General features: G+C 39.8%; 3 protein-coding genes across 4 annotated transcripts; all 3 read left to right on the forward strand.

Annotated features, from left to right (window-relative positions):
• The first annotated feature begins 5,789 nt into the window (after positions 1 to 5,789).
• slc13a3 (solute carrier family 13 member 3) lies at positions 5,790 to 28,330 on the forward strand. The gene is made up of 13 exons (XM_061257713.1): positions 5,790 to 6,129; positions 8,663 to 8,928; positions 11,570 to 11,733; positions 12,704 to 12,767; positions 13,063 to 13,242; positions 17,124 to 17,249; positions 18,814 to 18,912; positions 19,382 to 19,486; positions 21,526 to 21,623; positions 22,742 to 22,854; positions 23,474 to 23,635; positions 25,259 to 25,396; positions 26,376 to 28,330. Exons 1-13 carry the CDS (start codon positions 6,019 to 6,021, stop codon positions 26,556 to 26,558), a joined length of 1,809 nt encoding a protein of 602 aa, XP_061113697.1. The 5' UTR covers positions 5,790 to 6,018; the 3' UTR covers positions 26,559 to 28,330.
• Positions 28,331 to 31,875: 3,545 nt separating this feature from the next.
• Positions 31,876 to 45,533, forward strand: ocstamp (osteoclast stimulatory transmembrane protein). 2 transcript variants are annotated; one of them, XM_061258385.1, is made up of 4 exons: positions 31,876 to 32,032; positions 34,166 to 35,174; positions 44,898 to 44,924; positions 45,431 to 45,533. In XM_061258385.1, exons 1-4 carry the CDS (start codon positions 31,998 to 32,000, stop codon positions 45,449 to 45,451), a joined length of 1,092 nt encoding a protein of 363 aa, XP_061114369.1. In that variant the 5' UTR covers positions 31,876 to 31,997; the 3' UTR covers positions 45,452 to 45,533. The 2 variants fall into 2 exon arrangements, with proteins under 2 accessions (XP_061114369.1, XP_061114368.1); XM_061258384.1 differs by lacking the exons at positions 44,898 to 44,924; positions 45,431 to 45,533 and adding an exon at positions 37,872 to 38,672.
• A 7,541-nt stretch (positions 45,534 to 53,074) lies between these two features.
• Positions 53,075 to 56,207, forward strand: LOC133139244 (thyrotropin-releasing hormone receptor-like). Its single transcript, XM_061258665.1, has 2 exons — positions 53,075 to 53,806; positions 55,791 to 56,207. Exons 1-2 carry the CDS (start codon positions 53,075 to 53,077, stop codon positions 56,205 to 56,207), a joined length of 1,149 nt encoding a protein of 382 aa, XP_061114649.1.
• The last annotated feature ends 15,882 nt before the right edge of the window (positions 56,208 to 72,089 follow it).

Here is a 72,089-nt window from a genome sequence, read left to right on the forward strand (position 1 = left end):
AACACATTGACTAAAATTACTGGGTTGTGGGCACAGAATAACAGAAAAGAAAAGTACTCATAATCCTATTTTCCACATGTTGTTCTGCATTTAATAATTGAATGTAACTGGATGGGCAGCAATGAGCCAGGTTCCACTGCAATGTCACGAATGGCGTAAAATGGATGGGTCTTGTTGGTCAGAGTGAAAATTCTTCACCGTAATGGTATCGAAATAATTCATGTTGAACGTAGGGGGAGGGGTGATGTTTAAACTTTTAGACAGTGTTGTACGGCAGGGGTTCACAACCTGGGGTTTGGGGCCCTTTTAGACAACCTGGGGCAAACAATAAAGGCTGAGGCCATCTATAAGAAGGGTCATAAAAAAAAAGAATATTTTTGAAAAAAATACTTAACCTTATTTCTGATGGGTCTCATCGGCATATGACAGACCATATTAAATGCCTTATAAAGTGTAGGATTAAATATTTAACCACAGATTATTAAAGGGGATGGCTTCATTTGTGTTGAAGGTCAGTGTATGTTAACTGGAATAGAAGAACAGAGGTCAGCCCATGTTAATTGGAATAGATGAACACAGGTCAGCCCATCTTAATTGGAATAGATGAACACAGGTCAGCCCATGTTAACTGGAATAGATGTTTGATGGTTTTCTTTGAATCAGGTGCCCGAGTGGGTGGAAAGTGGCTTCTGCTTAGCACTGATAATTTATCCATGACTCATTGCAATTACAATTTCTTTCGAAGAGGAAAATGGATATACTTTAAAGTTATGAAGCTTCATGAAAGCTATGGGTCAGGAGGACTTACATTTTATTACATTGACAAAGCTCTAGAGACATACACCTGTCCTCCTACCTGCCTGTCTGTCTATAGGGTGTTAGATAGTCACTGGCTTTCCAGTAGTACCATGTGGCAAGGGTGTTAAATAGTCACCGTCTCTCTTACAGTACAGTGTATTCTGTAAGGTTTATGTCGTCACTGGTGCCCCTGTAGTGCTCTGTGTGGCTTTTGGGTCTTAAATAGTCACTGTCTGTCTTATAGTGCAGTGTCGCCTGTGAGGTTTAAATAGAGTAGTCACTGTCTCCCCTGTAATATTGTAATACTGTGTGTGATCTGTAGGGTGATTCACTGGCATGGGAGGACTGTAAGTAGTAAAATTTTGGACGTATCTCATGTTGGAGATTCAGAAACAGCAGAGCAAAATGGAATGATTCTCAGTAGAATGACTCACACAGACGGGCATACGTCACTGGCCACTGGCAGCTTGCAACGATTTCTACACTGGAGCGGCGAGTGAACAAACATGTTGACCTCAGTGAAGTCTAACTTCACTGCTGTGAGAGAAATGATTTCTGACAGCGGTGGGGGGCGCTCACCTGCTCAGATCCACAAAAGTATTACACACTCAGCATGCATCATTGCCAGTGACGCACACCAGCCACCCCACTACGATTTAAACAGCATAATGGAAAGGAAAATATGTTCAAAGCAGACAAACATTATTGTGATAAACTTTTTTATTGTAATGCATTATGTTCGCTCTTTCTTTCAGCACATTCCTCATGCTCTTCTGTGGAGTTGTATACCCATCTTTGGAAAATAAAATTTATCTCAATTCTATCAAACCTGTTCTCTCTCAGACAGCTGATGTTTTACAGTCAAGTGTTATAGTCAAGTCAAATATATATATATGATCTGGCTCTTTACTCCCCAATGTTAGACTTGCAATAAAAATCATTATTAATTCAAATTTTTTTCTATTTTTTATACATTTAGATTCAGCCAATTTCAGGGCAACATAATGTTTGGGACAAATGGCTTCATATGTGTGTTCAGTTACTTTGTTCATGCAGGTATATAAGAGAGCTTCATTATCTAGTCTTGATTCACTTCATGTTCTTCAATTAAGACCATAAGTTGATCAGGGGCCTCATTTATAAACGTTGCGTAGGCACAAAAGAATGCGTACGCCACTTTCTAAGCAAACTTTGGCATTTATAAAAAACGAACTTGACGGGAAAATGTGCGGTTCTCCACGGAAACTCTGACCCATGCGTATGCACATTAACTGGAGAAATGAGAAATTGTGCCTTTAATGCTCGTGACGTAAGACCAGGAAAACGGGAAGTGAAACAGGATGTAAAAAGGTATAAAGATTTGCCGGGAGTTGTGGCTGGGTATTGCTGCTGTAAGGGCGTGCGTCGTCCCTGATATACTTATTAAAGTGTTGTATTGTTGAATCTCGCTATACGGGTTCTCTCCCTTCCTAAGTGGAACACAACATTTCACAACAAGTCGAAAATGATACACAACAGATACCACTGTGTAAAATAAATCGAAATTGATTGTTGTTGATTGTACTCTTAAAGGGTTCTGATTTTCTGCATGTTTACACTAGGACTCGGAACTATACTGTCCTCTCAGGTCCTCTTTGCACTTGTTCTCGTGTTTAATTTGCACTTTGTTGTACGTCGCTCTGGATAAGAGCGTCTGCTAAATGCCATGCAATGTAATGTAATGTAATGTAATGAAATATTACCTCTCACGTATCATATACGAAGAGTTAATTTGCAAAAATGGATAAAAGCCTCTCACAACAAATAAACAAACAGCTGTTTGATTGATGGTCCTTGGAGTGCCCAAAAAATATGATTTAGGATGATAAATATAAACGGAGATGTTGTAAAATAATCCCTCAAATATGTAGACGAATTGTTAAACAATACTTCATGTTATTATAGGTGCGTCTGACCCCTTAACTGCTTGGAAGGCGAGCACCAATGTTTTGAATTTTATGTGAGCCATTACAGGCAGCCAGTGGAGGGACATGAGAGTGTTTGGGAAGGTTGAAGATCAGACGAGCTGCTGCATTCTGGATAAGTTGGAGGGGTCTGATGGCAGATGCTGGGAGGCCAGCCAGGTGAGAGTTGCAGTAGTCCAGGCGGGACAGAACCATCGCTTGGACCAGAAGCTGGGTTGAGTAGGGGGTGAGAAAGGGGCGGATTCTCTGGGTGTTGTATAGGAAGAACCTGCATGACCAGGTCACCGCCACAATGTTCTCGGAGAGGGACAGTCTGTTGTCCATCACCACGCCGAGGTTCCTTGCACAGGGTGATGGCGTCAGTGAGGGAAATGGAGAGATCCAGATGGGGAGAGGTAAGAGCAGGAATGAAGATCATTTCAGTCTTACCTGGGTTGAGCTTTAGATGGTGGTTATCCATCCAGCTCTGGATGTTACTCAGCAAGCAGAGATGCAGGCTGAAACCTGTATGTCAGATGGTGGGAATGAGGAGAAGAGTTGGGTATCTTCTGCATAGCAGTGCATAGCACTGCATTTGCACAGCCAAGACTTCAGTTGTTAAGTAGATTGGCCTAAGAGAAATAAATTACCTATTGGTGTGGTGGAGGTTTGGATTCATTGAGGTCAATTGGATCAGCTGCTTTATTTCCCTTTATTTCCACTGTGGTAAGGATGTAAGCCTACTCAAATCTGGCACTCAAAGCCAGTAGTATTGCTGTTTCATTCTTCACCTCTCCAGACTGCTTTAACCTGGAACACCAGGTAAGCTAAATCTCTGGCCAATCAGTGGCATGAATACCTCTCGGTAGAAGAGAAAACCAGCAGAAATACCACCTTCATGGGTCAGATGTGAGTACCCCTCATGTAGGCACACTAGCACTTTCCTCGTGTCTGTTATACTTGTCTAGGAGAAGCAAAGTCGTCAAGTGTATTTATGTTGTCAAGATGCGCTGAGAGTTGGGAGTATCTTAGAATCCACCATATGAGGGCGTACTTAGAATGCAGGACCCAGAGCAGGCGTACTAACCCTGTGGTGAGATTCAGCAGTGAAATTTATGGGTTGAGAAGAAAAGACAAAGGCAGCAAGTTCAACCTTTGCTTTATTACTACTGATAACATCTTATTGCCCTTTCTGTTCAGCATGTTTTGAATTTCATTAATCACAGATGTAATGCTGAAACTCTCAAAGGGGTATTCCTGAAGTAGACAGAATATTTTTTAATCAAGCCTTAACATTTTTGAAAGTCAACCCTGAAAACCATGAAATTCTCATTTAGCAGGTGGTAAAGGGCTTTAGTTTTCAATTTTAATTTTAATTCATCACGCTTGCTGAAGCATCCACTTATACATTTTGTTGTTTAAAAGGGAAAATACTCTTTGTAATGTTGTGTATTAAATGCATACCTAGTTACAGGTAGGCCTTAGTTGTTCTAGAAAGCAGAATTTCACCCAGTAGAAATTGGCAACAAAATAAAAAAAAACTTGTGCATGCAAGTTGAAGCATTTTTCTCCCTGGGCTGTGGAATGGGTCCGGACTGCATTGTTTCTGAGGTCTCACAGAAGTACCCGAGTGATCCCCACCACTGCTTTTTCACCCCATCCCCATCTGCTCTCCAATCCCACCCAGTTTCAATACGTCCAGTGAAACTTGTTTCTCTGTCCTTTAGCTAAATGTTACAAAATTTAACACAGTGTCACAGGTTGAAGTGGGCAGCCAGTCATTCAAAACACTTACGCTTTATGCGTTACACTTTAACAGACTAGATGAGATTGTGATTTATTTATAATAATATATAATCATATAACAATAATAATAATAATGATAATCATCATCATCATCAGCAACATCAGTATAACCATAATAATTAATGTTTTTATATAGAACTTATCTAAAGAAAAGTTACAAAGTGCTTAACAGAGATAGATTTTCTTTACTGGGAGGGTTTGTGGCCTGGACAGTCTGCTGGTGCATGTGTATGTTCATGACTTCATCTTCTCTGTGTCTTTCTGTATTTTCGTTAATGTGGGTTAGTGTTATGTCCATTGTTACTGTAGCACAGGTGGATCTTTGGATCTGACAATGTGCAGAAGAGGGCACTCTACTGAAGCCAATTTCGTATTGCCCCAAAGGCACTGAGGGAAGTGCTGAGTTGCCATAAGGACATGCTTTTCTGGTCAAACATGAATGGAGAAAAAAGGAATGTGTAAAATTGACCAGCATTTATTTATATAGCTATGGTATACTGTATAATCATGAGCTCAATAATGTTTGGGACAACATAACATAATATTTTTTTGATTTGTCTCTCTGTAGTTTTAAATATAGAAGTGAAGGTGAATCACAACTTTAAAGCCTTCTGTGATTGTTTTTATAGCATGCAATTCTTGTTAATCAAACAAAATCACACAGTTTTCTCTTTCTTCACATCACGAGTGTAGCATAGAAAGCAAAATCATGAAATTGGATAGAGAATAATTATCCTTAAATTTGAATAATCTGTGGATACAACATGCTAAATAAGTTTGTGATGCAGGCCTACCCATTAAGATCAATGATCAATGCTGTCACAAAATATAACCGGCCATAGTTGTGCTCAATAATACTGATCATACAGCGAATTAGGTACTCGTCTAATTTTCAATCTAAGCAAGCAGCTAAACAGAAACAGAAAGTATCCTAATGTCTACAGAGGATCGCTTTAAATGTCAATGGCTGCGGTTCCCGAACGCGTTAAGAACGTTCTTAGCTTAAGAACGTTCTTAACGCGTTCGGGAAACGCGGCCAATATCTCTTTCTGGCTGAACATCTCCACTTCGCTGGAATGTTTTGACATCCGCAGTGAGGACACTCGGAACACATGTTGCTTGCAGAGTCCGATTGCAATTTGCGGGTATTATTTCTGCTTTTTTCAAAGTCCGAAAAATGACGAGGAGAATTTACAAAAATAAGCATATTTGCCATGACTCATTGTTGCGGGTCAGGCAAGTTGAGGCACTTAATCCAATTGTATTCAACGTTGAACAGAGGGGGGGAAAGTCGAGAATCTCAAAACAGGTTTACCCAGTTGTGAGTTAACCTGTAAACCGATGGTTAATCTTCTGTAAGGGTAGTTCAGCAACAAAGATAAAGTGGACTCCGCTTTTTAGAAGTCTACATACATAGCAGCGCGTTTTCAAACTTGAAAGTTGACCAAGAAGGGAATACGTTTAGCTTGAAATGGGAGCGCTATTGGCATTCATCAAGAAACTGTGGTGTGTCCGAAAACAGCTGATACTAGTTCTCGCACCGCTTCTGCTTCTCCCGTTAGTTTTTTTGCTTCCAGAGAAGGTAGGTAACAGTTTATTTATGCTAAAGTAAGCTATATTACGAAATAATGTAATCTCCCCTCAACCAAGCCAATAGGCTTGATCTGAGCCAATTGTTATTTATTTTTTATTGAGCCAATAGGCTCAGATAACAAATAAATGGTTTTGAAATGTTGTGAGTTTCACAGTTTATGCGTCCACTATTTTAACCAGAATATCTGATATGAAAGACGTGTCAATGTTTTTATTTCTTTCTTCAAAATCAAGGCCATCACGAAGTGTCTCTGCTCGAGTAGGACTGTATTTAGCGATTGTAGCCGTCTTTTATTATTATTATTATTATTATTATTATTATTATTATTATTATTATTATTATTATTATTATTATCAATAGCTACAGTGAGGGATAAATAAAGGCACTACATCTAGATGTTCTGCAGGCGATGCTTGTCTCATTTGCTGGGCTTTGTGTTCCTGTTTGGCCTTTGTAGTAACAAAACAAAAAAAAGTGTTTTTTCTTTTATTATTATTAAAAAATAAAACGGGCTCTATCCGCCCTTGGAAAGTTTAACACCCCAAACAAAAAACCTGACTATGTTCCGTACACGAAGCCATAATGGGCATTATTATTTAGCTTGATGAAGATAACTGGTCGCCTATATTTTCTTGTAAGAAAGTAATTTTTTATCCCATGGAGAATTTTGACTTTCAATTGCGTTCAATTGCGTTCAATTGTGAAAGATCAGCGGCAGGCCTACAATATCCCAAGTAAGTCAAGTATAAGGAGACACGCGTAGGCCTATGTCACGTAACTGGTCCTAAACGTTTCTTCATTGTAACATTTAGGCATGTTTTCATAATTATAATTTATAAGTGTGTCCTCTGGCTTTTTCATGAAATTGCAGTTGTGAGATCAAATGCCTGTTTTTGGAATAATCCAGCTCAGCATAACACAGCATACCCCGTGGTGAACCTGCATTCTTTTGTTATGCAATTATTATTTTTTATTTTTTCATTCTCGACCGTTAATCAGTTTTAGCACAAAGACCGCATTCTTTGCATAACTGCTGTTCATCGTGTTCTAACATATCTTAAACAAATTCAAGAGTCACAGATTGAAAAACCAATAATTTGGGGCGCAGTCAGCAAATGGGAGTCAGCAAGTGCGTTTGAATGGGTTATATTATATCTGGTGAAAAGATGTTATTTTCCAAATCTAGCGCTATTATGTGGTGTAGTAGCCAACTGAGGTGTTTCGGTTGTGCAAATTAGGGATGGTCGGTATTCAATACTTTTGTGGATGCAGTATCGGTGGTATGCATCGGCATTCCTAGGCAAAGGGGACAACGCAACCCTGGTTCACAATCACAATCTATCTTGATTGTACCTTCATACTTCCCCTTTTGGCTGCAGTACTTTTAATTTTAATTAATGTAATTCATTTATTTATTCCAGTAACACCTAATTACGTCTAATTTGTTTACCGTTATCTTCATAGCAAGAGAAAATAAATATTCTTCCTATGTGGAATATGAGTTATATTATATTATATTATATGAATATGATATTGCAAAGAAATAAAGTGTTATTTGAGTGACTCCTTTGGTTTTGGGAAGGTTATTGTTTCTCCTTGAATCCATATTATAAAAGAATTGCAATCAATCCCTAATAATTCTTACCATGGGGAGAATTTCTTGCATTTGGGACATTAAATTATTTCCCTGCTTAACATATGGATTAAATTGGTATAGTAGAATTTATATACATATATTTATCAATAAAATCACAGGTAAGTCATTACATTCTCACATAAAACACTGAGAAAAACTGTAATGCAAGTTATCCATATGTAATGGGAGATATCATCCAATTTCGGCAGGTTTTGTTTCTTATTCTGTTGAAGGTTATGAGCGGGATTGCTTAAACTGGAACAGGTAGTCAATTATATGTTAATTTACACTGAGAAATAGTACTCGCTTCTTATTGGACATAATGTAGCGCATAATGTACCATAATGCAAGTTACCAACATACGTGGGCTCAGTGTGGTCTGATAATCGATAACTACTGTGTATAAATATTTGAATGTGATCTTGCTACTGGCAAATGCCATAAAAACACAGGAGAATTTGTATTGTATTTGTATCAATGGTTGCTGATAATTCTGTTAATAGTACTGATATAGTACTGATAATAAATGTCTTGCTAAAATTATACAATGGTAGATGTTTGGGTTCTTTTGCTGTGGTATTCTGGTATACCACTAAAGCGAAAATCTACCTTCAGGGCCATTTCAGGGTAACAAAACACCAGCATCAAAATTAAGTCGAAGTCCCATCAAATTTTTTTTTTTTAAAGTCAAACTACTACTATTTGGGAAAACTACAAATGTTGTGATACAGTGCATCTGTCCCTGTCAAATAAATGCTATGCAGATAATACAGCAACATTTCTTAATTTCTGCAGTTCCTTACTCCTGGAAAAGTCTGGAAAACTGGACAGGGGAGACTGTGTATGAGCCACTGCTTGACCGTTCTTCTCTGGTTTCTCCTTCAGGAGGGGAGATGCCTGTATGTGGTGCTGCTGATGGCCATATTCTGGTGCACAGAAGCACTCCCATTGGCCGTCACCGCCCTCCTGCCCATCTGTCTCTTCCCCACCCTGGGAATCCTCCCCTCAAAAAAGGTCTGCCCTCAGTACTTCCTTGACACCAACTTCCTGTTCTTCAGCGGCCTGGTGATGGCGTCCGCCATCGAGGAGTGGAACCTGCACCGCAGGATTGCTCTGAAAGTCCTGATGGTTGTTGGGCTGAAACCGGCTTGGTGAGAAGTACACACTTTGCGCCACATGTGGGCCCACAGTATCCCTCTGCTTCCCCCAGCCACAATATTCTGTGCACAAATCACTGTACCCGCAGTAAACTCTATCTGTGCCACGTTTATTAATAACAATAATAATAATAATTATTATATAATATTATCGTATAATATAAAATATCTGTCTTTCTCTCTTGCTAGGCTAGCATTCATTCTCATTTGTATGGATAAATGTTTACCAAAATGACTCTCTGCAGAGATTTGAAAGATGCATGACCACCAATCCACAGGCGAACTGAAATTTATAGCAGATAAAATACTGGACAGAACCCGTCCAAGGGCCATTCTGTGAAAAATCTACCAAAGTTGTGGGGTATGACCACTCAAACTTTGTGTAAATATTCTTTATATATTTAACAGAGAACTTGCAAAAAATGTGAGAAAATTCATGAGAAAATTAGGTCAAATTTATTTTAAAAATATACAATGAGAAATTTGGGTCTTAAAAAAAGTGTTAGACATTCAACCTAGTTGATGGTAAGGTGGAAAGTTTATGATAAAAATTAAACTTTGTGTACTTCAAAATTTATAATGGGCCTACTCTTGTACAAGCAATTGAGTTGTTAAATTCATGAAACTTATTAAACTACAATGAACTCTGCAAGAGGCAAATCTGTGTACACCTTCTGCTACCAAGAACTTGATGGTGTCCCTACCAGGGTTTCAAGCATTTTCAGTCTTGAGCATAATTGTGAATTATTGGCCTACCCAATGAGCTTATTGCATGTCTGCTTCTGTGCGGCTCTCTCCTTTCCTGTGGCCATGAATTTGAAAGCAAACCCAATGTTTGCAAGACCTGCCAAAATCTCTGTAGGTCTACTTCCAAGGTTCAATCAAGGTAGTTAGAGACGTACAGTATGCCTCTTCCTATATCCACGATTATGAAGGCGAGTTATGAGCATGGATATTATGACACTTGTTTAACGTTGCCTTCATAATGAGTTGGCTAGCTACTGTAGCTAAGTAAGTTAGCCAACCTATTGGTAACAAACAATAGCGTTAATGTCATCGCTGTGTGTTTGTTGTGTGCTTTTGCTTGTTTATTTGCTGGTAAACCCAAGACTGGGACTGTTAATGTTAAAACGATTGTAAAACCGGTGCAACGTCAATGATGCAGCTAATCTGTATTATCCCTAGTGTCGAACAGAGCCAAGCTGACGGGGGAGGTCGGTGTGAGAGCCTTTTGCTACAGATCCATGAGAAGCCACATAATCTAAGACAGGAGTGAACATGGAGACAGTTTGAGTTGGAGTTCAAAATAGGGCTGTTCTGTTTCTCTGTTTGCCCAGGGTCCCATTTCATATGTGGCTAACTCAGTTGACTTTTTTTTTTGCCAAGATGTAGCAGTAAAATGTAGAAGCCACTAAGCACAAATTTCTGTCAATGTAGGGCAGCTCTTGTAGTGCTGGGGGATTCAGCTTGGTGCTGGGGAGCCACTGTATTTTGTTACAGCCAATCATTTGATCGGTTATGCTTGTTGAAAGCATGTGTTTAAAGGCCCACTCAATAATTTTGGTTGCTAAAAAATATATAATGGGTGAAAATGAGTAAAAGGAGGAAGATATGGGACAGTAGCATAGAATTGTATTATATTATATATTATATAGAATACTACTTCCTTCATCCGCATTTCATTCTTGTTTTTCATCTCCTCTGTTTTGTGTCCTTGTGAAACTCATTGCCATGGAAACAAACTCACTCTTAAGTTTTGCCAAATAAACCATATGCTTTAATTTTTCTACATGCCATTGCCATAGTAGTTTATGTGAACTGCAAAAGAGAGAAAGGCTCAGAAGGCTAAGCAAAGTTGTTGCCCAGTTTACTAAGACGCCAGTGCAAGATGGTTAAAAGGTAGAAAAATACCATGACCCCCCCATACAAGTACCATGATCCACCAAGGTATTTAGTTGCTATTCACATAGAGTAAGTTTCCTCGATTAGCCACCAAAATTTCTGAGTGGGTCTTTAAGTTCTTCCACATTTTTAACATACTTTAAAAACAATGCATTAATGCCATTTGCTTTGTCTATGAACTGAACTGTTTAAGTGTCAGTGACTTGATGTCCACACTTTCAGCAATTAGAAGTTCAGTGATTTCACTTGTCAGATTATAGCTTGACTGAAAATGTAACCCATCATTTGCCATTTTGCATGTTACAGAAAATAAAAACATTCTCTGATCTGACTGACTTTATATCCTGGGATGTGAATTTGGGACATTTGTTCTTTATCGAATGCACAGCCATGTCGTCTAATTAAGAACAGTGTACATCTTAGTATAATTCAGAGATTACAATTAGGGTTGAAGCATATGTATCTCACGCAGTTATGGGAACCCAGGTTTGAGAACCCACTGACCAGGTGCTTATTCCAAAAAGCAGGATTACAGAATTAGCTGGATAACAGCACAGAGCAGAACCCAGAACAGCTTGTTTCCTTCAGTCCATGTTCCTGATTTCTGGGTTTTTCTCAGAGCAATCAGTAATCCTGCTTTGTGGAACAGGCCCCTGGACAGTTGTGTGTAGTATCATCGCTGCATTCTCCACCCTTCTCTCCCTCTGACCACGGTACCCTTGTTTCCCACCAGGCTCATCCTGGGCATGATGCTCACAAGCGCCTTCCTCTCCATGTGGCTCAGCAACACAGCCACCACCGCCATGATGCTGCCCATTGCCAGCGCCATCCTGGAGAGCTTGTTCGGAGACTTGCAGTCACTGAAGGAGAAGTGCAAGATCAAGGATGAGCCAGAAGGTGAGCCAGTGTAATTACTCTCTCTCTCTCTCTCTGTGACAGCGCTATAGCCCCAGGAAGGCCCCCGTCAGCACTGCCACTGGGTCGAGTTGACACTAAGGACCTAACACTAAGGATCTAGTCAGATGGACATGTGTTGACAGGATGTCAGTTGATGTCTTGTACTGTTAAGAGCCTTTTAATGGCTCTATTTGTCACAGGATGTAGGAACAACTCCTGCACATATGTTAATTGTTAAGTGCTAACAAAGTTATGTCTGTTGGGAAAATATAGTCTTTATATGTAAACCGGTATGTGATCTTTGATCAGTTACTTCCCTCATGTGACTCGAAACAGATTCCAGGTAGTTAGCGATCTACTCTCTGTAATACATTACTATGTTAGAACATGGGGTATACAATACTTGATCTTTGACGTAGCAAAACAATGCAGAACTGCTTTGTACTTGTTTATCGGAATGTGAATTTGGGGCAAAGGTCAATATTCTTTGGGCACAACTATTAGTTGATTGAACTGGTCTGGCACACATTATAGGGTATGTTTGTGGTGATGTGGTTAGAGTAAGTGTTTTTGATATTAGCAAAGTGCAAATAAGCTTTACAGGTCAGCGTACTGTAGCTAAATAGTTTTTATTAAAGTTGTTTTTTAATTAAATTACACGCATCTCCTTTCCTGGACGATAGACAAAAGAAGCAACATTTGGTCACATGCACGTCAAAAGAGAACCCATGCTTATCTGTAATCTCCAGAATTTGGGGAGGACCTTTCTTCAATGGAACAAGTCTGCAAATTCAATTGGTCACATTTTTGAGAAAAAAACTAATCTGTACTTATACTATGTGCTTTCCATGTGTCTGATGGGATATAATTTAAAACTGAACTTGTGAGGTGTATCAGTTAAGCAAATATAAGGACTAAGCATTAGATCACCAGTAAGTGCTACCTGCCTGTCTGTTTACACTCCCTGCAGGTAAAGCACCTGTGAAGTTGCATGCGCTGACCTCCGAAAAACAAATACTGACAATAGAGGATGGGTAAGAGTGCAGACTTCTCCACATGGAACATGAGGGCTTGATTTACCCCTTGTTCCTACCGTAACACCTTAGGACACCCTAGCCAGGGCCCAGATTTAATTGTATACAAAAAGTGCCAGAACACAACCATTCTCTCCATATGAATCATTTTTCAGTTGTGTCTATTTCTTCTTCTTTTGGAAGATCTTTGGTCATGAAATGCAACTTAATCCAGTGCACCTCAAAATGTCAAACGTTTTTCCCTTTGCGAGGCACACCTGATCCCTTGGTTACTATCCCATTGCTGTTACTAAAGGAAGGATATTCAGGAGCAGAGTGAGGGGAGGACTGCTGTGGAGAGCAGGGAGGAGGCCCAGTATCAGCTGAAGGTGTGGAAGGGCTTCCTGATCTGCATCCCCTACGCTGCCAGCATTGGAGGGACTGCCACTCTGACTGGGACTGCCCCTAATCTCATCCTGGTCGGCCAGATGAAAAGGTGAGTCCGTTGGTTACAGTACTGCCCCCTGATGGACCGAGAATTGTAATTGTAAACCCCAAGCATCACTCAGCAGTCACCATTGCTGCAGAACCTGGTGTCATGTCCAGTGTTGTGAGGCTGCCAGTGCCCACAGCACTGTACCTCAGCTGCCACTTGCTTTGTCTTTGGGGAACTAAACCAAAGTTAACTGTATTTACACAAGCCAAATATTTTGCTAAGCAGAGGTACTCGTCTTGTAGCTTGAAGCTCAGAAGTGAAGACTGATCAGCGTCATCTTCATAAAGCATCTCAGATAATCCTAGATCATTACTTGCTCTTCTGGCAGTGTTATCTACAGACAGCTTTCTGGAAAAAAAAGTTTTTGCCGGACCTATAGGGACTGGGTTACAATCCTGTTTTCTCTTATCGAATGACATATCTTGTTAAAACGTGCAACCGCATCATTACCTCAAAATCAAAGCCCCAGATGAACTTAATCTCTATATATCTGTTATTTATATTTACAAATACATCTTGTTACCTTTCCTGACTCTGCTTCCTGACCAAATTGAATTCCAAATTTATGTCAGTGTGTACATACTGTGTACACAAAAGATACATAAAAAAAGACAAAACTCCTTATGTTTTTATAGTTTAGCACTGAATAGTCAAGGACCAACCCAGAACTACTTTATATATGTGCACAAACTTGATCTCAATGTCTGTACAACATTTGGTAAAGATATCTACAGGCATTCAAATTCCACAGTTTTTCCAAAACAGCACCCCGATGTGTCCTCGTGTCCCCAAATACAAAACATCTGCATATCTTTTTGTCCATAAACATGATCAGAAAAACATATTTTTCTATTTAAAAATGTTTCTATTAAAAGCGATTTTCTGATACAAAAGTTAAAGAAAATGAACCTTCACATGTGTTTTATTCACATATGAGAGTATGTTTTTATAAAGCATGCCCAAGGTGTCCAAAAAGCCCTCCACATAGGATTACTCACCCTAATGCTTTTTAATGAACCTGCATCACATTTAAACTTTATTTCAAACTTAGGTTAAACAGAGCCCCATTAGCCAGTACAATTACAAATTTATCCATAGCAAGTCCAATGCAAATGCTCACCGAATGTTTTACACACGTCTGACTATTCATTCTGCAATGCACACGCAGCATTTACTCTCTGTCACCTGAATATGACACATTATACCTTGTAAGGGGAGGAAACAAGAAGATTGGCATGTTTTAAATTAGTTTAACTAATATTGTGTTCATTTTCAATTACCCCCATTATTAAAGCCAGCTATTTCTCCTCCTCCCTCCATTGGATGCCAGTCATCAAGGGGCTGGGCTAATTAGCATATCTTTAGTTTAGAAAGGGCAATTTAAGTTATACAAAAAAATTTTAAGTTGTAACTCAAGATTTAAGATACAAATAAAAAAGAAATATTTAACATTTAAACACTTTCAAAAACTTTTCAACTTTTCTTTCAGAAATGGTTAGTTGAACGGTGGTTTTGCCAGGTTCTGAGATGCCATTTGTCAACAGCAGATACTGTTGCACGTTTCTTTGGAAGAATGTTTTGCAACTAGCTAACTATTCCAATGTAGTCTACTGTTTATCTATGAAAGGCTGAGCCTGACTGTATTCATGCTACCAGTGATGGGTGTCAAGTAATTCAAAAGCATGCTTACTATTTGCTTGTTGAGTAGTAAAAATGAAAGTGCAGGAGGCACTTCATTGACAGGGTTTATTAGGGTATACTGTACATTCAAACATTTTCTACAAACATTGAATCAAATGTCAATGTTATTGGGTGTTGGCTTTAATGTGAAAAAACAGGATGAGCGGGTTGGCACCTCAGACATGCTTTGTAATCAAGAACCCAGAGAACCACACAAAATGTTTTTTTATGAAGCTTTGCTAGAATTCTAATTTCCATAACCTATAACCCTACTTCTTACAGTTTTGTCATACAAATCTAAACTGACGTCATGGGTGTTCCTCAATATCGGTTTCTTGTGAACTCTTGTGAAAGATCCAGGAAGTGGTGAAATATCTAAGATGTGTCAGATGGCCAAAGAGAATGGTATGAATATCCTATCATTAATTGCACTATGACAGATGAGATGGGACATGCTCACAAGTTTTAGTTCTCTCATTTCACCTAGGTACAATGGCTTCAGAAAGTATTCAGATCCCTTCACTTTTTGCAGAATTTATTGTGTTGTAGATTTAATTTTAAAGTGATAAAATTGCTGCCAATCAATCTACAAACGTTTTTAGAAATTATTATTATTATTATTATTTATTTTTATTTTTTTAAATACAATTAATTGTGCAGAAAGTGAAGGGGTCTGAATACTTTATTAAGCCACTGTATGTGTTACAATAGCTGAATTGGAACTCATTGTAAAGATACAATGTATAACAAAAGCCTCAATTTGACTTTTAGACAGAGGAGGCTAACGCATAGCCAGTATTTTAATGCTGTACAGTACATCAACAGAGTTGTATGCTGCAGCAAATGCTAGCTAGATGTTAGCTTGGAACAGAGAGCAATTTTTAATAAGACATTTTAATTTAAATTAAGTGAGAAATGGCTCCCCCCAAAATGTACCACCCAAAAGTAAAAACAACACACAGAAAGGCCCCAGTCGGGATTTGAGCCCAGGACATTTTTGCTGGTGAGCCGACAGTGTTATTCACTGCACCACCGTGCCACCACATCACTCATGCTACAAGTCTCTCTATAAAAAATGTCTATAAACAAATCTCATGAAACTATGGGAAGAGATATTCATGGACAATAAAACATGCATTGGCCATTTGGTCATGTCTCTTTTTATGTCATAAGTGATCTGGACCCAATAGCTCAGAGTTAATAAATTGAACTCCACCAATTGAATACCCATTTAATATATTGATATTGCAACTTATTTGCGTCTGCTTAATGCATACAACAAAAACCCCATATAATATATTGAGTCCATTCATTTAACAGTCACGTTAATTTAGGCTAGTAAAACAGCATATCAAAGAAATGAGATACACAGGGCATAGGAAGGCTGTTGGCCAAGGCTGCTGCTGCCTGTTTTGTTGTAGCGCAGCCACATGTCGCATCCATGCATTACGCCTCTAATACGTAGAGCAGCAGTCTTTCTGTTACTGGAAATGAGGTCTTCCTAGAAAACTTGACCACAATCATTCTTCACAATTCTTGGTATTGAGAAATAGGTGTGTTTTCTAGACATTACATGTCCAATCATGCATTGATGGTTGGAAAAAGTGATTCCTGGCACTTTCAGCTAACTGTACTAGGCAGTTAATCATCAGTGACTTCCTGTCAGCTGTATGCAAGCATGTAAAGGGTCTGACTTCCATGGTAATCATTTCAACATTGAGGGCAAAATATCTTGTTAACCTCCATGTTTTACCTACAGCTGTGTATTCATTATCTATTCAGTATGGATCCCTTTTCCACAAGTCATCAAAAATATGTGAAAAGGTGTTGATATGGGCTGAGCCTTACATACTGTACAGTATCCAAAATCTGTACAACCCTCACCTCGCCACAGACAATAAAAGGCATATTCTAACAATTTAATACCGTTTCTCTTCATCAAAAAAATGTTCCAATATAGGAACACCTTTATTCTTGGCAGCACAGTTCTATATAAACTTTCCTCCAGAACATCTACTGGTGAATCGGGACACACAACAAAAATCGGTTTTATATGACACGTGCCAGAAAGTGGTTGGTTCCTTGAGCTGCCTATACCTCAGACAGGGAGAATAGCTCCTGATAGCTCTTCGGGTTTATGCACAAAAAGTATTGCTTCACTTTTGTATGGATTTACATTGTGTTTTTTTATTTATTTCTAGCTACTTCCCAGACTGCGATCTCATCAACTTTGGCTCCTGGTTTATTTTTGCCTTTCCTCTGATGGTGTTCTTTCTGCTCCTGGGGTGGATATGGATCGCCTTTCTCTATGGGGGACTCACGACACAGTAAGACACAGAGGAATATCATTATGGTTGTATGGTTGTATTACAGTTGTATTTCCCAGTAACTTCATATACTTATATATACTTCACGCACTGTTGTGCCTTTAACACAAGTGTATGTATAGCAGGAGTAAGCAAGTAAGTAACATGTCAGTCGGATTGAAGAGCTGTATGCTGTGATCCAGAGCGCACTCGCTGGTCTCTGGTTGAATTTGAAGGTTTAGTATTGTGTACAGTATATTTGTATTGCCTTCTCAGAATACATAAACCAAGAAAGGCATATTATTATTTGGACAGTGGTACAATCTGTTCTTTTGGCTCTGTACTCTGTAGCATATTAGATTTAATTTGAGGGTATTTATATCCATACCAGGTGCTTGACTTATGTTGACAAATGGTAATAACAGTCAATCAATCGTCTAAATACTGAAAGATTTCTTACACCTGGGCTAAGCGATTGAATACAAGTTGAGTTGAGTTCGGTTAGCAGAACGAGAGGACACAAATGTAAATTGGCAAAGGAGAAATTCCGTACAGATATTCAGAAGTCTTTTTTCACACAGCGAGTGGTCAATGTGTGGAATAGCTTGCCAGCGCATGTAGTGGAGGCAGAAACTCTGGGGGTTTTCAAGACCAGGCTTGATACAATGTTGATGGCCTGAATGGCCTGTTCTCACCATTACCTTATGTTATGTTATGTTAAGTCACTAGTCTGAAACAGCTGATAAGCCATCTGTCCAATTAAAATTGGGGGGCTATGTATGAAAAGCACTGTAATTCCTAAACAGATCCCCCAAAATGGAAGCTGACAGTCTACACTATGACCTCATATTTATTATTTCATTTCAAATCCAATGTGCGGGAGTACAGAGCCAAAAAGTAATTCAGTAATTCAACTCACAGAAAATTAATAGTTGGATTTACTTACTTACTTAAATTATGGGCAGTGCTTTGTGTGCAATATTATGAAGTTTATTCCCACATGACATGTCAGAATTATTTTTCAGTGCCCTGGTATAATACATAATATTGCAGGTACCTCAGCCCATAATGAATTGAAGGTCAGTAGCCTACTATTTGAACTGAGTCAGTTCAGAAATTAATTGAAATTCAAGTCACACATTAAAAAATGAGGATAAGGATTTTTAAGTTTATCAATTGTATTTAAAATTGAGGGCAACCCTGCAAACAGCAGAATGACTGACAGTATGTAACTACAAAAGAATAGTGTGTTTGTGTATGTAGTAAGGTAAATACGTTGTCTTTACATTATGGAAAGCTCATTTTCAAAAATAAACAATGAATGAATATTACTGCATCGATGCATGCCATTTGTCCCGTTGTGTGAGGGGAGGGGGTCTGCTAACTGTGTTAATCTGAAAGGCTGTAGCGTTACAGAATTCCATTTTAAGTTATTGGTTAAAAATGACTCAGTTATTGATTATAGTTCTTTATTGCCCAGATGGCTGATTCATTACCTTTGAGCTGAGACATTTTTGAGCACAGTTTGCTGCAGGGTTACCTGGCCTGTGTTTCTCTTTAATTGACACGCTCCTTGTCTGTGCAGAATTCGGCTTTGCGGTGCAAAGCAGGATCACAGAGCAGCCATGGAAGCCAAAGCCAAGGCCGTTGTTGATGAAGACTACCAGAAACTGGGCCCTATGAAGTATGTGAAACCATGCCCCTGCACTAGAACCTCTTCCTTGCTGGAAGGTCAAAAACAAATCACACTTTTTAATGTTGCAGTTGTGCAGATGTCTTATTTGCCTCGTCCTTCATACAGCATTACTTAGCATATTTTTTATGGACAGGACAGATTAGTTGATTTTATGGTAAAGCTTCCTTTTAACATGCAATGTATTACTTATTGTTCAGTTTATATTCGTTGTTAAATACTTTTTTTGTTGGGCAGATTGACCATCAAATGTCAAAGTTTTCCTGTTCAGTCAATAAAGTTAACTGTGTGTATCACATGCAAGACGTTAAATTAATGGAACGAGAGCACTGTCTTGATTTTTCACTTGTATATAGAATTTATAGTTAATTTAAAGCTTAATCTAATTTTCTTTTTGTGGCATGGCATGTTATAGTATGTTTCTATAGCACTGATATCTTCCATGTTTCTCTTTTTTTAGTTTTGCAGAGAGATCCATAGGTTTTTTTTTTTTCATGTTTGCCATACTCCTCTTCACCAGAGATCCAAAATTCTTTCCAGGATGGGAAACGTTTTTCACCAAAGGGTAAGTAAGCTTTGAGTATCTAGCCTTGTGTTTTCATTAAATATGTTTAGTTATATGAAGAGTAACAAGTCATACATTGCTTACATTCAACTTGAATTAACCCCCCAACAACAAGCAGGCAGCTCCCAGCCCAAAACGTGTCACAAATGTGTCACAAATATTATAGTATGGTAAGGGACTACGTACAAAAACTGAAATCGAAGCGTCGAAAAAGACAATTAACTACATTTATTGTCTACATTTACAGAAGTAATTTAGCTAATTTTGTAAATGCGGACTATTTATATGGACAACCTCTGGAAGAATAATTTGATAATGTGTCCTTAACCCTGTCCACTGTCCTGAACCCTGTCCTTAACCCTATCCACTCTAGCCCCTTGTGGTTGAGTCGTCAACAAAAATCTGTGACGTAATAAAACTGCAAAACGGCAATGCCAGATTGTTAAAAAGACTCCGCTAAGGAGAACCTCAGGTTTTTTTCAGCCTCTTATTTGCAACCCCCTTCTCCCCTCACCACACTCACTGTTTACAACCCTCACCTCGCCAGACAATAAAAGGCATATTCTAACAATTGTTAATACTGTTTCTCTTCATCAAAAAAATGTTCCAATATAGGAACAAAAAGATACAATTCACAAAACACTTTCTTTTATTAGGTCACTTTTATTACATGCCCGGCCGTCATATTTCCAGTTTGGTATAAATATATATATACGTTTGTATACAATTATTCAATACAGACATACTTATGGAACCAATGTGTTTAGCATATTCATTGCTATAAAAACAATGTGTTTAAAAATATATATATATATATATATATATTGTGTACACTGTATGACATTGCTCTATCTCAAATTTCTGAACGGTACAAGCTCTTCTTTAAGTCTTCAACCATGTGCATGCAGTAAATAGCTTTGAGATATTAACACTTTTATAGGACTTGTACAAAATACGTGGAAATTGCCCTCTAGGGGGACAAAGTAGAAAGCGTCAACTACTTTCTACTTTCTAATATAGTTAGTGATTTTTTTTTCATTTTAGACCAAACACCCCCCAGCATAAATTAGGTTTGAAAATTAAAGAAATATATAAATAAAAAAGGATATCCCCCAATGATAACATATCAGTTGAATGTGACGATTGTTAGAAGGCAAGACAAAAGTACAAACCGAAAGAAGGAAAATAAGAAGTGGTCAGTCTATTCTAATCCCCCCCCCCCCCTAAAGGAATTAACATATGTATACATATGACACTGTGCTCTGGAGCAACAATCCTTAAATCTGGACCTCCAATCCAAATCTGGCCCTGGTTTTCTTTTCTCCCAGGTAATTAGCTGAACGGTATTGATTGACCTGGTGATCCCTGCTCTATAATATCCCAAAAACATATGCTAGATAAGAACATGCTGGTGCCTGGCTTGTTTTTGTAAGCCTAAGAACATTGGAGAAGGTTGGAGGTCATTGGGTGCTTATTACTACCCCCTGTTTTTTTCTTTATTTATTATATATACTGTATAATAGATTACTTATTTTTTTTATTTTTTTTATTTTATTGACAGGGATCTAGTTAGGATTTATTGTTGGGTGTACAACAAGGGCTGATCCGTTTCAGGATTTTGTGCCTTCTGGTCTTAATTATGTCATTGACTCAATCATATCTTATCTTTCATGTGTATGAGTACCGGCACAGCTGCAGACTGCAAGTGTATCGTAATTATTTTAATGTGCTCAAGTACAGACTTGAACCAGGGTCATTTATAGAGCGGTCAGCAAATTAAAAAACAAGAACAACAACCAGTACGCAGATTGGCCCTTGAGGACCGGAATTGTGCACCCCTGTTTTTTCTCTAATTTTATGCAAAGCACATGTGAGCTGTGAGCTACTATTGTTTCATGAAATGTGCTATATAACTAACATTTGATTGAGTTGTCCTGAAGCCAGTTTCTGTGTGATTATCAGAAAAATATCCTTGCTGGCATGTAATTGTGACGTCTAAAAATGTTTTAACATGCTTGTTTTCCTGATTTCTGTTGTAGGTACGTGTCAGACGCTGTCACTGGTGTTGTCATAGTCTCCATTCTGTTCTTCTTCCCCTCCCAAAGGCCTTGCTTTAACTGGTGGTTTGATTTTCGCTGTGAGTAACTTCCCATTCATACTATTTTTATCAAGAGGAAAAATACTGGCCATTCAGATATCTGTAGGCTGCAGTAACAATACAGTCAGGAATGTACCACACAATCAAACAAATCCAAGGCCAAATGTGGTGCTATAATATGGACAAAAGGTTCAAAGAAAATATAGGATAATCCCTACAATTGCGCATCATGTAACTGCACACATTTTTTGCATAACATGGTCCCATTTTAATCCCATTTGACTTGTATCCCCATAGGCCGTTATATTTCATTACATTAATGGCATTTGGCATGGTTAAGTGCATAGTATTGCAGTGATCTTCAGTATATGCCGTTATCATATGCAGTAAACCTTTAAACAGTGTAGTTATAAAGAGCCATACCTCCTTGATGGTGCTACTGCTATAAGCTCATCATTTTTAATTCAGCATTGTCATAGAAACAACCCCCCGTTGTGTCTCTATGGACTTAATGTCTATCAAATATGCCAGTGTGAAAACAGGTTTACTAGAGATACTAGAGGTGCTACAAACATGCATTTTTTCATTGGATTTCATTTGACTGGAAACAATATAATCATCAATATTGTTGATAATTTCATTGTTAAACATATTAATTTGTCATTTATCAAGAATCTCCAATCTTAGTTATTTGCACAATGTTATTTCCTTGGAAAATGTTCCATACTGTAATTAATTCCAGGAATGTTAATGACCTAGATTAGGGAGGCTGAGAGAAGAGCCGTGCTGTGCTCTGGGACTGTAGCACTCTGTTTACGATTATAATAATCTTCCCAAAATATGCAGTCGTGTTTCCCAGTCTTTGTGCCTGTGCTCTTTTTATACTGCAGTAACCCCTATGTCATGACCTGAGCCAGCTGCTGTTCAGAAAGGGTCAAGCATTTTCTTTTTCATTCATTTATTCATTTATTCAAATAATAATTTCTTTTTTTTTACATAAAAATCAAATTTCTTTCTCAAGCCTCTGCTCATTTGAAAAAAAAGACCATTTAAGGCATTACTCGTAATTTACTGCCAAATGGAAATCCACTTTTAAGGAATGGATATATTGGCTTCCACAATGACATCATGGAACATTTCTCTTTTTCCCTCCGAAGCACCAAACACTCCGTACGTCCCTCTCGTGTCGTGGAAGAAAGCACAGGAGTCTGTCCCCTGGAACATCATCCTGCTGCTCGGTGGAGGGTTCGCTATGGCCAAAGGGTGTGAGGTAACGTCTCCACTCTCTGTCCTTTTCCTTTGTCATTAGAAAGCAAATCTCAGGCTCCAATTCTACGGGGTCATGGTATCGGCAGGTTTCAACTCCAGGGGCCTCATTTATAAAAATGAACTTCAATTTTAACTCACCTGAACATGCTGTACAATTACCCTGTCATGTGTCATGGCCAGTAACACCCATTTTTCTGTAAATGAGGTTGCATTTGAACATTTTGTACATAGCTAGCATGGACTCTTAAGGGTAACACAAAAAACACTTGCATAGCATGAAGTTAAACGTGCAGACACTGCGGCCCTCAAGGACTGGAGTTAAACCTGCAGACACTGCAGCCCTCCAGGACTGGAGTTAACCATGCAAACTCTGCAGCACTCCAGGACTGGAGTTAAACCTGCAGACACTGCGGCCCTCCAGGACTGGAGTTAAACCTGCAGACACTGTGGCCCTCTAGGACTGGAGTTAAACCTGCAGACACTGCGGCCCTCCAGGACTGGAGTTAAAACTGTAGACACAGTAGCCCTCCAGGCCTGGAATTCCAGGTGTCTAGTGGCTAGAAGCGGCTCAAGAAAAGTGCAGCACAGGCAGAGTGTGATGTGTGATTTCTGCGCTGCAGGAGTCAGGTCTGGCCTCGTGGATCGGGAAGCATCTCCAGCCGCTGGCCGATGTTCCGCCCGGCCTGGCCCTGCTGCTGATCACCGCCTTCGTCGCCTGCTTCACAGAGTTTGCCAGCAATACTGCCACCATCATCATATTCCTGCCTATCATCGCTGAGCTGGTACAGACAAAACCCTCTCATTCACTGAAGTTTATGTCTCTGTGTGTGAGTGTGTATGTGTGTGTGTGTGCGTGTCTGTGAGTATGTGTATGTGTGTTTGCGTGCGTGCGTGTGTGCGTCTGTGTATGTGTATGTGTGTGTGTGTGCGTGTGTGTCTGTCTGTGTCTGTGTGTGTGTCTGTGCGTATGTCTGTGTGTGTGTGTGTGTGTGTGTGTGTGTGTGTGTGTGTGGAGGGTCATGCTAACCAAACTGGAAAGGATTAACAGGTCTAAAGGAGCTTCAACAAGGCTTACAAAGCCTTTTTCACATGCCCTTGTGTGTCTACTTCTGTGCTGATAATGCTGCTCAGATAATGCTATGACACAGTGGGCTTCTCCTTGTATGCATTCCTCTTCTGCCGTCAAACATGCTGATGGTGTGTATGGCCAAAACATTCCATATCTGACCGTAGCACTCTCTTCCAGTCATAATTCCAATGAGGTTTAGCAAACTCAAGATGGTTGGTTTTGTTTATTGTGCTCAGTAAGGGCTGTCTTCATGCCATCCTTCAAAAGCATTTGTTGATATGGAGGAGCCAGGTGGATTTTGAGACTTGTTGACCTCAAGATGCAACCAATCTCTGCAGTTCATAAACTGTGATTGGGCTCTTTATGGCCTCCCTCACCATATCCCTCACAATCCATGGGGACAATGTGCACTTCCTCTTCCTAGCAAGTTTGCAACCATTGCATACGTTTTACACTTTTTTATTATTGCCCTTACAGTACTAAGTGATACAGCATGCTTAAGCATTTATGTCTTCTTTTGTACACATTACAAGATTGTGATGGTCAATTACCATCAGTCTCTTCTGAATCTCTTCTGTTCTTTAGCTTTTCCCATGCTGATGGGAAAAGGATTTTGAATGTTTGCCTCTGCATTTTTAAAGTGTTGTGAAACAGGAAGTGATGGAATGACACAATAGAGCTCCTGAAATTAACAAAATTATTTATTCATTCATTTATAATAATTGTTCGGGGTGCCAATAAGTTTTGACACCTATAGCTTTCAGATAAAATGAGATTGCTTCATAAAAACCATTGAAACATGACGGTAAATGTATAAACTAAAAGTACTGTATGCTGTCTTCCCATACGTGTGGACATAACATCTATGGCCAGTTTCAGACACATTAAACCTAGTCCTGAGTGGAGATTTTCCATGAACTAAAACTCAATTTAGTCCCTAATTAGGACTATGCCTAATCTGTCAGTGAAACCGGCCCATAGATTATCTGTGTTTATTATATGCAGCATTTTTTCGTCATTTTCATTGAGGGTGCCAATAATTCTGGATCCTGGTCTATTTCTCTATGTGTTTGGAACTGCACCAATCTCTCATCTGCCCCAGCGTTATGGAGTTTTCATGCAGTCCAGCCGACTCCAGCATAAATGATATGCTCTAACTGCCTCTAAACAGGCCAGTGGTCCTACAGTATCCACATGGCTACCAGCTTTGTTCTTTCATTTATGCTTTGCATTATGAAATACATTTATACAACAAATAGTTTAACAGTTGAACATGATCATCCATTGAAACAACATTGGAAAAACTGTTAAACAATGTGTTGGCTTTTCTCCCCAGGCGTTGCACATCAAGATCAACCCTCTCTACTTCATGATACCCGCTACCACCGGCTGCTCATTCGCATTCATGCTGCCCGTCTCCACCCCACCGAACTCCATCGCCTTTGCATCTGGCCATCTTATGGTGAAGGACATGGTGAGTTTGGCATACCTCACCTCACATTGTATGAGGCTGTGTCGCTTATATTGAACAGTGCTGTGCATTCACTGTCATCCTTTCCCAAGGTGCGATTAACCATTCATTTGCTAATTAAGTTTTTGTTTTGGCGCTGAGCACCAGGCTCCTAAAATCCCAGCCTCCTCCATTGGTCTGTTTGGGTGTCAAAGCCTGTCTGTGTTATCAGTGACTTTTATGTCGACAGATAACACACCCATTCATCTAGTGGCTGAGTTCACATTATTCTCAGTGCTTTGAAAGTTGTTGACTGGCGGAGCTGTCCCCTCTCTCTTCAACCAGTGTGTTTGCTGGTTAAAAGAATCCTCATAGAAAGCGCAGAATGGGAGGTTTTAGAAGAGGAAGCACTGTTACACTGAAACAGACTGTATTCTTCCACTGACCATTCTTATCTGTAGACTTTATTGGCAGCAAAGGTCACTGAAAGGTGATAATAAGGTGTTAATGTTATCTGAAGACAGACAGGAACCACTTGATGGTGTAAAGTGCCTCCTCTTTGGAGAGTGAGGCAAACCAAGCCAGTGAGATAGTCCATGGCTGGAGTGATGTTTCTTACTACAGTCCTTTAACTTGGCCAGCCCAGGGCAGTGCTACCCGGACTTGAAGCTCAGTATGATCTGTAACTGTTGAATGTGGTGCACTTTGTTAGGATTGGAGTGCAAGCCTACAGGTCAGTGGATCTCCATGAGCAGAGTTGGGCAACCCCTCCCTGGTTAGTTTGCTATATAGAGAACTAGTAGGCCATTTAAGACACAGCCTGCATGTCTATTTTGTTGTTGCCAACTGGATGCTGTGAAGCTGTGTGATATTGCACCTGTGGAGAGTAGCACCTTCTGATTGGTGTGAGTGACGCCTCAAACGTGATGCCCACGAAATCTGAAATCTCCTCCCCCTACCCCCTGACAGTCCGGTGGTTTGACCGAATGTGTGTCTCTTACAGGTCAAGACCGGTGCTATGATGAACATCCTGGGTATACTGTCGGTCTTTCTGGCTGTTAACACTTGGGGAATGTACATGTTCGATCTCTCTACGTTTCCGGACTGGGCCATTCCAGTCAACACATCCACGCCTATGGCAAAGCAGATCAACCTTACGGTCACACACTTAAACACAACCGTGTGAAGAAGGACACACCCCCTTCCCACCCCTATCTCTCAGGCTCCTCCAATCAAAATGCAAATCTAAATACCTGTGTATTTAAGGTTCAAATTTTATTTTGAATCAAAAGAATTCAGGTTTAGAATCATATTATTATATCATAAATATCTAACTTGATATCTGTGATTTAAAGGCCTGAATGTATTCTGATTCAGTCTGTTTTTTGGACATTTTTAATATGTTCTGGTGTTATTATTATTTGTTACATTATTTGTTATTTGTTCAATTAAAGAAATTATTTTTTAATTTAAAGCTAATTTTAAGTTCTATGGCACATACAGTAAAGGTTGAGTCTTCCTGTGAAGGATGTTGAGAAACTGTTACGCATCTTGTAATTGTCTTAATGGGTTATGAATGTACACTTAAATTGTAAGGAGCTTTTTCTGTATATGTAGGTTTTGATATTGCATTTTTATTTTAAAAGACACATCCAGACATTTTTATGAAGTACGTTTATGTGACACCTTTGTTATTATTTGGGATATTTCCACTGATTTGAGGTGTGACTTCTCATCTTTTCCTGGCACTGTTCTGTGTGAAATGAAAAATGTGTTAACTGACATTACAGTGTTGAAAAGGAGCAATGTGATGATCATGGAAAGATAATCATAAACTTGTGTTTGGATGATTCTGACCGTTGGTTACACAGTTACAATATAGAGGGTGAGTATTAACTGAGTTGACTCATATTGCCTTCAGTCAGTTTTATGGACATTTTTGCTGTATTCTGCTGCCAGAGAAAATGCACAATATTAAATGTCTGTCGGAAGAATATTTTTATCAATGTACAGCATCTGTACATATCAGGATTTGTTCTCACATTTGTCACTCCTATGTGCTACTGTGCACTCACACACATGTAAGGACACTCATACACATGCACATACACAACAGGGCTCCAGACTTTGCGTTAGTGCAGTTGTCTAACGGTGGCATGTTCATGAAATTTGGTGGTGCAACATTTTGCCGTGGTATCGCACATTTAATTTGTTGAGCAAAGTTGTTTTTTGATACATTTTGCAGTGATCTACACTATGAACACTTTATTAGTTATGCGCGAGAAGGCTTCTGCAGTACCAAGACACAGGGTCTGGTATGGAAGATTCGGAAAGTTGTAACAAGATGGCGGAGCAAACAGTAATTCCTGTTTCTGCATAAAATAAGGCCTGTTGACATATATCACACCACTTAATATCTCAACCGGGAATTCTGAAGCCGTTACCTGCTTTAAAAAAAGTAAGTTCCAAACAAGTTGCTATATTGAAACTACAACGGTAGTATGTACAAGTACATGAAACTTGAATGGTGTTTGGCAAAATGCGACAGTTTTGTAGTTCCAATTTATTTCATTGGAACCGCACATGCAGATCAGAACCACTTCAATTGCTTGAGTAAAGCAAATTATTTTAAAAGTTAATTCATTTTGTAATCATTCCGGTGCAACCTTTAAACAAAAATGAAACAATTTAGTCACAGTCTGCAGCCCTGCACATGCTCACAAACATTCACACACACACACACACACACACACACACACACACACACACACACACGCACATACAAAATACCACAAAGAGCTCTGAGGACAATGCTTCCATGAAAATGCAAAGATTACGTTGATGGAAATGACCCTAACAAATATAGATTGCTTATAAGCAGGTTCCAATCAGTTTATTTATGCATGCACTGTATGTTTTGAGAAAAATAAAATGCAAAGATTTTGAATATGAATAAAATCTTTTTGGCATCAATCTGATTAATTGATCATCCATGTCCAACAATTTTTCCCAACTAAATCGTAAGCCTTAAGCTTAAGCTCTTAAGACTTAGCCACGAGCAAAAAGCAGAAAGAAAACAATATGGCTTACTCAAGAGAACAGTGTCTTCATATACATATGCTGAAATGTCACTATGATGAACATTCATCAATATTAAAGCGTATGATTAAATAGATAAAACATTTCAAGTATCAAGGCTGTATTTTATTCTGTATATGTGTGTGTGTGTGTGTGTGTTTGTGTGTGTGTGTGTGTGTGTGTTTCCTGCACATACTGCAACAAGGGCATGTTGCCAATGAATAAAATACAAAGGTAGTAAAGCGTGTAGTAAATACTGAGGGAAAAGCAATTAATCCATACCAGACTATTACGGGTTAATATATCATGCGTCATGATGAATTTAATAACTTCCTCTGTTCGTATTGAAATGAAACAAATGAATCACAGAAGAATGACCAATATTCCACAGAGTCCACAATGACTAAGCTAACAGCTGTTGGTGTACTTTGTAAAATTCTGCGGAACATTTGACATGTTGTGCAAGATGTATCATGAGAGCTCTTTGGTGTCAGGTCTTGTGGTGGGCTAAGTATTTAAAGGGGTCAGCGGCCAAGATGCTGGGCAAAAGTGTACAGTTAATAATTTTAGGAAACGTTAAAGCCTAACTTTAAAACACAAGTCACAATTTGAATTTTGTAAGTTTTTAAGCATTTTTTGTGTGTTTGTATATTATTGTGTCCATTTAGTTAATACCCAGTACTGTAGGTTAATAACCCCACATTGGTACAATAAAAGGTTTTACCAGTCCACGGGCCTTGTGCAAGAGCAGATACAAACAGATTTGTTCTTAAATATTGCATAAGATTGATTTAGGAGAATTTGGCGCATTGACCAATTTTCTCATATTTGGATTTTTTTCTTTTGTAGGAACAAAATCTGTCAGTGATTGCAACCTGTCATGCAAATCATGTAAACAACACATTCCATTAATTTTCTATGGAGAGGCTTGCAGTCTATTTTAGTGGACTGTTTAGGAGGAACAAAAGAAAATGTATCAATGGTTTGCCATATTTTTTTATTTATTTTATTTTTATAAAACCACAGCAGCCTACCCAATCAGTACCAACTTATTCATGAGCCCATTGGTACACTGACACAAATAAATAAAATGTCCTGTGCATAAGTTCAAACCACAGAGATAACAGATAGCTGCCTGATATTATGAGCAGTTAAAATTTAACCTGAGAAGCAAACCACAGATTCTATGCACTAAAGAGATGGTAATGTCCTACATTCCGTCTATCCTCACAACTTCATAGTGACAGGAGGTTTCTGGTGCGCTATATTATATTATCATTACCTCTCTTCTAATTGCACACTCCTAAAATGTATAACATTTCCAATTTGACTATCTGGTTAGGCTAAAATATTCAATGTTTGACAAAACTCCAGTGCTTGTCAGTGCATGCGTGTTTCTGCTGGAGTGCTAGCCTCCATTATCTCGGACAGTTTTGTGAGGTAATAAAGCCTGATGTAATAAATGGAATGTATTTGCATATGCATTGGGACAGAGGCATTATGTGAGCTCACAAGGTCCACTCCCAGTGAATGACCTTGCTGTGTGTTTGCTAAAGTGACTGAGGGGTCAGTAGAGGAACTGCTGGAAATTGCAACACACTTGAAGAGGAAGAGGTATGTCAAGACATTCCCTAAAAGTAGGAACCACAAGTAGAAAAGGTTGAACTAAAAACCAAAATAACAGAACATTGTTTTGCACTTTTTACAATGTAAATACAATTGTAACAATGTGTGGAAACAGGAATGTAATAATGCATAACCAAATGTACTGAGAGGGCTTAACGTTAAACCTTAGCAGCAATTACTGCAACCAATGTTTCATATACAGTCATTTCATACCAAATATCTTTCACATCACTGTGCAGGAATCTTCACCCACTCTTCTTTGCAGAACTGCTTTAATTCAAATTGGTAGTTTTTGCTCATTTCCGGCCCTGCATATATGCAAGTCAAGACTTTGACTGGGCCACATTGAACATCAATCGAGAAAATGAGGAACAAGGCAAATTGTTTTTCATAGCACTGTATTTCAGGGTGATAAACTCAGTTCCTTCCCCAAACTGTTTTCATTCTAACATAAACACAAACAAGCCTTTCTCGTCATTCAGAGTCTGGCTCCCCAAATCATGTGTACCAAAAAGAATATTCCTTTTTTTCTAATTATGTCCAGTATGATGTCATGAGGATGGGTCAAAACAGACTGGAAATGTACTGTCTTACAATCACGTTACAAATAAATTATTCTGTACAGGCTGACTAGCTCTAGTCTAATGTGAGACCTGTCAAAGCATCAGTTAGCTCATAGTCACCTTCATTCACAGACTTCAGCATACTGTAGATTTAGGCCTACTCACTGTCAACAATAAGGTAAAACATCAAGGCAATTTGCTAACTTGCTTTGGACTGACCTTTCCCTTATACATTCAATTAGCATAATGCCATCTGTACCATAAGTTCCATAAGTAATATTGCCATTTAGAAATTTGTACTGCAAGACACTGAGTAATAATTTTAAGTACTTTTCAATACAGACCAGTTTCACTTAATGATGGTTATATTCAGATATATCCCAATGAGACTTAAGGAAATACACTCACTGAGCATTTAATTATGTGTGGTTATTTGTGTCACTGTCATCTTCCTGTCATATTTGACCAGTCTGGCCCTTTTCCTCTGACCTCTCTCATTAACAAGGCATTTTTGCCTGCAGAACTGCTTCTCACAGGTTGTTTTGTTTTTCGCACCATTCTCAAACCACCTTGTTTGGCACCAACAATCATTCCACAGTCAAAGTCACTTAGATCACATTTCTTCCCCAGTCTGACATTTGGCCTGGTCTGATAAACAGCTGAACCTCTTGACCATGTCTCCATTCTTTTATGCAATTAGTTGCTGCCACATGATTTGCTGATTAAATATTTGCATTAACAAGCTGGTGTACAAGTCTACCTAATAAAGTGCTCACTGAGTGTATTTTGGTATATATTGAAATATATTTCTATATATTATTAAATACATTTCTCAGTACTTAGCATACAGTATATTGTGAATTTAAACAGTTTCTTATTTCCCCAGATAATTTATTACTATGCCTTGATTTCATTTAAATGTCGTGCTAAATTAGGAAAATAGTCATTTTGTCATTTGTCACAGAAATAGGCACATACTCTAGAGAACACCAAACACCAAACGACATCATTTGTTGAATAAGGGTGTTTACAGATACATGCCAAATTCGTAGTGCACATGAACAACACATTTCTGCATCTGCCAATTGCAATCTCTGATGCTGCCGTCAATGTGTGGAAACATCTTGCATCACTTTGAGTTGTCCATAAAGTGACCAAATCAACTGAGGTTGTGTGTGTGGGTGTGCACGCCTATGTGTGCGTGTGCATGCATTTTGTGTATGTGGTGAGGGAAGAAGCAACTGTTTTTGTCCAAGTGAGAACTCACTAACTGCTCAGCTGATCAGCTATGTGACAGTGACTGTGAACAGGACAGTTCTCTTTTTCACACTGAAGAAAGGGGCAATCACCACCAGAAGATGCAGTTTTCTAACAGCTTCCCTCGTGCTTTCAGGTACGTTCCTTTTTTGTAAATTATTTTAACTTAAGAATTAGTTTTGACCAAAAATGAATATAATAATCTTCTGGCAGACATCAACGTCAGGCTATTATATTTACACCGCGTGAGACTAAAGCTGTTAGATGATGAATACATATTTGTTGAGTGGTTGATGAAACTCTGAATCATGTAGTCTGGAAAAGATGTCTACATTTACTGTATATGTTATTTTACTTTTTCATACCAGAGTAACAAATTATCGTTTACATACAGTAGATTTGTGTTTTAAAAAGGAAGGTTTACAGAATGTGTGCTGTATGGGTTATTAGGGCTTGCATTGATTCATATCTAGTATAAATGAAGTATAAATCTAGTATGTAAAATATCTAGTATAAATAAAGAAATAATAAAGTCTTATCCTCAAGGAGCAATGTATGTATAATGAATTTGAGTGTTATTTCACTTTGAATCTGACTTACAAATTCACTGATAATCAGATTTAACGTATTAAACTATGGCTATAAAGAAAGCTTATTCAAATTATATGTAAAATTCACAAATTCTGATGTCATTTTCATCTCAATGCAATGACCCTGCCCAGGCTGTGGCACTAGGCTGCTGTCCAATTTAAGATGCGTCACTGCAGAGCCACGAATGCTAACCAGGAAGTTAGAGATACAATACAGTACTGTGAAAAGTATTCTCGATTTCCTCTACTTTTGCATATCTTCAGACAGAATGTACTACTAGACGAAGGGAATCTGTGTAAACACAAAGCACAATTTAAAAATGACAATTTCAGGTATTTAACGAACAATAGCCCCCTAAAAATGTATAACTAGTGCACCACCTTTAGCATGAATAATTATAACCTTAAGTACAATACAGTTACTTACAACCCACAACACAGTGATTTAAATTACATAATTTTAGAGTCTGTTGCGTTCACACATCATTAATTGATCAAAAAACTTTGCCAAAAAAAAAAGACTTGAACTGCATGTTCTCAACATGTCAAGTTTTTAAATCGTCCTGCCATTACACATGAGAAGCATGTTCCTATAATAATTGAAAATAAACAATTCATTCTTGCTTAATGCAACAATGCAAAATAACCATATGTCAACATTCCCCGTGTGTGTCTACCCTACTAGTGACCATCCCATATTCCGTGCCATAAGATCACTGTGGTCATGCCATCTGCACTAGAAAAAACGTTGGTCAAACTATCTGCACTTCTAAATTGTACACGTCTACATTGTGCTTTACGGTAAGTTGTTTGTGACGCAATTGTACAGCAGGAGAAAGTAATGATTCACACTTTCAGTACTCCAACATTGAACATTCGGGGGGCGACATGGCTCAGGCAGTAAGAGCAGTCGTCTGGCAGTCGGAGGGTTGCCGGTTCGATCCCCCGCCCGGGCTGTGCTTCCCGAAGTGTCCCTGAGCAAGCCCCCAAATGCTCCTGATGAGCTGGTCGGCACCTTGCATGGCAGCCAATCGCCGTCGGTGTGTGAGTGTGTGTGTATGAATGGGAGAATGAGAAGCATCAGTTGTACAGCGCTTTGGATAAAGGCACAATATGAATGCCAACCATTTACCATTCAATAATAAAAATAATAAAAATGATGATTCAAACTGTCAATTCTACAAAATGACCACTCATAATACACATAGATTTTTTTAATTCTTAAAAAACAGAATGCTCATTTTGTTGTATTGAAATTTATCATATATTATATAAGTTTTCAATATTGAATGAATATTGAATATTTAAAGAGGAACAAAGTGAATAAACAGCCTCAGCTGGAGTACTGGAAGTGTGAATCGTTACTTTCCCTGCTTTATATTTCTGTCACAAACAACCGTAAAGCACAACGTTGACCCGCACTGTAACGTTTTTGAAGTGGTGATCTTGACCGCAGTGATCTGTATGGCACGGTATAGGAGATGGTCAGATGGTAGGGGAGACCTTGGCACAGGGGAACATGGGTATTTTAAATAACACACTGCTGACCCAAGCACACACAATTTGAGCACACCTTTCATGTTTTCTTGAGACTAAGGTGTCCATTATTCAGCTAAAAGCAAGCTAAAATAAGCCTTGTGAAAAAACACTGACATGTTGCCGTTGTTTTGCATTTGCAGGCACGGGCCTTGCCGGAGGATAAAAGCAGCGCTGCACTATCTCTGGGACGCGTACTCGAAGCCTGCGCCGGACACCTTCAGGGAAGGCCTGACCCTCCTGGGCCTGTGTACTATTGTCGCCGCGGTTACAGGCGGCCTGCTCTTCCGCTGGATGTCACAAATCCTGCTGTACGACCAGCTACCGTCCACCACCGCTGCCGTCCTCTACTCCGTGGCAGCGCTCTTCCTCCTGCCCCTGGTACACCCGCTCCGCTGCGCTCTCACCCTGGTCCTGCCCTCGCTGGGAACCAAGCAGGGCCGCAAGCTGATCGTCTCCACCGCCGCCATGCTCCTGGTGTTCAACGTCGTCCCCAACATCGGCACCAACGTGATCACGGTCGCGCACGGGCTGAAGTGCACCGCCGGCGGCCTGGCTCAAAGTCTCATTCACTCTTCGGAGCTTGTCAACACAGCCAAAGGCGACCTGGTCAAGGAGGCCAGGCTGGCCAGTTCCAAACTCGTGGACAGCTTTAAGGGGTTTGATCACGACACCAACATCAATGTGTCTGAAGTCAAGCAGAGGTTTGTTGACGTGAGTCAGCAAATAGAAAGGGACTTTTCTCACGCCAAAAGCGTCACTGAGGATATCAAACTCGTGGCAAACAGGCTTCTTGCTGCATTTTTTGTCATTTACCTATTTGCTGAATCAGCCTGGTACTTAAATGCATACCTAACCAATGTAAAGTTTGACAATCTATACATTACTGGGCAACTGGTGCATATGGCGCGTGAACATGGAATTCAAATACTTCCCGGTGATATGAAAAACATGGTATATTCAACGGGTTATAAAATTTCGAAACAAGAATTTTTGAAATGCCTATTGCGGCTGGCAGGGGTGTCACTGCACTTTTTTGTCACAGTTTTTATTGTTGGTATGGATCATGCCGTTTTTTATCTAGTTAAAACAGCTGAACCCTTGCTTTTGGATCTACCATCCACATCCATCTCCATCACTGTACATTACAAGGTACAGTAGCTATCACTGTTATTTCTGTCATTTACTGAGATATAGAATTCTTGGTGCTAGTTAGTTGAAGCCAACACTTATTACAATTATAAGTCTTTTCCTAGGAAAAACAGAAACTATAGAGGTGTGATACTGAGAAGATACTTTGTGGTTAACAGTAGATCACTAATAATCAGTCTGAACTAGAACTGAGTAATACAAATATTCAACATTTTTGATTGTGAAACTACATTTACATTTACATTTTAGTCATTTGGCAGACGCTTTTAATCCAAAGTGACTTACAAGTGCATAGGTTCTACCATAAGTCAGAGCATCACATCCAGAAACTACCAAAATACACAGGAAATGCTGTTCTAAACATAGTTGTCATCAGAAGTGCATTTTATTTTATTTTTTTTATTTTTTTTTGGGGGGGGGGTTAGACAAGGATAGGGATATCGGAAAGGAGGGGCAGGGGAAATCAGGAGGGAGGACTAAGGTAGAGTTTGAAAAGGTGGGTTTTGAGTCTGCGTCGAAATAGGGGGAGGGATTCTGCTGTTCTGACAGTGGTAGGCAAGTCATTCCACCACTGAGGAACCAGAACGGAAAACAGGCGTGAACGTGCAGCTCGACCGCCAGGTGCACGTAGAGAGGGAACCGTAAGGCGACCAGAGCTGGCAGACCGGAGTGGTCTAGCTGGGGAGTAGGGAGTGATCAGGGATTGTATGTAAGGTGGGGCAGTCCCCTTAGCAGCCTGAAATGCCAACACTAAACTACAAGTTTAATAGACTATTCAATTGCATTTCAGTTCAGTCATTTGGTATTTCCCCCATGAGTAGAAGGGGGGAAGAAGCCCCCCATAAGCAAATACAACGGCTTCTTGAAAATACAGTGTATTCAAACCCCTTCACTTTTTGCACACTTTATTGTGTTCAAAATTTAATTTTAAATGTAATTCCTGCAAATCTACACTCTATAGCTGACGACATAGTGAAAACATCAATTTTTTAGAACATTTATTCAAAATCAAAAACTGAAATCTCTTATTTATAAACATTCAGACCCTTAATTCAGTACTTTGTAGAAGCGCCTTTGGCCGTAATTACTTCTTGAGTACGTCTCTACAAGCTTTGATTTGGGCCGTTTATCCCCATCTTCCTGGTAGATCCTTTTAAGCGTCCTCAGATTGGATAGGAAGCGTCTGTGAACTGCCATCTTCAGGGCTCTCCACAGATGGTCTATGAGGTTTAAGTCTTGGCTTTGGCTGGGCCACTCAAGGACAGTCAAAGACTTTCCAAAGCCACATTGTCTTGGCTGTATGTTTTTGGTCACTGCTGTGCTGAAAGGTGAATGATCGTCATAGTCTGAAGTCACATGCACTCTGGAGCAGGTTTTCTTCAAGGACCTCTCTATATTTGTCTGTATTCATCCTCCCATCAATTCTGACCAGTCTTCTTGTCCCTGCTGCTGAGAAGCCACCACCATGTTTCACCGTAGGGAGGGTAGTCACCAGGTGATGAGAAGTGCCTGGTGTCCGCCAGACATAGGACTTGGAGTTCTGCCCAAAGAGTTAAACTTTTCTCTCATCAGACCAAATAATCTTTTACCTCATGCTCTGAGTCCTTTAAATGCCGGCTGGCAAACTCCAAACTCCACTCTACGACTTTTACTCAAGAGTGGCTTCCGTCTAGCCACTCTACCATAAAGGGCTTTTTATAGATTAGCACAAAAGATTCTAAAAACATATTTTCACGCTGTCCTTATTGAGAGTAGTTTGATGTGCAAATAAATTATCCATTTAAAATTAAGTCTACAACACAATAAAGTGTGCAAAAAGTGAAGGAGTCTGAATACTTTTGGAAGCCACTGTATATCTGCAAAAATATTTCAATCAACATGGTTTCAGCAAAAATAAATTGTAAAAGTGGGCAATGACTTAAAGCAAAATGAGAAAATGTAAAGAAGGGCAAGATGCCCCCTGAACCCGGGGACAGAAGCCCCTCAGTGATATAATTTATTAATCTTTTTTATCAACTGCATCTGTTGGTGTTATTTATACTTAAAACAAAATACCATGTTTTAAATTAAAGTTGAGTGGCTTAGTTATTTTTAGTCATAGTAAGCTATGGCAAATAATAGATTGCAGTAAACAAGAAAAAATGCAATATTAATTTGTTTGTTTAATAAATTATTAGTGTTATCAATTACACACATTGAAAACGTTAAATACAATGATTTTACTAGCTATATTGATTCAAAGGTATAAGTGCCAGCCCCAAAAGCTAAAATCATAAGTACATTTTGTTATGCTATAATTAAAATTAGTGTTAAAATTTGTCTTTGTGTACATCATCACCTCAAAACAACAAGCGAAACACCAAGTCGGTAAATAAATCATTACTGGTTGCATGGTCATTATTCTAGTAATTGTCAATGTATAATCAATTAGCAACTTATTTTTAAATTAACATTATTGTCTGGCAGGAAGTTGTGATAGCAGAGGGAAGGAGTAGTCAGGAAGAAGACAGCTACATTGCCATGAACAATACTGCTTATCACTGGTACCCAAACGTAGCCAAATTTACATAAGTACATAAAAGCAAATGCGTATTTTCAAATATGTGTATAGGAATTACTGTCCATCCTTGGATGTATTACAGGAGATGTATTATAGTATATGGCTATCGTTGATTTGTATGCTATATATTGTTGCAGGTGCAGACCCATAGCCCCATCACTGATTTCTTTTGCAATGCCTGCAGCAGGACAGACATGGTAAACTTTAAGCGGGAATATCCCTGGAACTTCGGCTTGGTGCCAGACGGCTGCGCTCTGCAGCTGTCTGAGCCTGATGAAGGGGTGACTGCCATGCTGGGGCTGCTCTACCTGCTGGCGTACTCTATGGTGCTGCTGGAGGTCTATGCCAGGAGGGCCCGCAGGAAGGTCTCCGCCTCCTTCTTCCCCGGGCAGGAGAGGAAAAGGACAGACTTTATTTTTAAGAAGATACTGGCCAGACAGGAGAAACTGAAGGGTGGCATTTCGTTCATACAGACTGTGCACAAGAGTGGATTTTGCAAACCCGAAACTTCAGGTACGGGTTACATGTGAAATCCAAGGATGCAGGGGGAATGAGCTGGCCAAAACACAGCAAAATATATCTTGTGACGGAATACAGACTACCTCCCACAAATGTATCTGCAAACTATAATCAACGTTTTGGAGGAATAGGTTGCTTTGCAATCATATATGAAATACATCCAAGTAAAATATATGGGCGGCCTGTAGCGTAGTGGTTAAGATAAATGACTGGGACACGCAAGGTCGGTGGTTCTAAGGTTGATGGTTCTAATCCCGGTGTAGGCACAATAAGATCCGCACAGCCATTGGGCCCTTGAGCAAGGCCCTTAACCCTGTATTGCTCCAGGGGAGGATTGTCTAATCAACTGTATATCGCTCTGGATAAGAGCGTCTGCCAAATGGCAATAATGTAATGTAATATATATATATATATATATATATATATATATATATATATATATATATATATATACATAGTAATGTAATGCAAGTAAGTGACCCCTTGTTCATTGGTTATATCCAAATCAGAGCCCCAGCTACTGCGCCCTATATCCTGTGTCCTAGCATTCTGTTTACTGCATATACATACATAAAAATGAAGAAAAAGGTGGCATATAATAAACAACACTGATAATAATTTATATATGATGTTATCAGATAGGTGTTTGGTAATGGGTACAAAGAAATCCATAAACTGTTAAACATATCACTTTGCGCCGTAAGGGCAATAATAAAAAGGAAGCAAATGCATATTGTCTCCGCAGATGGTGAGGAAGATGGTGATAAAGTAGCTTGTCTCATTTGGCAGATCCCATCATCATTAGTTTTATTGGTACCTCTGAACCTGTTTCTTAGAAGTTTCTTACGTCTTGAGCCCTTTTTACCACTTCCATTAGCTCGTCATCTTGGGGTCAATGGCATGTCTGTTCAATCTGCTGACTCATCTGTGACAACAGACGCCTTGACCAGTTCCTTTATGATTTGTTTTTTTGTGGATCAACAGCCCTCTGCGTGTACTTCCACTTACTTCTGGAATATAGAATTGTATGAGCTCAGCAGACTGACCAATGCTTTTGAAGTTAGCAGAAGTGGTGAGGCTTTAAACATGACTAATGCCCTTATTATTTTATCGTTTCCATGAATTTGATTATTTCCTGTTAATTTAAATAAGAAAAAGACTAATTTAAGCCAACAAGATTAATTTTTCACACTTTCAAGTCCGGGGCTTAGCTTCTTTCATGATTCCAGAATTATTTATGTGTACAAAAAATACATAAACAAATAAACATACCACTTAGCACTGTAAGGGCAATAATAAAAAGGCATTAAAGTATATGGAATTGTTGCAGACATGCTAGGAAGAGGGTAAAAGTGCATATTGTCCCCACGGACAGTAAGGAAGATGGTGAGGGAGGCTATAAGTCACCCAAGGATTGCAGTTTAAGAATTGTAGAGATTGGTTGTGTCTTTGGGTCTCCAAGACTAAACATAAAATGGCACCTCCATACCAACAAACTCTTTGGAAGGGTGGCAAGAAGTCTACCCTTACTGAGCACAATGAACAAAACCAAGCACCTTGAGTTTGCCAAACCTCATTGGACTGGAACAAAGTGCTATGGTTTGGCCATATACACCATCGGCATGGAATGGAATGAATACAAGGAGAAGAACCTCAGATTGTACCTACTGTCAAATATGGAGGTGGGTCATTTATGTTTTGGAGATGTTTTGCTGGTAGTGGTCCGGAGGCACTATTTAAGATCAATGGCACAGTGAATTCAACAAAGTACCAGGCAGAAAATCAGGTTGCCTCTGCTAGGAAGCTGAGACTGGGTCATAGGTAGACAATGACGCAGGAAAGTGACTCCAAACATACACCAAATTCCACACAGAAATGGTTAAGTAAAAACAACAACCATGTTCTGTAATGGCCATCTCAATCTTAAATCCCATGAAAAACCTATGGTTAGAACTGAAGAGGGGGTATCACAAGAATATCAATGATTATGAAATGCTGCATAGAAAATCCTTCCAAATGTGTTGTCTAGCCTTATCACAAATTATAAGAAAAGACTCATGGCTGTCATCTTTGCCAGGGGTGTTTACACAAAATATTAAACCATTTTGGGGGAAATACCTTTTTTATTTGAAAGATTTAAGACTGGTTGATTCCATTAATAATGCACACTGCTTTACACATGTAGTAAAATAAATCTTATGTCAATAACTGTATTATTTTTTCATTTTCTGTGTATATTTATGAAGAATGCCAATACTTTCAGAGCCCATTGTATAAATAAGTATATTGACTGAACATATACACCCACTGGTACACAATGATGTGAAATCTACATTCAAATCTTTTTCCAGGAAGTGAATGGAAAAGTGCTATTCTAACTTCCATTTCAACTTGCTTTTAAAGTTTGGGTTACGGTTAGGGTAAAGACTATCGGGTTAAGTGTTGAGAGTTAAGGTTAGGGTTGGGCTTTGAGTTAGGGTGGGGGTTACATTGAAAGTGGGGTTGAGATCCAGATAGAACCAGAACCAAATGAGTAAACTCTTTTAATGAAGATTAGAGATTAGGGATAGAATTTTAAAATTCAAGGTCAAACGTTATTGATACTGAGTTAAGGTCCTTCCGAATCTTCTTGTTTATCCTTTTAGCTTCTGTTGAATTGTAAGTGCTATTAAGTGTGACATGTGTACTTTAGCTGATTATAGTTAAGATGAACAGCAGCATTCCAAGGGCACTCTTCCCTCTGGCTCAATTAAAATCCAATGTCCCAACCCACAGTGCTGCCATCCCTTTAATGAGAAATTAAACCACACTTCCAACCAACAGTCATTAAAGAGCACGTTCTGGTGTCCTGCTCAAAACCACTCTTAAAATGCTCCTGCCTAATTATCTCTGAGGATGACTGAACATACAGTTCCCTGCACTCCCTGCTCGCCCTGTCTCCCACGGTTTCTACTAAAAAAGAGAACTGGGTCATCAGATATCTTCCTGCTAACAAAAACAAAAAAATTGTTAAGAATGTATGTAAGTAGAGACACTGCAGTTTTCAGTTCATTCCCAACCTTCAGCAATAAGTTTTCTTCCTTCTTTGAGTCAAAATGCTGATATATGTATAATTTTTTAAGTTCAAAGGGGAAGCCTATTTGTGAGGAGTTGGGAAAATTACCAAAAGGAAGTTTCAAGAAGATACTGTTGTGTGAATTAACTGATTACTCACTGCACTCAGTTAATCCCGGAACAGCTCCCCCGGTGATAAATCACCAATAGCGCAAGCTGCTTTTAGCTGAATGTGAATGAGTGAAACACATATAGAGCAACACGCAGCCAGTCTTTTCATGACTACTCCATTTTTGCTTATGTGACATAATAAGCAGAAGGCTATGTGCATTCCAAACAGGATTTACTTTGCACCATTATTCAATAGTTGCAAAAAGCATGTTGTGTTGACACCCAATCAAGAGGTGCACTTAGCTCTAAATGATTTGAAGGCCTACCCCAAGCTGGTGTAAAGGTCTTCCTAATAAAGTGATCACTGAGTACACACTGATATCTTTTACGATAATAAAATGTATATAATCATTCCAACATCTTTTACAAATGGCCTTCGCAGCATGGAATGCAAGAACTGTCTCTGGACAACAGATGAGAAGTCAGTATAGCATCCATTTAGGCTTGGCAAATCGACACCATTGGCACCAACCTTTACATTAGTAAACAATGTGGCCTGTCCTACCCTTTGAAACTGCATAGTCTGGCTTTAAATGGCCACAAAACACGACCAAACATACAGCCTAAGTGAAATGCACTACTACAGGCTACTAAGAAGGGAGGTGAGTGGCACAGTGACTAATGTAACGCTGCCGAGCGTCACATTCGAACTAACAACAAACTCGCATAGCATTCGCGAGCATCTGCAGTTCCATATCGGCAAACAGGTAGGCTACTGGCTAATAGCTAATGACGCTTTACTTTTTTTATGACGCTAAATTTCAGGTTGGGCTACTGAAGTGTATTTAGTTGAACATGACGTGATTTTTAATGACAAAAACCCGGTTAATAACTAACCTGCAAGGGGCGAACTGAAAATATCAGTTTCAGCCGGCCTTCAGTGATTTCCGTGATTACTTTCAGTCCCGTGCTGGGGGGCGTGGCTGTATGTGTCTGCTCAGCAAAATTTTTTGTTTACCTCAGAATAAATAAAAAGGCTGAATAAATAAAGAAGAATTGCAAAATCATAACATTGATGAAGTATGATGTCTATTTGTAAGACCATACTAATTACAAAAGTGTTTGAATATCCAAAAGTTTTATTTGGGATTCCAATATTACAGTGATTCTAATGCCTGGTGGACAGGATAATTGGACCAATTTTGTTTCTGATTCAGCCTCCTGACAGTCGCTTGGGGTGTTCCCGATCCAAATGGATTATTTGCCCAGATTATCCCATACTGTGAGGCAGAGGTGCATGAGAAGATCTCACATTGGGCATACCACCACCCCAGGATATTCTAATATTATCGCATATTTCTGAGAGCCCTGTCTCAATTGAGACAGAATAGGCGCACCTTGATTTCAAATCATAAATATCAAGCATGTTTGATATTATAACTAAAAATCTTGTAATGTGAGGTGAACAGCAATGGAATCTTGATCAGCAACCCACAATAGCCAATGAGAGCCCAGCTGACTGGGAAGCAGAATGCATGTTTCACTCTCAAGTGACCTTGGATCATGCAAGTCCCTGTGTCATTAGTTGTGATCATAAGTGTAAACATTAAGTGTGTGATACTTGGCCAAATATTGTGTGTTCTGAAAAACAATCTGTGTGAGGTCTCCCACATTTTCAATATTGGTTAGGATTTGGAAAGTCTTGCAGTGAGCACCAGGCAAAATTGGAGGATCAAATAGTCCCAATATTTAACAAAAATGAACATATTTAAGCAACAATTGGAATTTTGAAATGTAGGTGAATAACAGGTTTTATCTTCAGGAATGTGATTCTGGTGACTCTTTTGACTGAATAGTGATTTTTCAACATTTCTCACATTGACTGTGAAATTGTTGACTGTGATTATCTCAAGCCAACCATGGGTCACAATTTTTTTGATTTTGTGGGCAATAAAACTCAACTAGTTGCATAAGTCAAACACAAATGTCATTATGCACCATTTAAAAAAATGGAAATGGTTTGAATTTTGACTAAACAAATGGTAGGCAATAAATAGACCAATATTTCCAAAAATAAGTACAAAAAAAGATGTGATAATGACTAGCCCTTAAGCTGGCTAAATTGTGTAACGCGCGAATATAGCACAAGGGTTACATGGGTAATAGGCGGCTTATTTTCCACCCGTACTTGAAGTGGCTGTACAAGATGTACTGCAGTGCGTGTTAACAGCTGGTTCAAATTAATTTCCAGAGCTATATTAACAAATCCGGCTGATCAATACATCTGATTCAATTAGGCGTCAACCATGAAGCAAAGTAGGCTACTTCAGTTGGCAATGTCAAAATCACTGCCAAGTGTACTTCAACTAATTTATCACATTTCACTCCACTCCTCTCGAGGGTAGTCTTACGAATACTACACCGCACCATTTATTTATGTTAAAACGTGGGTACAGACTCGGTCTACCAGGCACATATTGAACGTGAAGTGAATCGAACGTTTGGGATTATCACGTTTGACAGGATGAAGCGCTCCATTTCAGCAGAGCCTGTGACGTTCTGTAAAACCCAGTCGTTTCCACTAGGGGGCCACAAAACACCTCTAGATGTTTCCACAGCTGCTCATTTCCAGAAAGATGCGTGGGTGCGCTTTCATAGATGGAAAGTAGGAATACAACTTACAACCATACTGTACCACATTGACGGAAAGAGCATACCCTTTTGTCATGGCAAACTATATTTCCTTTATTGTCTAATTGCTGTACTGAGAGAACATATGTATTTCCGAGAATGAGACACGACGTGCGCAAATGCGTAATTCGGAATGAACAAGACGCGAATAATTAATACTACCAACAAGCAACCCAGTTTTGTGTTATTTTTCCATATTGTTCTATGTATAGTCTCGTGCAAACGTCTGAGAAACGTGTGAGAAATGCCATGTGTAATTGTAAGATAGTTTCAAAAATGTCTTGGATGATATTAAAAAAATGCAATTACTGTATGTCTCATTGGCGGGTAATTAGTTTTTACGTAAGTTACGTACGTATATGTAGCCACAGATATACGTTTCACGTGTCAGTGAAAATACACATATTCTTAATACTCCGTTCCATGCATTAAGGAGCCTGCATCTCTCATTGGACACTCGTGTTTTACAACACAGAAATGACGGGATTACTTGGGTGCCTGGCAAGGATGAGACTGGAAACGGTTTGTCAAATTTCCGGTGTCACCTTTGCCTATGTGTACCTTTATGAGTATAGGGACCATTTTTTAAATGTGTGAAGTGCGTTAACAATCGTAGCGTCTGCGCACTAGTGTAACTTTTGTGATCAGAAGTGGCCTTTTACACGAAACGAATCTGCGGTTCCCTCTCAGCAGTGGTCAGAAGAACATGGTCAGACGGTTACTGTGAGCTTATGGCATGGTAGCACAACCCATTATAAGACCATTAAAGCCTCTTTCTCCTATTGCAGCTTTCCAGGGGAGGTGGTTCTTGTCAGGTAAGGTCTGGTCTAAAACACCATTCAGAAAAAGATGAATGATGTACATTATATATAAATATTTGGGCTAATGCAATAACCAGTATAATGGAATTATTAATGCCAGTTTGAGATATGAAGATATCTCCACAGGAAGTCTTGAAGTTGTTAGGCTTGTTAGGCTTTTTAGCACGTGTATCCACCGGGCTTGGATCTCCCTGATGTCACAGCTGTCCATGCTGCTGTGTCTTTCACCTCCATACTTAGAATAGAATGTACAACATTTTATTTTTAACGGCAGAAATTTTCTTTTTTGTAGTTCTGATTACATAAACAAGTGCTATTTTAAAATCGATTTTGACATGCTTTCGTCAAAATGAAAAATAATATCTGGTTATTTTTTAAGATAAATATTCCCCCGATTCACCTCTTTTATTGCCTTAATTTTGACTGGTCCACTCATCTGTGTATTTATATCACTACTTAATCTCATGTGACTCTCATGCTGTTCCACTGCCAAACTATAGGTGCCATGGGAGAACAAGTGACAACGTGTGTGTGGTCGTCAGGATGGCTTGGTTTACAACTGGAATACAAAATATTGTCTTTACGGCTTGCTGCTTTCACTGACATTCTGATTTGGTGTTGTTGTGGTGTTGTACAACATGTACATCTAAACCAATTGTTTATCAAACTTCATTAACTTTTTGTGCCAAAACATGCATACAGTACGAATATATTTGTGGAAATTCATACAAAGGCATTTTCCAAAGCTGATAATGTTTGATTATACCCTACAAATGCTTACAAGTGATTGTTTTAAACACTATTAGCATTGTGTATGGCTACATTTTTATATTTTCCAGAAAATATTCCAAGTTACCATACTGAAGTGGATACGTTCATGGGTGTGGAGATTATTTTCATAATATATTTTTATTTTCATTATTAACCTTTATTTAAACAGGCTTGACTGAGCACACATGCTCTTTTACAGCAACACAAGTAGCCTAACCTGCATGTCTTTGATTGTAAAATGCATTTGTTCTTTAAAATAGAAAACATCTAATCAGGTGCTAATTCTACAACAATAAATTAATCATAGTACACATTGTAAAATGTCAGCATTAATTCAGCAGAACTTACATTAGTCCATGCTGTAGTCACTGTTAGTCTGTTAACCTTCAGGATCACATCCCCCCACCCCCACCCCCACCCCCCAAATATGGGGCCTGAGTGTTCTCAGAATGACTACTGAAGTAACAGAACACGACTGAAGCCAATCAATGGAATCTCTTCTGGTCTGCAGATTTCTGATTAGCAACAGTGCATGCCCTCTGTCCAGCTCACATTTGGGTATATTGTGTCCTTTCTATGGAAAGCTGTATCTTTGCTCTGCTTCTACAGTACACATGTGTACATTACACACAAATATACACTCCATGAGCACTTCATTAGGAATTTCTTAGACTTATTTTTTAGACATATTGGTCTTCTGCTGCTGTAGCCTATCCACTTAGAGGTTTGCTATGTTCAGAGATGCTCTTCTGCATACCACAGTGATGCGTGGTTATTCACATTACGGTCATCTTCCTGTCAGCTTCGACCAGTCTGGCCCTTGCCCTCTGACCGCTCTTATTAACGTGTTTTTGCACACAGAACTGCTGCTCACAGATGTTTTTTGTTTTTTGCTCCATTCTCTACAAACTCTAGAGACTGTGTGAAAATACCAGGAGATCAGCAGTTTCTGAGCTACTCAAACCACCCTGTCTGGCACCAACAATCATTCCACAGTCAAAGTCACCTAGATTACATTTCTTCCATTACATTACATTAATGGCATTTGGCAGACGCTCTTATCCAGAGAGACGTACAGTTGCTTATACTAAGCAGGAGACAATCCTGTCTTATTGTGACTACACCGGCGAACAACCGACCTTACAGGTCCCAGTCATGTACCTTAACCACTACACTACAGGCAATTTGGTCTGAACAACAGCTGAACCTGTTGACCATGCCTGCATGCTTTTATGCATTTAGTTACTGCCACATGATTGGCTGATTAAATATTTGCCTTAATAAACTGGTTTACAGGTCTACCTAATAAAGTGTATATGGATGCTATTTGCCCTAAGACTGTGAGACCTAGTCCTGAAGAGACACAGCTAAAAATATAGTGAGAATGCAGGGTCACAACAGACTTGGCAGCAAAACTTTTAGTGTAGTCAACTCTGGCAGAGTACTTTTAAACTCAAATAGAGTACATGCACCTCACCCATTAATCACCTCTAAAGTGTTGATTAGCCCTTTTCTCTTTGCCCCCCCAAATGGCAATTTCCACTTATTTTGTACTAGTGTTATAAAAGTGTCAATATATCAAAAACAATTTACTGCACACACAGTTGAAGACCTAAATTAAAGGAGAGTTCATTCACAAACTTGAGACAGAACAAATGTATTTTGGAGCATGAACAGTACAGTACAGTGTACACAATACACTAAAATACAAAAGAAAAAAACAAAAAGTCTTGTGTTTTTATAGTTTAGCAATGAATATCTCAATTTATCAACCCACAACTATGTTATACTTGTGCACAAAACTTAAAGTCAACTTCTGTACAAAACATGGTAAAAATATCAACAGGCATTCAAATTCCACATGAGTTTTCCCAAAACTGCACCAAAAATCTACTAAATGTCCCTAAATCTATCCAGATGCAAAACGTCTCATATCTTTTTGTTCAGACACATGATTGATCAGAAAAGCTTATTTTTCTATTAAAACAGTCCTGCCAGAATGTCTTGAGAGTATGTTTTTATGAAGCTCTACAAAGTGTTCAAAAAGCTTTCCGAAAAGGATACTCAACCTAACACTCTAACAAATCTGCATCACATTTAAAATTGAACTTGATTTCAAAATTAGGTTAACCAGAGCCCAGTTAGCCCGTACGATGACAGGTTTATCTATAGCGAGGCTAAATCCTGTAATTTCATCTGTATATTAATTCTACCATGGGAACGTAGCAATATCCTCTAACCCTCGGTCGCCAGAATATGACACATACCTTATTGGAAAGGGTAGGAAACCCCCTACAAGAAGCGTGCCATATATCATATTAGTTCAGGATTGAAATCACCTAGCAATGCATTTAGGCAATAACAAGAAGGCTAGTTCAAGACAGCATTTGCTTAGGTACAGTGGTGTGAAAAAGTGTTTGCCCCCTTCCTGATTTCTTATTTTTTTGCATGTTTGTCACACTTAAATGTTTCAGATCATCAAACAAATTTAAATATTATTCAAAGACAACACAAGTAAACACAAAATGCAGTTTTTAAATGAAGGTTTTTATTATTAAGGGAGAAAAAAAATCCAAACCTACATGGCCCTGTGTGAAAAAGTGATTGCCACCCCTGTTAAAACATAACTTAACTGTGGTTTATCAAACCTGAGTTCAATTTCTCTAGCCACACCCAGGCCTGATTACTGCCACACCTGTTCTCAATCAAGAAATCACTTAAATAGGACCTGCCTGACAAAGTGAAGTAGACCAAATGATCCTCAAAAGCTAGACATCATGCCGAGATCTAAAGAAATTCAGGAACAAATGAGAAAGAAAGTAATTGAGATCTATCAGTCTGGAAAAGGTTATAAAGCCATTTCTAAAGCTTTGGGACTCCAGCGAACCACAGTGAGAGCCATTATCCACAAATGGCGAAAACATGGAACAGTGGTGAACCTTCCCAGGAGTGGCCAGCCGACTCACTTGCCTCAGTTAAGGTCAGTGTTCATGACTCCACCATAAGAAAGAGACTGGGCAAAAAGACGAAAACCACTGCTGAGCAAAAAGAACATTAAGGCTTGTCTCAATTTTGCCAGAAAACATCTTGATGTTCCCCAAGACTTTTGGGAAAATACTCTGTGGTCAGACGAGACAAAAGTTGAACTCTTTGGAAGGTGTGTGTCCCATTACATCTGGCGTAAAAGTAACACCGCATTTCAGAAAAAGAACATCATACCAACAGTAAAATATGGTGGTGGTAGTGTGATGGTCTGGGGCTGTTTTGCTGCTTCAGGACCTGGAAGATTTGCTGTGATAAATGGAACCATGAATTCTGCTGTCTACCAAAAAATCCTGAAGGAGAATGTCTGGCCATCTGTTCGTGACCTCAAGCTGAAACGAACTTGGGTTCTGCAGCAGGACAATGATCCAAAACACACCAGCAAGTCCACCTCTGAATGACTGAAGAAAAACAAAATGAAGACTTTGGAGTGGCCTAGTCAAAGTCCTGACCTGAATCCTATTGAGATGCTGTTGCATGACCTTAAAAAGGCAGTTCATGCTCGAAAACCCTCCAATGTGGCTGAATTATGATGAGTGGGCCAAAATTCCTCCACAGCGCTGTAAGAGACTCATTGCAAGTTATCGCAAACGCTTGATTGCAGTTGTTGCTGCTAAGGGTGGCCCAACCAGTTATGAGGTTTAGGGGGCAATCACTTTTTCACACAGGGCCATGTAGGTTTGGATTTTTTTTCTCCCTTAATAATAAAAACCTTCATTTAAAAACTGCATTTTGTGTTTACTTGTGTTGTCTTTGAATAATATTTAAATTTGTTTGATCTGAAACATTTAAGTGTGACAAACATGCAAAAAAATAAGAAATCAGGAAGGGGGAAACACTTTTTCACACCACTGTATAGTGCCGGCAAAAACAGTTTTCTCAAGAATGGCTGAACGGATTACAAAATAAAATTCAACATTAGTCAGAAAACAGTTCTTGCTTCACAACCAGGTGGGATATTTGGTTCCATAAATATGTCTGTACCGAAGAATTTGCAAAAACCGCAACGTCAGCCAGACGTAGAATAAAAGTGAGCTAAGAAAAAAAACAATGTATGCAACTTCTGAATTGTATGAATTTTTGTTCTTATATTGGAACATGATGAGAAATGGTATCAAGGATTGATAGAATATGCCTTTTATTGTCTCAGTCTCTGTCCAGTTGTAAGCCATTCATATGGCATGGGGGAACCTGCTGTTTTATTGCCCTGCTTTGCAGCTAAGAGGTAGATATGAATCGTAAGTGCTGTTCTTGCAAGCAGAGAGTCTGTTTAACAATCGGGCATCGCCGTCTTGTGGTTTTATTACATCACAGTTTTTATTATCTTATAAATATGAACACAACAGTAATTTGGGATGTCGATGTCTCAACAGCAAGGATGGGGTGAATGTTTGTGTGAAATCTGCTTGAGTTGAAATCTATCTTAACACTGGGGATTTTGCTGTGTAATCTAGAGACTGAGGAGAGAAGGAATCACGATTGACTCCCCTGGGGAAGGAATAAGACCATGCCACTGACATCAGTAGCACAAAATTAGAGTCGAATAAAATAACACATTTTCTTCATTCAGGGTCATTACATATTTTCAGGATGCTATAAGGGTGTTGTGACTGTCTGGGGAGATATTGGGAAGGTATAGTGCCAAAGTAGTGAGAATAGTTATATAGTAGAGGTAGTTATATAATATTTGTTGTTCTGTCTACATGTCCATTGCAGTGTTACCAACAAACCTGCTCACCTGCTAAAATTCAGATTAGGCAAGGCAAGGCAAGGCAAATTTATTTGTACAGCACATATTCATACAACTGAATGCGATTCAAAGTGCTTTACAGAAAAGATAGATGATTTTTTTAAAAGAAAAAGTTCAATTTAATAGCAATTTAAACTTTCAAATTTAAACTCTAATTAAAAGCCTAAATAAGCAAAAAAGAAAAAAGAAAATATAAAAGTGCAGTGCAAAGCTTTACAAGTCAAAGATATAAAATGAAATTAAAAAACCATGACATATCATAAAAACAATCAGTTAAAAGCCAAGCCTAGAGTGCAAAGTTTTAACTATCAGCACTTAAAATACAGTCAATTAAAAGCCAAACAGAACATAACAGCCTTCAGCCGATTCTTGAAAACTGCTAAAGATGGAGCTGACCTAGTATCATGTGGTAGTTTTGTCCAATTTGTTATTGCATACTGGGCGAATGCTGCCCCTCCTCCATAACTCTTGTTAAAAGCCTCAGATGACTTTAGGAATATAGCAGGTTCCTAAGGCACTAACATATCAAGAGATGTGGTTTGGCCCTAAACCATTAAGTGATTAGCATAAGACCTGGAAGAGTAAGAGTGGATGGACCAGGCAAGGTGCATTCTTGGATAAGAAGGTGTAGTTAGAGAACAGTATGTATCGCCAGACAGGAGTTTCTGGATGGATAATTCCAGAACTTAATGCAGGCAATTTCCAGCGATTAAAAGCAATTCCGAAGCACTGCTTTGAGGACGGGTTGCTGCTCCTGCAGAGTTTGAAAGACGTGTGAGATTTCTGCCCGCTGCTGTATGCTGGCTTCCCACAGCTGAGTGAGCAAAGCACAATTCCACGCATTAACCCCCCACCATCTGCAGTCCGTCTCTCTGCATGATCTATAATGTCACAGATATTTCTAAAATCCAATGCTGTTCTTGTCTTACAGAGAGTGTAATTAATACTTTTATTTCTTCTCAGCTTTACTACTGCAATTCACTTCATACTGTATCAGCCTCAGCTGGTAATTCCTCACCGACTGGTACACAAACTGACCAGCAGGACATCTGACTAAAAGCAATAAGATATTGATTATTACCTCAATTATTGCATCTCTGCATTGGATTCCAGCAGTGTTTAGGTTCAATTCAAAGGAATTTATTAATCACTTAAAAATCAAGACATGGGATGGCTCCTTATTACATCACTGGTCTTTGCGGTTATGTTCAGCATGATGTTTACAAAGACAAGTTATTGTATGTGGACTGATTTAAAGCTTTAAAATATTTGGTAGAAAGTACAATGCAATAATATTACACTTCATGGTGCTGATTTTATATGAAGATGTACTGCACTGAACAATCAGGCACTGTACGTCTCTTATGCTGTTAAATTAAGTATGTAATGAACCCCATTTGCAAAATCAACTCCCAGGTTTAACACATTATTCCCACTAGAAAAGGTGCATAGTAAGTCCACTCCCAACGGTAACACACACTCAATCCTTTAACAAAGTCTGGCTCCAAGTTTCTTCTAAACCATTTGAGGGTAATTGTGGTATTTGTCATTACATGGAGGGCTCAACACTTCCCAACCAGGAGCCCAGATAACTGATTACTTACCTGGCCAACATCCAACATTTATGGTGAGATATGGGCCCACATGTTCCCAAACTGAAACATAGGCATGTGATGAAAGGGAGAGAGAGGGGGGTCGGGGTGGGGGAAGAAGGTAGGGTAGAGGAGTGAAAGAGAGAGAATGGGAAGTGGAGGAAACGGCAAAACAGAGAGAGGGAGAGCGAGAGAGAGAGGAGTGTGGGGAAGTACATGTGAGAGAGAGAGAGAGAGAGAGCATCACACTCTCATCATTGTGGAAGCTGGGAAGCACGGGGAGGGATTGCAGTTTTTTTTCCCTACATGCCTCTCTCTGCGGAGCACCTGATTAGGAGCAGCTGCCGCCCGTGGCTCAGGAAGGCAGCCAGCGCACCCAGAACCCAGACGCCACGGACCGTCCGCACACACGCTGCTGAGCGTGCTCACACCTGCCTCAGCCATGGTGAGTGGAGTCTTCATTCATCTTCACTCATTCCGCCTCTGATCACCCCTCTGCTTCATGCTCCTGCTTCAATAACATGAGACTAGGACTTGACATGTCATTATTTTTATGTTATTATTTTACATTCAAGGTACAAACAGAATGCGTCTTGGAATGGTCCATAAAAAAAAAAAAGAGTCTCGTTATTTTCCACTCAGGCAACCCAGGATTGTGATGCTTTTCAAACTAGCAAAATGGGCTCTAAACTAAAACTAATCTGGTAGAATTGCATCTCTCCTTTTCTTTTGGAAAAAAAGGTTCGTAAAACTGGTTCATGACTTCAGAAATACCTGCTCTTCATGGGTTTAGATTGAACATGTCCCCCGCCTTCCCCATTTGTCTGCTTGCAGGATTCTTGGCAGCTTGATGAAATCTGAGCCCTCCCTCGATGGAGCCTGCCGCCACGCCGCGAAACGACACGCTTTTCCCCGGCGGGATGGAGAACGCCACCCCGGCTCTCCAGCTGGGGTGGAACCTGACGCAGCAGGGGCAGGAGCTGGGCGCGATGCCCCAGAGCCCCCTGCAGGTGCAGGTGGTGACCATCCTGCTGGCGCTGCTCATATGCGGGGTGGGCATCGCCGGGAACATCATGGTGGTGCTGGTGGTCCTACGCACCAAGCACATGATGACGCCCACCAACTACTACCTGGTCAGCCTGGCCTTCGCCGACCTCATCGTCCTGCTGGCCGCGGGCCTGCCCAACATCTCCGACGTGGTGGCGTCCTGGGTGTACGGCTACGCCGGCTGCCTGTGCATCACCTACCTGCAGTACCTGGGCATCAACGTGTCCTCGTGCTCCATCACGGCCTTCACCATCGAGCGGTACATCGCCATCTGCCACTCCATCAAAGCCCAGTTCATCTGCACCGTGTCGCGGGCCAAGAAGATCATCGCCTTCGTCTGGGTCTCCACCTCGCTCTACTGCATCATGTGGTTCTTTCTGGTCGACACCAACGAGACGGTCTTCGCCGACGGGGTGGTGGTGAAGTGCGGCTACCGCGTCTCCAGGAACCTCTACATGCCCATATACTTCCTGGACTTCACGCTGTTTTACGTCATTCCGCTGATCGTGGCCACCGTGCTGTACGGCCTGATCGCCAGGATCCTGTTCATGAGCCCCCTGCCGGCCAACCCCGGGGACCGGGTCGGGAACGACTCCGTCCACCAGGGGAGGTCCAGCAGCACCATCAAGGTGTCCTGCAAATCCAACAAGGGAGCCGTGACGTCCAGGAAACAGGTATTCGAATGTCGTACACGTGCTCGAGATAACCGATTAGATAACTGCCTAACGCGCTCACACTCATGCAGTTACACACACACACACACACACACTCTCTCTCTGTCACACACAAACACACACACACTCTCTCTCTCGCACACACAAACACACGCAGTCTCTCTGTGTCTCTCTCACACACACATACACACACTCTCTCACACGCACACATATACACAAGCCTTTAGACAATGACTAATGACTGAAATAAAGCACAAGCAACTTGATCTTTTTGTATAGTGATTATAGGTAATTTACAGTGATTACGGGTAATTTACAGTGATTATGTGGGGCATTTTAATTGCCTCTTGAGAAGAAGTCATTCAATAAATCAATGTATTATTCGTATAACCTGATTCAGATAAAAAATGGACAGGTTTTCTTCTGAAAGTTCATTGCAATGACATATAATTCTTCACACATTCATTCTTTTGTGAGCTAGAAATAATAAATATGAACAACTTGACAAACATCTTAAATATTTGAGGCATCGATTTCCTGTTGAAGGATATGAACTAAGCATTTTGCTAAACCAGTAATGTGCTCTTCCCTCCTCAAACCATTGGATTAGAATGCTGTGAAAGCCCAGCTATGAAAAACCATCCCCTTATTCTTCTGAGATTGTCGCACACAACTGGTTTCCCAAAGTTGGGTAAAAAGAAAGACATTTTACATGCAGAATATGGTTATTACATTTAAATTGAGCAAATGCACATATTTGGAAATGAGTGCGCATAATACATGAAACATGTACATACAATACATGGAAGTCGTATGTCAGTCACAACCAAACGTAGTAGTTAGTACATAAACCTAAATCTAAACATAATGTTAGATGCTATAGTAAGTGCAAGAGGGAGGTTGAGAATGCCAGTGCTTTGAGGATATCATATCGGAAATAGCATAGGTATGGCTAATAAACTCCATATTAAATGCTCAGGGTTAGTTGAGCCAAGATGTACTGCAGTGCATCATTCCACCACTGGGGGGCCAGAGTAGAGAGGAAGTGTGACAGAGTGGATGGCCCCTTTAGGCGAAGGATAGATAAACAGCCATGTCCAGGGGTAACAGACATAAGCAGTATGTGCCTTACAGATTTACAGCCAATACTTCTGATGCTCTGAGGGCTTAATAATACCCACAATGCCCCAAACCTGCTCTGTGTAGTCTACCTGAAAGAGTATAATATATGGTGTAATGTTTTTAGAACATTCATCTTGAAGAAGAACTTCATGATGTAAAAAAATATATATTCCAAGTCGTGACAAAAAATGTCAGAAGCCTTTAATATATGTAATATGCTGTTTATAAGTGTAAACAATATTTTCTGTGTAAACAGTATTCTAATAAGTGTTAATGGTAATCTCCTTACTCACAGAGGTGGAAAGGTGAAACGGTAGAAGGGGGTGGAGGTGGTGTTGTTGGTTGGGTGTGTGAATCATTACTATCCCAGTTTTCCAGTAATCTTTTTTGTGTGCATTTTTTGTGCACATGTTTGGGGGTGAGGGGAAAGATAGAACACAGTTGCATCAATTCAGCTGCTTAAGGCATTGTGCCAGAGCTATATAAAAGACTAGAAGATTATATTAAAACACACAAATATAGCATTTTTTTTCTTAGGTTTTCATAAAGGAAATTGAGCCTGCAACACAGTGGTTGAAATGAACCATTGCTTTTCAAGTCAATGAATAAATGTACCACTTACATTATTGTAGTCTTTATATGACACAGTTTAATCAAATAGTTCATTCGTTTTATTAAACCTTTTGATGTAATTTCCTGTAGGACTGAAAATTTCCATTACAAAGTCCAACTTTTTAAATCTCAGATCTCTTCCATAATGCACCAGTGCAAGCTCTTACTCCATGAATGTTAGCTATTGCTGTTACTAACAAAAATCTGTGCCTAAGCCAATGCTAACTCATTCATTCTCCCAATAAAACAGGTCACAAAGATGCTAGCGGTTGTGGTCATCCTGTTTGCCCTGCTCTGGATGCCCTACCGGACGCTGGTGGTGGTCAACTCCTTCATGGACCCGCCATACCTCAACACCTGGTTCCTGCTCTTCTGCCGTATGTGCATCTACACGAACAGCGCCATCAACCCCATCATCTACAACCTGATGTCCCAGAAGTTCCGGGCCGCGTTTAAGAAGCTCTGCAAGTGCAAGAAGCAGCACCCCGAGAAGGTGGCCAAGTACAACGTACCGGTGTACTACAGCGTCATGAAGGACTCCTCCCACGAGAGCCCGGACCATGACGACACAGAGCAGGAGGACATGGGAGGATACTCCGTGGCCACCAAGAAGGTCAACTTCACCGACAAGTGCAAGGAAACGGGCGCCATGTTCAGCATCGCCTGAGGACACTCCTCCCACCGGCCGTGTAGCTTTTCCAGCGGGCGGGTCGGGGGGCGAGAGAACGCTCGCTGGTGTCGAAAACAAACATTTCGATTGACAGTGAGCCACGCTTCAGACGAGAAAGACTTAAAGCTTGTCAATTTTTGCCAGAAGAAAGATGAAGTTCACCAACTGATTTTCCTTTAGCACAACCCTTAATCTGTTTTGTTATTTCATACATGGCATCTGCTAGCTATACAAGCTATGTAGCTATCGCAGTATCTTTGCTAATATGTGTTACATTAACCATACAAATAATTCAGCCTGATTATTTTGGTAATCAAGCCTGATACGAACCTCACCGTCAATATTGCCAGAAATGACTAGCCAAAATATCTTTTGGAGAGAACAAATACATTTGTATTGCATGACTAGCAAAGATTCTGTGCCTGGCTATTCAAACAGAATTCCCTACAAACACAAAATGTTTTTGTGTTTTCATTTTTTGAAGCACATCTTAATCTAGGGCAGTAATCGTTATGGCACTGGGGCACTTGGAATACTTTTTTTGGGCTCCCCATTTTGCTGTGTTCGTTTTCAGAAGTCACTTACTATGTAAATAAGTTGTTACTCATTTCTATGGATTGCAGCTCTCTGGTATGCCTATTCAGCAACATACAGCAGCTTCCCTTCCATTACAATGGAGAGCTGAGTTTTTGCAGCTCTCCTTCAAAAATATAATTATGTAGAACCATTTCAATCTGACATTACAGGGGAGATTAGACAGTTTAGAAATACCCCAGGCATATGGCATTGCAGTCCTTTTTCAGTTGATTATACTTGTCAGTTAAAATAAATTGATTCCCAGTTGAATTTCTGTTCAGCCAACTCAGATATGAGTTTCCCTTCTCATCCTCAAGAGACATTTCTGAATAACTGGCTATATAAACGATAAATAACCAATCCCAGTCTGGAATTCATTTAAATCAGCACCTTACTTGTGGTGTACACTGTGGACGTAAAGATAATAATAAGATGAATTATGACAACAAATTAATCTGAAGCCCTTAACAATTGGGTGAAGCTGAATAAAAATGCTCAACTTGACATGCTATTATTTTACTCTCAACATACAAAGAGAATGCATATTTAACTAGGTTAATGGTCCATTAAAAAAAACAAATGACACTCATTATGTTCCACTCACACAACACGGGATTGTGAAGCATTTAAAACTAGTAAAATGGGCTGTAAGAAGGAAGAAGGCTACGGTGTATTTCCAAAATAAATAAATAAAAGCTTGAATCATGTGATGGCCTTAGGCAGTTCTGTAGGCTAGAATGAAGACATTCTGTGGAGCTCAGATCTGACTTCAAAAGTGCTTCTGAAGTCACACTTGGCTGTGTAAAAATATCCAGATGTCACACCCCTGAATCGGCACTCGTGGTAGACAGGAAGGAGAACTTCATGGGCTAAAAAGAATTTGTAATGATCTCAAGACCATTATCACGTCGTGAGGAAGTCTCCAATTCTGGAAGGTCATTTTATCATTTTGTCAATTTATGCCTTGAGATTTTTTTTAATCTCTTTTAACTCTCTCTCTTTATTTGCCCACCTATTTATCCCCCCTACAACTGCTTGGTCACATAATCCACCCAATACTATATGCATATATCTGTTCTGTTGGCCAACAATGATGAACTTGGCTTTACCAGCTGACTTTATATTTTTACCACTATGCGCCTAATAATAGTAATAATCAGTGTTTCGCAGGTTCACAGCACTGCTATACGTGACTCAGGTAGTGTTGTAGCAACATATATGGAGGCTTCAAGTGTAACACTGCATTGGTTAGACCTGCAAAAGCAGCTCAACGCTGTAAGGAGGTTGTTGATGTTTGCAAAATATTTTGTATATACATTTGAAAATACATAAGGTATGCATCTCTTTGTTTTAATTGTATGTTTATCGTTTAGTTGGGTGGAATTATTCATTGATTCATTGAAATAAGTACAATTCTGGTATTATTAAGTCACTTGGCTATGCCTCCTTTGACTCATGGATGCCACTGTAATTAAACTGTAGTGTTTTTTCTGGTTTGTTTTTGGTTTTCCAATGACATCCATACACTGCTTGTTTGCAGAATGTGGAACAGGGAGGAGAAAGCATTAGGCAGTGATGTCCAGTTTATTGTGCATATCAGTAGTGGTACAGTAGTTGTGCTGTAAATGAACTGTACCTGAATTTGGTAAAATGTGATGACTGACTGTTGTTTGCCAATAGCTTGTCAGTTTGCTTTGTAAGCATGATGTTGTGCTGAAGTATATGATTAAATTAGATTGAAAAAAAAAACATTACCTTGTGAAGGAACTCATATTTTGTTTTTCAAAATGATTCACATAGCATGTGAATGTACATGTCTTTTGTGAATGCTTTCTTAAAAAGTATTGCAAATGGAAAATTGGGATATTTTAATATGAGAAAGGCCATTCTGTTTTCAAATGTGTTCAAATCCTGGAGTCTAATGTCACCTTTGCTGCCTTTTTCCATATCCTTGCCCTGAACTCCAAAGGATCAATATGTATTATAGCAGATAGTTTGTGCATTCTATGTCCTACCTTCAGCAGTGGATTATTTCCGGAGAATTCCAGTTACTATGTGACTCTGTGTATTGGGGTTACAGCACAGATGTTCTTTGCAGTTACACACGTCCTGGTTGGGCAGCTACACCTGACTTTGCCAGTGGAACTACAGTATGTTAGGGATATGACAATACACTCAGCCTGGACAGAAAAAAAGTCTGAGTTTAAAGGCATAAAATGTGCAGAACAATGCTTTTTCCCATTTGTATTTCTTATGAAATTGCAAACAACATAATTTTGCAGCAACAATAAACACTAGCAGTCTACCATTAATTTTGCTTGTAAGTGCTACAGTAACTAGCATAAAAAGTGCACACATTCCCTATATTTTTATATCATCATATATTTTATTTTTATTTTACATTTTTATTGGTATATTTTACTATTTAATATGCCTATTCAGCTGAATAGGCATATTAAATGGTAAAATGTAAAAAATATTACATTATCATGCGATGACAATAAACCAAACATTTGGAGAGTCTATTATTCATTTTGTGTTAAAATGCTAACCACAGTAGCATGTCTATGCACAAAGGACATCTCATACATTGTGACTGAGTGAACAATTTCCTTCAAGCATTATTAGAGCTTGACACAAACTTAGCTTTTGTCTGAGTTTGCTTTTGTCTTTGTTTTATAGTTTACAATATTTGTAATGCCCTGACTAGGAGATTTCTAGGAATAACAGCACACCCCAGGGACTATTGAGTGAAATGTGCACACGATATTCTTGAGCTCAAAAGTATTGATGAGCTGCTGAAATCCCCCCATTTTCAATGGCAGAAAATGGCATTCTGTCCACAGCAATAAAAAAGCTATTTTGTTATTTGAGGCTGATGCTTAGAGTTGTTTGGCATTTTTCCTACCCACTTCTTTGCTGGTACAGGCTGTAGTCAGAAGCTGCAATAGCGCAGGTGGTTGCACTTGTGGGTACTTTTACCTGTGGTGTATGACAATATTCTTTAACAATCCCAGCAGATTGTTCTTGACCTGTCTTTGACAGTCATTCTATCACCATTTTGTGTTGTCAAAAGTGCTGGCATACTTAAGGATATTAAAAAAAGCCAATCATGTGGCAGCAACTCAATGCATGAAAATAGGCTAAGATCAGAATGGGGAAGAAATCTGATTTACAGTAAGCTACTTTGACCGTGGAATGAATTAAGGCCACACACAATAGCAGTGGATCTGTCGTAGGAAGAACAGTGCCTATGTTGAAAAGGACATCATATGTACCTGCAGTGCAATATGGTGTTGGATCTTTGATGATTTGGCGTTGTTTGTAAGTTACTTGTCCAAGGGCTGTGTTTATCCTCAGTGGAAGTATAAACGCCAGCCAGCAAATCAAAAAGAGGCATTTCAGCCAAAAACCTGGTTCCATCTGTCAGGAAATGTATCTTTTCCCAAGAAAATGATCTCAAGGAAGAAGTGGTAAGATGAAAACAAAACGGTTTTGCAGTGGCCATCTGCTGTACTGAGCTAGACCCTGATTGAGAAATATGTGGTTTGAATTGAAGAGGGCAGTCCACTCAGACTGAAGGATCTGATGGATTTAGAAAAATTCTGTGAGGATAATTTGTCAGACCCCCCTCCCCCCCGGGTGTGTTGGGGAGCAGGACACCTAACCCCTAAATGCTCCTGGTGTGTGAGTGCGAGTATGAATGGGTGAATGAGAAGCATCAATTGTTCAGTGCTTTACATAGTGGCACTATATAAATGCCAACCATTTACCATTTACCATTTAGTCCCTTAAAACACTACTGTAGACAATTAAGTAATTTTAAGTAGGTGCAAATTACATCTTTTTGTAAACAAATAATCATATCATTTTCTGATTTTATGGAGCCTGCAATAGCCCTCATTAATGTTTTGATTTTATTATAGAGCCTGTTTTGTTCATCTTTATCAAAGAAGCCAATCAATTTTGGGTAGAGGCCACTTCTTACAGCTATACAAAATGATCTTCCCTTTACATTTAATGGTGTAGATCTTCAGTTGTAAACAAATGTGAAAAATCCTAAAGCCTGAGCAAGAGGGAAATCCACAAGCCCATTCAATGTCCTATGACTGTCCAGTTATTTGTTAATGGCCAGATCCGCTGAGATCTGTTGTCTGAGTGATCTCCTTCTGGGTAAGTTATTGATGCCATAATTCTTATAAGCAAAGTCATAAATCTGAGACTGTGTCTGCTCTCCTGCCATCAAACTCTCAGGGGGCCATGATATTAATGGCCACCGGGTCATGCATCGCGTTTGCAGAGAAAGCAGAAGATAAATTTGTGACTACAGTGGTTAAAAGTGGGGGCTGGGGGGAGGGGGGTGGCTAGTGCAATGAGTGTTAGCCAAAGCACGTCTGCTGCCTCTCATGAAAATAAAGACTCAGCCAACACCGCAACAGCCAACAGACGCAACATCGCTAAAGGCTTTGTGTAGTGTCGATTTCATAAGAAAATCCATCTGTCACATAACCTGGTCCTTCTAATCGGTGCATGAATGCTACATCTTATTTAGAGTGGTTTGTTTTGGAAATCCATTTGAGGCATCACCAATAACCCCTTCTATGCCTCCAGCACTAGGGCAATACCTTACAGCAGGCCTCGTGTTGGTTTTTGTTGTCGATGAGTGTGAACAGCTGATTCAACTAATCAACTAATCATGATATTCATTCAGTCAACACTAAAACACTAACACTAAATGTTTTAGTGTTGGGCCGGAAGAAATTCCTGCAACCAGAGAGGATTATTTTAGATAGGATTGGTTTGCATTAAATCAATTTCCATTTTCACAAGGTGTATTTCTGCTTTGTCATTGTCTCATTGCACATGCACGCACTCAGCTATAAGGCATCTATACCTCAACAAATAAGTATACAGTGACTTCAAAATGTATTCAGACCCTTTCGCTTTTTGTGGATAATTTATCCATTCATTTTCCCCCATCAATCTACACTCAGTAATCCATACTGTGATACATACAGAGTGAAAACATGGTTTTAGAAGGTTTTGCAAATGTACTAAAAATCACTGTAATCACTGTAGATAGATACCTGATGAATGGAGTGCTGTTGAGATGATTATTCTTCAGGCAGGTTCTCCCATCTCTGCAGAGGACTTTGTGTTAGAGTGGCCGTTGGGTTCTTGGTTCTTGCGCTTGACATCAGTTGCAGGTTGTCATCGATAGGCTACTGATTAAACGAATGTATCCTATTTATAATCAAGTTTATAAGTTAAAATCATGCTGGTTAAGTCAGATTTTTAAAACGCACAAGTCGGGACAATAAATGAATACAGACAGCACTGTCGGTGGGATTAGGATGGTCCAATTGTGAAAATTCTGTCACTATGAAAGGGAAAGCATTATGGGAGGGGGAGTTTTAGCTCTAAAAAAGCAAAACATGTTTTTTGCGAATTGAAATCCCATCGTATTCAGCATATAGCTATGTATTTAAATCATGAAACACATACAGTGCATCTGGAAAGTATTCACAGCGCTTCACTTTTTCCACATTTTGTTATGTTAAAATTGATTAAATTCATTTTTTTCCTCAAAATTCTACACACAATACCCCATAATGACAACGTGAAATTTTTTTTTTTAGATTTTTGCAAATATATTAAAAATAAAAAACTAAGAAATCATATGTACATAAGTATTCACAGCCTTTGCCATGAAGCTCAAAATTGAGCTCAGGTGCATCCTGTTTCCACTGATCAACCTTGAGATGTTTCTACAGCTTAATTGGAGTCCACCTGCGGTAGATTCAGTTGATTGGACATGATTTGGAAAGGCACACACCTGTCTATATAAGGTCCCACAGTTGACAGTGCCACACACCAAGCATGAAGTCAAAGGAATTGTCTGTAGACCTCCGAGACAGGATTGTCTCAAGGCACAAATCTGGGGAAGGGTACAGAACATTTTTTGCTGCTTTGAAGGTCCCAATGAGCACAGTGGCCTCCATCATCCGTAAATGGAAGAAGTTCGGAACCACCAGGACTCTTCCTAGAGCTGGCCGCCTGTCTAAACTGAGCAATCGGGGGAGAAGGGCCTTAGTCAGGGAGGTGACCAAGAACCCGATGATCACTCTGTCAGAGCTCCAGTGTTCCTCTGTGGAGAGAGGAGAACCTTCCAGAAGGACAACCATCTCTGCAGCAATCCACCAATCAGGCCTGTATGGTAGAGTGGCCAGACGGAAGCCACTCCTTAGTAAAAGGCACATGACAGCCCGCCTGGAGTTTGCCAAAAGGCACCTGAAGGACTCTCAGACCATGAGAAACAAAATTATCTGGTCTGATGAGACAAAGATTGAACCCTTTAGCGTGAATGCCAGGCGTCATGTTTGGAGGAAACCAGGCACCGCTCATCACCTGGCCAATACCATCCCTACAGTGAAGCATGGTGGTGGCAGCATCATGCTGTGGGGATGTTTTTCAGCAGCAGGAACTGGGAGACTAGTCAGGATTGAGGGAAAGATGAATGCAGCAATGTACAGAGACATCCTGGATGAAAACCTGCTCCAGAGCGCTCTTGACCTCAGACCGGGGCGACGGTTCATCTTTCAGCAGGACAACGACCCTAGCACACAGCCAAGATATCAAAGGAGTGGCTTCAGGATAACTCTGTGAATGTCCTCGAGTGGCCCAGCCAGAGCCCAGACTTGAATCCGATTGAACATCTCTGGAGAGATCTGAAAATGGCTGTGCACCGACGCTCCCCATCCAACCTGATGGAGCTTGAGAAGTGCTGCAAAGAGGAATGGGTGAAACTGCCCAAAGATAGGTGTGCCAAGCTTGTGGCATCATATTCAAAAAGACTTGAGGCTGTAATTGCTGCCAAAGGTGCCAAAGGTGCATCAACAAAGTATTGTTGCCCTGAACAACTACCGGCCTGTCTCTCTTCTTCCCTTTCTTGCTAAAACTCTGGAACGGGCGGTCTGCTCCCAACTGTCCACTTATCTTCTCCAGAACAATCTCCATGACCCCGACCAGTCTGGCTTCAAGAGTGGCCACTCCACTGAGACTGCCCTGCTCGCGGTCACTGAGGCACTCCACTCTGCTAAAGCCAAATCCCTCTCCTCTGTCCTCATCTTCTTCGACCTGTCGGCCGCCTTTGATACAGTCAACCATGCGATTCTGCTCTCATCGCTGTCTGGGATGGGTGTCACAGGGTCTGCACTCACTTGGTTTTCCTCCTACTTCTCTGGTCGCTCCTACCAGGTGACTTGGAGGGGCTCAGTCTCTGACCCTCACCCCCTACAAACTGGAGTCCCGCAGGGCTCAGTTCTTGGGCCTCTCCTCTTCTCCCTATGCACCATGTCTCTTGGTTCTGTTATCTCTTCCCATGGCTTTTCTTATCATTCTTACGCTGATGACACCCAACTCTTTATTTCCTTCCCCCACGACACCCAAGTCACCACACAGATCTCTGCCTGCTTGGCTGATATCTCTGCGTGGATGACTCCCCACCACCTGAAGCTCAACCTTGCCAAAACTGAGCTTCTTTACATCCCTGCTCCGCCCGTCAATCGACCTCTCACTGACTGTTGAGGACTTTGTAGTTTCCTCCTCCACAAGTATCCTCCACTGCCAGAACCTGCAGGTTCTTTCTGTATAATATACACCGTATCCGTCATCTCCTGACGGAGAAAGCCACCCCGCTCCTAGTCCAGGCGCTCGTCATTTCCCGCCTGGATTACTGCAACTCCCTCCTAGCTGGTCTCCCAGTGTGTGCCATCAAGCCCCTTCAGCTGGTCCAGAATGCTGCAGCTCGCCTGATCACCAGTCAGCCCAGGTCGGCTCATGTCACCCCGCTTCTCATTGGCCTCCACTGGCTTCCTATTGCCGCACGCATCCGTTTCAAGGCCCTAGTGTTGGCATTTCAGGCTGCTAAGGGGACTGCCCCACCTTACATACAATCCTTGATCACTCCCTACTCCCCAGTTAGACCACTCCGGTCTGCCAGCTCTGGTCGCCTTATGGTTCCCTCTCTACGTGCACCTGGCGGTCGAGCTGCACGTTCACACCTGTTTTCCGTTCTGGTTCCTCAGTGGTGGAATGACTTGCCTACCACTGTCAGGACAGCAGAATCCCTCCCCCTATTTCGACGCAGACTCAAAACACACCTTTTCAAACTCTACCTCAGTCCTCCCTCCTGATTTCCCCCACCCCTCCTTTCTGATATCCCTATCCTTGTCTAACCCCCCCCAAAAAAAAAAAAAAAATGTGCACTTATGATGACGACTATATGTTTAGAACAGCATTCCATGTTTTCCTAGTTCTGGATGTGATGCTTTGACTTGTGGTAGAACCTATGCACTTGTAAATCACTTTGGATTAAAAGCGTCTGCCAAATGACAAAAATGTAAATGTCAATGTAAATATATTGAGCAAAGGCTGTGAATACTTCTGTACATGTGATTTCTTAGTTTTTTATTTTCAATAAATTTGCAAAAATTTCAAAAAAACTTCTTTCATGTTGTCATTATGGGGTGTTGTGTGTAGAATTTTGAGGAAAAAAATGAATTTATTCCATTTTGGAATAAGGCTGTCACATAATATAAAAGAGAAGGGCTGCGAATACTTTCCAGATGCACTGTCCTTCAACCCAGACTTTGGCCAGGCAGTTTGCTTATATTTAGCTTTCACCGCTCTACTTAATAGGCAGCGGTATATCAGAAGTATCGTTCCAGAAACATCCACTTTACCTCCCTATGGACAATGATAAGTCCAGCCACTAATAACTGATAACGCAGAGACAGGATCACTTCCTCACATAATCAACATAACAGCAGGCTTCACATTCGGGATGCAGACAGCTTTACCAAATTGCTGCTGGAAATAATGGTTAAAACTTTGTAACCACATTCAAGATGATGTAGCCAGAGAATCAGTGACAGCTGGCCAATAGGGGCGCATCAGGCACCGGCCTACCCACGATCTGTCAGTGCAGAAAAAAATAAACTAAAAAAATATTTTTCATATTTGCAGCATATTTTTCGCAGTCCTTTGAATTCCCTGTTTTGTTTCTGCTATTGTTTTGGAGGATAATTAATCTAAACAAACACACACTCTTTCCGCAATGGACAAAAGCAATTATAAAACAGCCTTTCAATGCATTTAGCCTACTCATATATTTTATTCGCAGCAACACATTTTTTTAAACTTCAGACACTTGTTACTGTCACTACAGTTGAGTACGTTATTTCAGTCACTTCTCACTGCTTCGCATGAGATATTGGTTAATTTAATCAATTATTTTGTAAATAGTTTCTGTGACTAACACCCAGTCCTAATTATTGCTTGGCTACAATCATTAATTAATATTTACTATTAATAATCTGTTTCACAATTTCATGCTCTGGGAGTTTAAATAGTGTGATTCTTGTTGCAAAGATTCTTTCAGTGCATCTGTGGGGCCTACATGTCTCACTTGCGCCTCGGTTTACACCTGCTCTTTAGACGCACAAATTGACCCTTGTTAATTGCGTGAACTTTAGTAAACTCAACGGAATACATAATCAACTACACTTATAATATATCCACCCTTTATTTGCGCAATCCACCCTTAAATGCATATGCATTAAGGAGAGAAGTGCATCTTGCAATTACTCGACTAGATGACAAGCATACAGCCCCTTATGCCTTATGTTTCATACATACGACACATGCTTCCTGGGCAAAATGAGTCTGAATCGTCACAAAAGGCTTAGTAAAACTGACCCATTATTTCTTATTTCTGTTAGTCTTGGCTGGGCATGCTTCTTGCTTCCGGGGCACACTTGCACTTCAATTGGAGGGGCGTGTTTTCCCTTTTAGGTGAGTTATTTGTGCCACACCAATTGGCTGCTGCTAGAAACCTGGTAGGGCGCACATTTTAGCGCCCCTGGCCAATAGGCATTCTATTCCCCAGTGCCTTTGCTAGAGCAGCGACCATTGGCAGCAACTCCGAGTACTCTTCTTCTACCGTTCTTTTGTGTCCTGTTGCCTATGCCATCATTGAATTGTTCTAGAACTTAAAGGACTGTTAAAGTTGCAATGTGAATGCTATACTTAGACAGTGTGGCAACACAAACAATCCTCAGACATACAGTATATAAGTGAAAATAGAAGGTTGACCAGTCTGTTTTGTCAATACGGACTTTAAACGTGGGAATCCTCCGGTCCATGTAACGTAATCTGTCTCAAACCTGAATGGCTGTACTGCTGTATCAGGATCAGCGATTATGTCTTCTTTTGTTCATTCGATTCAGAACAAAATATTTAAACGCTGTTCATTTCTGTCATATTTTAAACCTAAAGGTATACAACAGAGCTGCTTGAGTTCCCGCTGTGACGTCAAAACAAAGAAGCCATTTTTTCATATTCGAAGCATCTCCTATTTCAACACGCACCTCTGTCTATGAGGATCCGAGCTCCCCGCGCTCGACCGACACAGCGGGGAAAGCGCAGCTCACTTTCAGAGCGCTCCTCCTGAAGGGGCACGAGCAGCGCGGCTCGTCTCTCTGCATTCGCTCATAACTCATCCTGACGGAAAATGGGCCTCAAGGCTAACCATCAGAAAGGACAAATACTTGAAAAAAGGTTTTGAAAGCAGCTCGCAAATGGACCGGACAGGGGGTGGTGAACAGAGCGGATTTTTATTTTATTTTGAAGACGAGAACCGAGATCCAGAAATAGTATGTCTGGCACTCATCCTCATCCGAGTGCTCTACTTAATTCACGGTCATCAGGGAGATGCTGATTTTTTCCCTCAGGTTTTTGCTTTTTATTTTATTTTTTTACATGAAGACATAGATTCATGACAAGACGTACTTGTAAAGGCTATGGTGATGATTGCATCTGGTTATATTTAATGCAGACGTGACTGGTTTTCATTTCAGGGGGTTTAAAATGGATGGCGATGGGGGAGGGAGTATGCAGGTTCTTATAAAGCTTGATGCGCCTTTTTGTAAAGCAGTAGAATTTTTCCAGACAAGTAAAGTAAAACATTCTCTCTCTTTCTTTTTCTCTCTCCATTGAAGCTATCACCTTCAGTCAAAATCTCCATATAGCTTAATAATAGTTTTTCCCCCAGTAATTGCCGCTGTACGGGTCTGTATTTATTTTCTCTTATAGATATAGTCCCAATTTTCCTCATTGTGGCACCTATCCCTGTGCCCACAGTCAGTCCTGCTGACAGTAATGTGGAGCTGGGTAAATAGTGGTTACTATACCGGGATGTGACACATTGCTGATCTCTCTGGGTTCTCAGCCCCCTCCAGATGGTTTTTAATGACGGAGGGGGGGCTCCAAACACATATTTTCGTAAAAAGATGCAGTAATTACCATTTCACCTAATGTTGAAGGACCCCAAAAGCATGAATGCAACCAGGCAAGACATGTATCACAAAATGCTAATGATGAATATTAATGCCCAGGCTCACCATTATCCGCCCCCGCAAAGAAAACAGCCCACCACTTATATTAGCCTGCAAGCCAGTGGAAGGGGAATTAGACAGTGTTTGGTCTATTTTGGAAAGAGAGCTATCTTCCCCAGAATGCAACACTACATGGCGAATATCCAGCCAAAGCTTTCCCCAGGAGCTGGAAACGAAGCAATCATTTGCGGCTTCATCCAACAATATGTGTTGCACTACAGACAAGTTTAGAACAATATAGCATAGTACACTCATGTGAATCCTATTACTCTGATATCCACCACTTTCTCCAATCTAATAACTAATGTCACACTAAATGTGTGAATAGTGTAAAACTGACAGTGCGCTGATTATGTTTCTGTAGTTAATGGTGCATACAGAAAAATATGAATTCCAATTTAAAAGCTTATGCAACCCATTATTATTGTCTTAAAGGGACAGAAATGACCTGGGCACTATTAAAGCAGAGGGTTTTATTTCATCACAATTTTTTCTCTTGTGTGACTGGGTAAGAAAAAAAGGCTATTGAAGGTTAAAAAAAAACAATAGAGTGAGCTCACTGAACATGCTGAATTATTATTTCAATCAAACGAATGATGTACATACTGTACATAAGACTGAGCTCTATGGTAGCAATACTCAATCAGAAGATAAAACACTGTCTGTAAGTCTGTTAGGCCACAACAGCTCTTTCCGCGTTTCGCATAGTACGACACTGCGGTGGCAGTTTCCTGCTGTCTTTTACCATTCATATTTTTCAGATGAAGCTCGCAGAAACCTGAACACAGAAGCATCCGGAAATACGCCAGATTTCCACACCTAGCTGTGACACCAGTTCTGAACTGTTACAATTATTGCAGTTACACCCAGCATGTAATTCAGCACGAGAGGAACACAAACACAGTTTGACCCTACAGCTCCCTGTCATCCTGCATCACTTATGAACCACTGGGCTGCCAGTCCCAGTTCAGTGATGGTGCTTGCACAGAACCACTTTTTGCCTTGCTATGCAGAGAAATGCAAAAATTGTATTTATCAGAAGACTGAAAAATAAAAAAATAAAAATAAAAGAATGCTCAGAAAACTACAAACTGCAGAAACATAGCAAGGACAATGAGAGAGGAAAGAAACTGATTTAAGGAGCTGTTCCAATACACAATAAAATTCACCAGGACAACACCACACCTACAGCGTTGCTGTGTAATGCATATAACACCACCCCGCCAGCCCAGAGCTGCTTGTAGACAATGAACTGACTGTCACCCACTGAAACCCTCCAGGGGACTGTTCCTCATAGCAGGATTACCAGGAGTTAGCCAGATAACTGCAGAAAGCAAAACCTGGAAAACAACCCTTTTTACTTCAGTTTGTGTTCCAGATTTGGACAGGGTCCAGGTTTCACAAAAAGGAACTTCTTCACGCATTGTTTTCCGATGGTTCAGCTCACCATGCTCAGCAATTCTCGCAGTACCCAAAATGACTGCATGGAATACGACATCTGTTAATGCGTATCATACCCAGTAGCATCTGTTATAGAAGCTGATAATCAAAGTTATTATAAAGTAAAGGTTTATTTTTTTCTGCGGGGTCCCAAGAGGTTATATAAACAATATGAGTATCAAAAAGTGGAAAATGTTTGCTTGCATGATATTCTTGGCAGATTCCAAAGAATTATACAGCTCCTGAAATTAGCACAGGATGCTATTGCATTGTATTTTAAGCTCCATAGCTATCTTGCTGAATACCTGATCAAAAAGCCAAGAGAAAGATACATAAATTCTCATCACATTTGGAGCAAGTCAATTTTGAGAACAATTCATTGGCTGGTAAGAGGATTTGGCACACATAAACATCCTTACTTGTGGCATGCATTTATGGAATTTATGATTACTTTGTTAAAGGCACATGCTTAATATGCAAATAATAAATGCATATTAAAGATGTATTACTGTAATATAATAATGTAATTTAGGGCGTCTGATGCAGTCGAGGTATTCCAATTTCCACAGCTATTGGATCAGCTATTGTCTGTTGGTAGCAATATTCATTCAGATTCATTTGCATAGTAAGTCAAAATTGTCCCGTGTTAGCTTTGAAAAAACAAAAAAGAATTTCCATCCATTTTTGTTACCACTGCTCATACAAGTAACATTTATAAAATGCACATTTAATTGTTGAAAGTGTTGATACTCCATTCATGCTACCCAAGTGTTAAATCACCCGTGATAGAGTACATATTTACACTTATAAACTCAAATACCCATGTACTGGCACAATTCATGAAAACACTGTATATCATATTGTCATGAATGTAATACCAGAAATAATTAAAAAAAACTTAACAGTAGCAGCTGCTGAATGCCAGGCTTCTATTTTTTTTATGATTAGCTCCGTAAATCTGAGCGATTGCTATTTGTAAATTATTTGGATAAAGCTATTTACCCAATGAGAGCAGGACAGAGAGTGTTGTGGCTTCCACTTTTGTGCAAGCATCGTGTTAGCTGCAGTGAGGTCAGCTAACCACACACATTTTTGAGGTAGTGATAAAGCAAGTTTCGAATTGTCATTCAAAATTAGTACTCTGGGACAGCATGGAATATATCTGTTAACAACATTGGATAAAGTTAGGCATTTCGTTCCAAAACTGATCTGCAGTGGGGCAATCCCAAAACATATGCATGACAGTGCCAATTGATCCCTGAGTACAGAACTCACAGATCTGAGAATGAACCAGCTTCATGATGTGACATGTTCTAGGTGTATGTATATTCTATGAAGAAAGATGCCGTGCATCAGCTGATAGTCAGGATTTTGAGATATACATGAAGGATTGCTCCAAACGGTATCCAAAGGAATTTCATGATTATGAGGGGATAAAAATAAATCTTTATCCCAAATTGATTGTGATTGCAAGGGGTTTGTAAGAATCTCTAAGGAGAAATGTGTAAAGGGTCAAGATTAAACTTTATTTCATAGGTAAAAGTAAAATGATGTACCGTAGGTTGGTTGTATTGTGATTTTAACCCTTTTGCATGTCTAACACGGTTTCTGAAGAACGTCACTGAGACGTGCACTAAACCCTGCTAGCATATTCATGATGACGTTTGTCATCTATTTTCAGTTGCACCGGGTGTAAAATCCAGCTATGACCAACTTGAAATAGCAGCTACCTGTGGTTTAATACTGCAAATCTGCTGTCTAATTTCCTCTACCATTACAAAATAGTTACGTCAAGGCAGCATCTTAACACTATTAGAGAACTACATTGCAGAACAGCTGCAATGTAGTTTTTATTTGCGTATTTATGTATTTATTTTAATTTAATTTTGATGAGAATAAATGCCAGGTCCACGTGTCTCTGATATAAGAAATCCATACATCTAGTTCTCTTATTCGAAGAGCCTAGGCCCTGTATGTTTCATGATACTGAAGTAATGGTTGTCAAAATGGGTCTAAAGATATAGCATTATATAGTGACAAGTAACTATATATCGGCGTTGACAAGCCATATCTACATGTCCTGTTATGTCCTGTTAACTGTCTGTTTGCATATTGGTAGCTTTGGGTTCACATTAGCATAAACAGAAACAGCATCATTCCAAAGCCCCAAGCCCAGTCCCCGGGTCACAATATCCCTCTGAGACGCCCATCTTTCATCATACTTTGAAAGAGGAAAGACAAAATCATTTTCGAGTATCACCCGCAGCCAGAGAGGGAACTGTCTGGACCCATCCATCCCCATAAGTAACTCATGAGGCATTATAAGAATGGGCTGAAGTACCCCACTGCCCCCTGCCTCCCCCTCATCCCAACACAGTACAACCGTATCAACTGGCATATTATCAAA

This window comes from Conger conger, chromosome 10 (assembly GCF_963514075.1).
Source record: "Conger conger chromosome 10, fConCon1.1, whole genome shotgun sequence".
NCBI classification, from domain to species: Eukaryota; Metazoa; Chordata; class Actinopteri; order Anguilliformes; family Congridae; genus Conger; species Conger conger.

What these genes read in the sequence shown, in the direction of transcription:
- slc13a3 (XM_061257713.1), top strand. Translation starts at nt 6,019, where the DNA reads ATGGGAGCGCTATTGGCATTCATCAAGAAACTGTGGTGTGTCCGAAAA. An exon ending in CAGAAACTGGGCCCTATGAA is followed by an intron (nt 18,913 to 19,381) that starts GTATGTGAAACC and finishes CTCTTTTTTTAG; the next exon opens with TTTTGCAGAGAGATCCATAG. An exon ending in CTGGTGGTTTGATTTTCGCT is followed by an intron (nt 21,624 to 22,741) that starts GTGAGTAACTTC and finishes TTCCCTCCGAAG; the next exon opens with CACCAAACACTCCGTACGTC.
- ocstamp (XM_061258384.1), top strand. Translation starts at nt 31,998, where the DNA reads ATGCAGTTTTCTAACAGCTTCCCTCGTGCTTTCAG. An exon ending in AGCTTCCCTCGTGCTTTCAG is followed by an intron (nt 32,033 to 34,165) that starts GTACGTTCCTTT and finishes TTGCATTTGCAG; the next exon opens with GCACGGGCCTTGCCGGAGGA. An exon ending in CCATCACTGTACATTACAAG is followed by an intron (nt 35,175 to 37,871) that starts GTACAGTAGCTA and finishes ATATTGTTGCAG; the next exon opens with GTGCAGACCCATAGCCCCAT.
- LOC133139244 (XM_061258665.1), top strand. Translation starts at nt 53,075, where the DNA reads ATGCCCCAGAGCCCCCTGCAGGTGCAGGTGGTGACCATCCTGCTGGCG. An exon ending in CCGTGACGTCCAGGAAACAG is followed by an intron (nt 53,807 to 55,790) that starts GTATTCGAATGT and finishes CCAATAAAACAG; the next exon opens with GTCACAAAGATGCTAGCGGT.